Source organism: Solanum dulcamara, chromosome 6 (assembly GCF_947179165.1).
Source record: "Solanum dulcamara chromosome 6, daSolDulc1.2, whole genome shotgun sequence".
NCBI lineage: Eukaryota > Viridiplantae > Streptophyta > Magnoliopsida > Solanales > Solanaceae > Solanum > Solanum dulcamara.
This window is the reverse complement of record NC_077242.1, coordinates 17,074,974-17,147,062: the sequence shown is the minus strand read 5'-3', so window position 1 is coordinate 17,147,062 and position 72,089 is coordinate 17,074,974. Positions and strand designations below refer to the sequence as shown.

General features: G+C 36.1%; 3 protein-coding genes and 2 pseudogenes across 3 annotated transcripts; 4 read left to right on the top strand and 1 right to left on the bottom strand.

Annotated features, from left to right (window-relative positions):
• Window positions 1–631, bottom strand: part of LOC129892423 (uncharacterized) — an 8,944-nt pseudogene extending 8,313 nt beyond the window's left edge.
• A 15,246-nt stretch (window positions 632–15,877) lies between these two features.
• On the top strand, window positions 15,878–29,928 carry LOC129892743 (UDP-glycosyltransferase 71K1-like; annotated as a pseudogene).
• A 15,358-nt stretch (window positions 29,929–45,286) lies between these two features.
• Window positions 45,287–46,956, top strand: LOC129892463 (UDP-glycosyltransferase 71K3-like). The gene has a single exon (XM_055968034.1). It carries the CDS (start codon window positions 45,440–45,442, stop codon window positions 46,868–46,870), a length of 1,431 nt encoding a protein of 476 aa, XP_055824009.1. The 5' UTR covers window positions 45,287–45,439; the 3' UTR covers window positions 46,871–46,956.
• A 13,254-nt stretch (window positions 46,957–60,210) lies between these two features.
• On the top strand, window positions 60,211–60,816 carry LOC129892742 (uncharacterized). The gene is made up of 2 exons (XM_055968305.1): window positions 60,211–60,530; window positions 60,672–60,816. The coding sequence occupies exons 1-2, from the start codon at window positions 60,211–60,213 to the stop codon at window positions 60,814–60,816; spliced, it is 465 nt and encodes a 154-aa protein (XP_055824280.1).
• Window positions 60,817–63,535: 2,719 nt separating this feature from the next.
• Window positions 63,536–64,414, top strand: LOC129892741 (uncharacterized mitochondrial protein AtMg00810-like). Its single transcript, XM_055968304.1, has one exon. It carries the CDS (start codon window positions 63,536–63,538, stop codon window positions 64,412–64,414), a length of 879 nt encoding a protein of 292 aa, XP_055824279.1.
• The last annotated feature ends 7,675 nt before the right edge of the window (window positions 64,415–72,089 follow it).

The following is a 72,089-nucleotide window of genomic DNA, read 5'->3' as shown; positions in this document are numbered from 1 at the left end:
GATAGACATAACTAAGAACACAATCACCCTCTTCTAGTGTTAAGATTGAAGGCTTGCGATCACAAAACTCTTTTATGACAATTTTTGCAAGCTAAATTCCCTGAACTTATGAAATCATTCACTCGATTCCTACAACCACGTTTCTCTCAATGTGGTAGGAAAAAATTGTAGGAAAAGATTGTCTAGTATGACTTAGTCGTGGATTATTCTTCCTTTATGGAAAGAGGCGTTATCAGCTTCAGCGAGATACTCCAATGTCTTTCTTCCATCCTTTCTGTCTAGAGCCTATGCCAATTGATCTTGTCAGTTGAAAAAACTGCACCTACTTTACTATGAGCTAGATACAGTAGAAAGGAAGCTAGATTTGGCATGAGCAAGAACAAAATTACACAAATTATAACTATTTTCTTTCTTCTGCAAACCTAGTTCTTGTCTCAAAATCCATCAAAACATCAGCTCTTCTTGTTTTCTTTCTTGGGTGAACTCACTACTAAAAAAGGTTGAGCTTTAACGAGTGAGAAGACAACTATTGGGTTGAACTTGTTAGAACTGTATAAAGATTTAGTAGAGGTCAAGAATGTTGGCTTTTGAATATATGGAGAGAGAAACCAAAATTTGTAGGAAAAGTAGTGGCGACCATTTCATTATATGGTTGGTCCACCAACTGCATCTACTTTGTGATATTTATATGAAAATTTGATTTGAATTTATGACTTTTAGACGAATTACTACTTATAACTACTTATAACTCCGACATAATTTTTATTGGTAGGTTCAGCTGTTTTATGCATCATTTCCTTTCATGACTTAGTTCGTTTCAATTTTTATATTTACCAAATTAATTATATCAATTTTTAAATTTATAAATTAAATTAAATCAATATGATTTCGCTTTTGGTTTGATTAAATCAAATTAATTAATTAATTTCTTTAATATGATCAATTTATCTGAATAATTAAAGAATTCTATAAATGGAATCTTCTTCTTTTTTTCAGTCACCACTCAAGTTAGCGAATATTAGTAATCCAATTGGTTAATTAAACTTTTATTTGGTTGATGAGAACTGAATTCCTCATCTTATAATTTCCTTTTTATTTCTCCTTTTCTTCCCCAAAATTTTTAGAAAAAAGTTAATTGAAATCACCACCGCAAAAAAAGCAATAAAGTAAAAACTACTCCAACATACACACACACATATATAATTACTGTCTTTCTTTAATTTTTATTGTCATTTTAGCTTTTTTCACATTTATAAAAAGAAAGTTTATTAAATTATTTTTATTTAATAAGAATATATTGAATTTTTCCTCCTAAATACTATGCATTAAAAATAAAAAATGCCTTTAATATTAAAGATATAATTAGAAATAATTGGGGTGGAGATCATTTACACCCCCAAACTTTACTTTAAAAAATAAACATGCCATTTTAACTTGGCTTCAACTGTCATCTACATTCTCCAACTTTGAATGTGCACAAGTAGACACACACGTTTTTACATGACAATTCGCATGACACTAAAACTAATTAGTATTATACCATGTATGATATATATTATGTTATGTGTAGGACGGACGTGTCTATTTGTTTAACTTTATACAAGTTTAAATAGTAACACACCCCATTTTGAAAAATATAAATATCAATTAATGTCAAATTAAATAACACGTTAATGTAATAGGTTAAAGAGATAAGTGGAACTTAAATAAGTATTCACATAATACATTCATATATACTAGAGAGTGCTAAAATAAAAAGTAAAGGCAAATTAGAATTGTTATCTATGTATTTAAGCCCCCCCCCCCCCCCCCCCGCCCCCCCCCCCCCAAAAAAAAAAAAAAAAAAAAACAAAAAAAATGAAAAGACATAATCAGGCAATGGACGTGAAATTACTATAGCCTTATAATATGTAGGCATTAATTCATAATTTAGGAATTAATTTACTATATGATTACTCTATATGAGACGAGCTGATTTCGTTTTTAACGATGATTACACAAATATATTTTGGCTAATTTTATAAATATAATTAGTATTTATTTATAATCTCTAATTATTATGATATCAGGGTTCAAAAGTGGATTTGAAAACTACTTGTAAATGTTTTGACTCTCATATTTCAAAATACATTACTTCTTTTGGAATAATTGATAATGTGTGTCTACCAGAGGCAGAACTAGATAGGGTCGAGGAAATCATCTGAGCCTTCTTCAATAGAAAATTGTACTATTTATATATGATTAAAATTAATTTTTATGTATATAATAGATGTTAAATCTGATTTGACTTCTTTGCGCAATTTCTTTATATATATATATATATATATATATATATATATATATATATATATATATATATATATATATATATTTTGAACTCCTTTAATAGAAGTTTTGACTCCACCATGGGTGTCTGGCAGCTCTTGAATACCTCAAATTTAATTTTGATGTATGATCTGATCTAATCTGATTTTTCTATTGAAAAAGTTTTATCAACCAACCATTGGTAGTGTTTTAACACGACCATGTTCATCAGGGCAAATAAAGACACGATTGCAACATACATCCATAATGTGAATGCATCCTTTATCTAGTACAACGACAAAAACATTAGGATTTGTGTGTTCTATTATAGATTTGGCTGGCATGATCTCAACTCCGATTAATTCTGGCCACACATATTGATTTGGATCATCTGGCCCACCTTTGCATCTGTTATCGGTACTAGGACTGTACAAGACAAATCGATAAATCGCACCAAACCGATAAATCGAACCAAATCGAAAAAAAAATCCGACTAGTGGTTTGGTTTGACTTGGTTTGGTATTTGGAAAAAAAACCCAACCATTATAGGATTGGTTTGGTTTTAACTAAAAAAGTCAAATCGAACCCAAACCGACCCGATTATAGATATACACTTTTAAATTATGTTATACATAAAAATATTTATTAAAATATAATTTATAAATATTTTTAAATTTTTTTCATAATTTTTATTTTCTTTCTTACATTTAGATTTGGACTTGAGAAGTTCATCTAAATAATATACAAAAAAAACCCTTCTTATAAAATTATTTTATAAAGTTAAAACTTCAAACAGTGTTCTTCCTCCATCTTATATGTTGATATTTTGTACTAGAACTCTTTTTAAGAAGCAATGCTTTGTGCTTTTTATTAGATACTTTGAAAAATCCGAGAAACCTGAAAAAACCCCCAAAACTCGAAAAATCCGAGAAAAATTGATATCGAAAAACTCGACTTTTATTGGTTTGGTTTGGTTTATAGATTTAATAACCCGACACAAATGGTTTGGTTTGGTTTGTAAAAAATCCGAACCAACCCGGTCCATGTACACCCCTAACCAGTACAATAACAATGGACACAATGATGTCGGGTTTTGGATTGACTTATAACCAAATACTGAGAAATGAGTATTAGAAAACTTAGAAGAAAAAAGGTTTTTATTTCCTTCATGTTTATGTTATTGGTGAATGGTGATGTCACGCCCCGGGAGGGTACCCTAGACGTAACCGGCACCCGAAGGCCATTTCTGACCTTCGGGCGAACCACTTGGTACAGTCACTCATTCATTCGAGCACATTCTCTTAGCGGAAACTCAATTAAGGAAATACTTCTCATAACATAACGGCCGAAGGCCAAACATTTCAACCCAACAAGAGTAGTAAATTAAGACTCATCAAAATAACAGTTCAATCTCCCACACTCCAGTCTATGAAGCCTCTATTCAAGTCAAAAAGGTGTCAATGACAAGCCCATGGCTACCGACAATCTAAATAAAGAAAAGACAATCAAAAGCTGTACAAGAAGGCCCAATATCCTCCAGGAACTAGGAGGACTCACCGACTGGCTGGGAGTGTAGTGGATCTTCAACGGAGTGTCGGTTGATGATATCTTGTACCTGTCTCTGCATCATGAAATGATGCAGGCCAAATGGCGTCAGTACATGGAATGTACGAGTATGTAAAATGGCCGAATACAACGAACATCAAGAAAGAATCAATCAACTCGGGATCTCAACTCAAAAAGGATGACAACTCAATCAAATATCCTAAGTCTAAACACGGATATGATCTAGACGGGACCAATCATATACAAATCAACTCAATCCGACTCAGAGTACTATCAAGACCTATTTGGGAGTTTCTCTTAACCGACAACCCTCACTTATGAGCTAGTGAAAGTACAACAAACCGACGTTGTTGCCGCGTCCGCTCATACTTTGCCAGGGCATGAACGAGTCAACAAATCATGGATCCAATCCAACCAGGTCCTATAATATCAGGACAACTCTCTCAGGGAAGCATCCGACTTTAACGGTTCCATCCCCCTACGTTTGGCGACGCAGTTATTGGGTTTGAGTATGGACTATACTCTTGCCCAATTCGGTGCTCGATACTTCTCCCAAGACTCAATGCTCATAAAACTCCATCCAATCAATTCAATCAAATCACATCGACAAGTCTCATTACAACCTTGTCAACTCATCAACTCTATCACAATCAAGTCTCAATCTCAATCATATCTTCAAGGAAGTGTTAAAATGCATATATGTACATCATCTAGATATAAAATCAATCATTACCTTCATCCATTTGAGAAAAATCTTTATGACTCATCACATCTTCAAGACTTCAAATCGACATTCTTATAATAGGCAACATGTTTAAGAAGATAGTATACTTTATCAAATCTACATAATTAATAAGACCAACAAAACATATTTATCAACTCATTTCTTCATCATCTCATACTCATATAAGGGCTCATTTTAGGAACCTCTTAGCTCAACAACATTAACACATAAATGATTAAATAGGATGGGAACAATACTCATTCAAACATGTACCATACCAAGAAACTCCATTTTCATGGATATCTAACCTCAAAACAAGAATAGGGCACATGGGTGGACTCAACCCATGTTTTGGATAGCCTTACATACCTTAGTGAAGACTTGGAGAAAACCTTGAGGTTGGGTCTTCAATGGAGGACTCTAATCTTGAAGCTTCTTGGACTCCTTTTTGGTTAGAAGTGGAGAAGAAGAGTAGAGAGAGAAACTAGGGCTTTTAGAGAGAGGGAGGGCTGAAGAAAAATGATCCCAAAATACACAAGGATTGTGTATATATAAATTTGGGAAATTTCCCAAATTGCCCTTTCTCCAAATTCTGAAAATTAGGCAAAAACGCCCTTGGCGCGATAGTGGCGCATCGCGCCCTTACAGCGCCAAGGCCAATTACGCCTAAAACCTGCACAACTTTTAGTGGCGCATCGCGCCAGGGACCAAACTACTGAGGCATGTTTCTGGCGCGATAGTGGCGCGTCGCCCCCTTACAACGCTAAGCTTGTTGTCCTAAATTCTGGGAATTTGGCCTGAAAAACCCTGCACACTTTTAGTGGCGCGTCGCGCCAGGGACCAAACTACTGAGGCATATTTCTAGCGCGATAGTGGCGCGTCGCGCCCTTACAGCGCCAAGGCCATTTCCCCAGCAGTTGTAACCCAGGCCAAAAATGAAATTCCTGTCGTGCTAGTTCGTCTTTGGATCGTCATATCTTTTAACTCCGAACTCCAAAATTTACGTTCTTGGTGGCGTTGGAAAGAAGACTCGACGATCTTTAATTTGATAGGTCGTGAGCCACCCGGATTGACGTCTTTCGAAAGATAGGGTCGTTAAAAGTCGACCCTTACATGAACTCATCCTAAACTTAGCCACGACGGATATTTTGGACTTAGCTCGGTCCTAGAGGCCCTCAATGACCCCACATCACCTCCAATGCTCTTAAATTTACCAGGGACTCATCTCAACTCAAGCACATACTTCGAAATAAATACGATGGGCGCCCACACATATGCAAAGAAGGCCCGAATCTTAGGAAATTTTTTTGAGGGGTGTTACAGGTGATCAAGAGCTTTAGTTTATAGGCCATAAAACAATAATTAATGTGTTATAACCTTTTAATGGAGATATGATCCAATATAGTCTGGTCAAGTTTGAAGTAATAATGGTACATATAAGGATAATATTGGTGTAACAATATTATCTGTAACATTTATAATGTTTGACACTAATTTTGTCACTTCACAATTTAATTATTTTTTTAGCTTTTTCAATTTTAAATAATTATTTTGTAAGATTAAAAATATATTTTTAAAATTAACTTTAAGATAATTTTGTCATTTTTTCTATTAAAAAACATATCTTTATATAATTCTGATTTATATAAATTATAGGGCAACAATTCTTCCTTCGTGAGAGAGGTGATGTCAGCTTCATCGAAATATTTCTATTTCTTTTTTCCATCGTCTCTGTCTAGAGCCTGTGTCAATTAGGACTATTCAAAATTGAACCAAATTCGATAATTCAAATTAATTTTTTTATTAATTTATTAATAGAAGATTATTGATTTAACGATTTGATAATGACTTTGATTTTATTTATTTATTCAAAATATTGATTTAATAACGATTTAAATTTTTTTCTAAACAGGTTAATCGATAATCCCTAGGTCCATATGTTTTACAACTCATGTTGCACAAAATAATACCAAATCAGAGGGTTTCTTTTGTATCAAATATTATGCTTGTTATTTTCTACTTACAATTAGTTCCTAATAGTGTCCATTGTGTTATTAATACTTATTCTAAACAAGTACATCATATTAAATATAATTGTCACGTTCCAAAATAGGACAGGAATAGCACCCACACTTAATCTTCTGGGTGGGAGAACCAAAGATACAAACTCCAACTTATATTAGCCATTCAAATTATGAAATACGACAATAATACGGAAACTCAAAGCTTATTAACGTAAGAAATAACAAAAAACCGCTAAAGTCTATTACACAACATTCTTCAAAACCTGAAAGTCATCACATTAAGGACATCTAAGTCTAAATATTAAGTCTGAAAGTATCAAACACCAAAATAAATAAATAACATAGTTTGTGTCCGAAAATAAAGGACATTATGCCATGACCGAGAGAATCCAACACGAGCTGGAAAGAATAGCTCACCTAGAACCTGATGTGCTGGACACCGCTAGAGCTGAGGGCGAGTTGAAGTCGATGGTACACTCGCTTCACTCCACAAAATAAAATAAAGAAAAATACAAGTAGGGATTAGTATAGGACAACATGTACTGAGTAGGTATCATCGGCCGACTCGAAATATGAATCAATATGCATAAAGTAATAGCATGAAATCAACTATAGCCTTTAACATGTGGCAAACAACAAGATCAAGATCAAGATCAAGATCAAGTGACAACACAATAAAATAATTACGTAATCAGTCAACGATATCAAAAGTATACTTGAGGACTCAAGCCTCCACACCACGGTCTTTTGAGAAATAAGTTATTTGAGATTAGGTAGTATTAATTCATTTAATTTATTTTTCTTTAATATTACTATGCCGGAACGTGACACTCAATCTAATAATATCGTGTCGGCTCGTAACATCCAATTCAAATATATCATGCCGGCTCATGACACCCGATCCAAATATATCATGTCAGCTCGTGACACCCGATCCAATTATATCGTGCCGGCTCGTGACACCCGATCCTATAATATAATTAATTTATGACTTTTATTATCACATTCCACTTCATTAACAATATTTCATCAAACCTTTTTTATTCAAGGCATCGCTTTTGACAAGGTAAGTTCAAGATTATGGATTTCATGGTTTTGGAATTGCAGACCAATTACAACAACATATCAGTCATAGAAAACTTTACAACATTACTCAACGAGTATCAATTATTATTAAGAGTCTTTCTATGATATAGAATAAACCATAACCTACCTCAATCGAAGAACCGAAATCAAGCAAGCTAATTCACTGGTGATTTTTCTTTCTTCGATGCCTCAGAACGTTTCCAATCTAACTAGAATACAATATTCGTAAGTAAACGAGTTCATAGACACCCATACTATATATATATTTAACCTAGATCCAACAATTCACCTAATTTTATAATCAATTCCCTAAAACTCAAGCTTAGGGTTAAGTCTCAATTCCCCCAATAACATAAATCTAATGATATTCGTATAATATAATACCCTATTATTTAATTAAATACATTTATATATCAAAACTTGAATGATAAATATAATACTTATACGAAAAAATCTGTAAAAATATCAAAGATCACGAGAACACAATATGCAAAACTTTGTCTAATTATCTTTGATTTATCCTAGCTAATCTATCCTCCTCCAAATCATTACCTCGTTATTACTCATTATTCTCTCATGATTACTCCTCAATAGCTATCCTCATTACATTACTACTAACCATCCAAATGTATATGGCACCACTGTTCCACATTGTCAATTTACTAAAAACATGAAGCTCACATTTCATTTCGTGTCACCACCACAAATCGTTGTGCAAAACTAAAATTAAGAGAATTGAGTTTTACCTGAAAGTTTCCTTTCGTGTTGACGCCGCAAGTGAGTTATGTATTCTCCCTTCCTCTTTTCTTTTTATTTTATTTTCTCAATTAATCATCATGTACGAAAAGTGACACTAACTTATTTTAATAAAAATAGATCAAATGGTATAATATATTAATTAAATTATTACTTCAGCCCACCAATTAAATTAGTTATCTAAAGTTATTCTCAACTAAATAATCATAGTTATCGAGTAATTCAAAATATCCATTAAAATTTACGGCATGAATGTTTTATGAAATAAAAAACTCTAGTACTCAAAACAACCTAATGGGTCGTTACAATAATAAAACTTGATTTTTAGGCGCAAATTACTTAATAATTTTTGAAATGTCCTATTAGATTTCGCTTATCACATTGTCCGTAAGTGATATTCAATAAAGAAAATTTTTCATGCATAATCTTAATGGTTAATCCAAACTGAACTGATAACGGTGAATAATCGATTAGTAAATAACTAATTAACCAATAATTCAAAGATTTTTAACGGTTTAACATATTTACAAATTGATAACTAATAAGTCAAATTGATAATCTTAAACATCGAACCGAACCAATCTATTATAGGACCCCGAAAGTAGAAAAGTCGAAATAAAAGAAAAGTCCAAGAAAAGGGACTGTCCCAGAGTTTATGACTTTGACCTGGCTCATAGGAATAATATTGAAGTTGGAAAATCGACTAAGTTTGGAACTGAGTTTACGAGTCAAGTTGAAGACTCATAGAAATGGTGACAACTCGTAGAGTTGATCTCTAATTTTGTGAAATTGACAAGCCTCAGTACTTTTAAAATGACTCAATAAGACGAATCGTAGGATGAGTTATGAGTCGTAGAATGGACTCATAGAATCGGGTCCTGAGTTTTGACTTTTGACTAAGTGACAAGGGAAATTGACAAGTCGTTTGTATGACTCGTAGGAGAGTCAACGACTCGTAAGGATGAGTCATAGGGATCAAGTTTCATTACAATAGCCTATGATTTTGGAGCACAAGTTTGACAGCTTATATTGACGACCCGTAGACCAAATGATGAGCCATAGGAGCCATCCGTAGTGTCGTAAATAAGTGATTCTTTATTGTGCATAGATGTTAAGGTCAATTATTAAGCGTGTGAATAGATTTGGAGAGGTTTTAAGGTCACAAGAATCCTCTAGCACAAAATCGAGTTGAAAGCTTCCTTACCGATTGAGTTTTGGTGAAAGATTTTACTTGGGTCAATTTCAAACGATCATATCTCCTAGAATATAATGAATTAAATAGTTCATGACCTATCAAATTTAATATCTTTGAGTCCTATTTCCAATTCCATGAATTTTGTCTCATTTGAAGTTTGGAATAAAATGTTATGATCGTTTTACTAAAGACTGCCAAATCAAAAATATTACGACCTTGAGTTACGACCCGTGGAAATAAGTTACGAACCATAGAAATGTTTATGACCCATCAACTTAAGTCATAAACAAAGATCATAGACTCAGTTTTTCAGATTTTTCCAAAGTTTGACAGGACGAATTTGGTCTATGACCCATAAACACTTTGATGACCTGTAAAAAGTGATTCGTAGGGTCTTCCGATAAGATTTATATGAAGGGTTGTTTGGTATTTTCCCTATAAGTTCCTTAATGTATTTGAACATTTTTGGGACTAGGTTCTCAACTATTGACTACCCTAAGTATTCCCAAACTCTCATTCTCTTATTAACTCTCAAAAATCAGAAGTCTTCTCTCCCAAGGGCTCTTCTCAAAGGTCTTCTCCCACACTCGAGCTAGGGTCTCAAGATCAACAAGGTTTCTCTTAAATTTCTTAGTGTATTCAATCAAGGTATGTGTGGATTGATTCATGGGTTCCTTTCACCCATGAAGTCCTAAGATTTTCTCAAGATTTCTTTCAATTTCAATTGATTATGAACCCTAGTTTTGATGAATTGCATTGGGCTGATTTAATTCTATTTTTAGATGTTCTCAATGATCATTATATGCATATTTTCATATGAATTTCATGATTTTAAGTTGAATTATGAATGCCCATGCATGAAGCTATTTCCAAGTTAAGATTATGTAGTTAAAGTTGATTTTCATGAATAGATTATGAGTTCAATGATCTTCAAGTAAAGTTTTCATGATTTAAAGTTGAGATTATGATTTTTTTTATGAAAGTTATAATGATGATCAAAGTTAATATCAAAGAAGTTATTATGGTGTGATAAGTCCATCTATCATGTATGCATATTTTACCTTAAGTTACAAGTATAACTATGATCTTGAGTTCCAAGTTATATTCAACGAAAGCTTTATAAATGTTTGACAAGGTCTACAAATGAGTTTAAAGGTACTTTTTGCAAAGAAGTTTTATGAATGATGATTCTATAATTTTCAAGCAAGTTAATGATAGAGTGAGCTAAGACCCTAAATATGTTTTACGAATAAAGATATGTAATGATGAAAGGTCTACACTCACATTACATGAGATAAAGTTAAGGAGCTATTCTATGATTATGTTCTTATGAAGAGTGGATTGGTAGTAGATATGGATCCTCCCACATGTTGATTGAGTTTATGTTTTATAGTTTGTCTATTCCGTTGAGAGTTTACCTAACACCGAGTGGACCTTGGATTAGGCATTCTCTCCCATAGAAAAGGTAAGAGACGTGTAGAAAGATCCCATTATCCTATAATTATGTGCCATTGTAGGATAAAGGATGACCCGTATAAGAGGCTTGATTCCTTAGAGGATTACCTATAGAAGAGACTTGATTCCTTAGAGGATCACCTGTAGAAGAGTCTTGATTCCTATGAGGCTCATCAGTAGAAAAGGCTCGATCCTTCATGTAGCTTAGTGGATCCACATAGGCATATAAGAGTCTACCTTGGCAAGTAGTCTCCCCTTTTCCTAGGATGTATGGGTAAATATTGGGACTCTATGTTGTAGCTCATATGGTTTATGTCGGTTAATGGTCGCTCTCACAAAGGGTATAAGGTCCACCTTTCAAGGTTTAAGGTATTTCTTACTATGACTACTAATATCTTTCACATGTCCATGATCTCTCATAAGGTTAAAGGTCCGATCTCACAAGTTATATGACATGAAGTAAGTTTTACTATGATGTTTATGATGTTTTGACCACAAGTTTTAATATGATTTCAAATGATTTTCAAGACTTGTTCATGCTTTTCATTACATTGGTTATGCATTCTTTGTTCATATTGTTTATGTCTTATTTCATTGTTCACATACTTAGTACATTCAATGTACTAATACATACTTTTGTGCCTACATTATGTTATAATGTAGGGCTCGGTGATTACGCTACATACTCTTGTGGCTAGATAGGAGACGTGTTCACTTGATTTGGTAAGTCCTCATACTTCAGGGACTACCTATTGAGCTTATTTCTTTCCTTGCTAATTTTAGACTATGTTGCTATTTTGAGATGTTCTTTTCTCATTCGGGGAGCTAGTGACTTGTTTTATGCCTCCATATATGTTAGTATGATAGAGGCATGTTTAGACAGGGAGTTGATGTAGTCCATTGGATCATAATACTTGAGGTTATCTTCCGCTTTTCTTATTATGTTTATTTATCTTATGTATGTGATGTATGCTAAGATGGCTTGATTGGGGTCTCTCACATCCCGATTTTTGTGTTGCGGCTTAGACCTAGTTTGGGTCGTGACATATATACTACAACGAAATGTTCCTGTCATTATGGATAAACCAATGGGGGAAACATTTGAGCCACAAAACTTCTGAGTAGTGACTTAAAAATTTTGAGTATATGCCAGACTTAGACGAAATTTGAGTTAGGTGATGTATAAAATAATTTGGTAATGGATGAGGGATTTAATTTTGATTTTGATTATTTGAGTTGATATCGAAGATGATAAAGAGCTTATACGGCTTTAATAAATCGAATTCAGGCAAGTAAAACTCTCGTAATTGATTGTAACACCCCTTAAAAATTTTCCCTAAGATTCGGACCTTTCTTGTATTCGGGTAGGGTTGAACTCTATTATTGTAAAGTATATGCTTGAGTTAAGATGAGTCCCTTAGTAATTGAAGAGTGTTGGAGGTGATGTGGGGTCACAAAGGACCCCTAGGACCAAGCTAAGTCCAAAAGGTTCGTCGTGGTTAAGTTTTTAGATGAGTTCATTTAAGGGGTCGACTTCTAACGACCTTATCTTTTGAAAGACGACAATCTGGGTGGACCACAACCTATCAAATTAAAGGTCGTCGAGTCTTCATTACAACGCCACTAAGAATGTAATTTTTGGAGTTTGGAGTCAAAAGATATGATGATCCTAAGACGAACTAGCTCGACATGAATTTTAGGCCTGGGTTGCAACTGTTGGGAATCTGGGCTTGGTACCGCAGTGGCGCGATGCGCCACTATTGCGCCAGGAACATGCCTCAGTAGTTTGGTCCCTGCATGGTGCACCACTACGAGGTGTGCAGGGTTTTCAAGCCTATTTTCCAGAACCCAGAAAATATGGCCTTGGCGTTGTAAGGGCGCGACGCGCCACTATCGCGCCAGGAATATGCCTCAGTAGTTTAGTCCTTGGCGTGGCGCGCCACTAACAGATGTGCAGGTTTTAAGCCTAATCGACCTGGCGCTGCAATGGCTTGACGCGCCACTATCGCTCCAGGAGCGTTTTCAGCCTATTTTTCAGAATTTTGGAGAAAGGGCAATTTGGGAATTGTCCCAAATTATATATGTATCAGCCTTAGCACATTTTGGGACCATTTTCAATCCCTCACTCTCTCTCTAAAAGCCCTAGAAAATTTCCCTCTCCTTTCTTCTTCTCCAAATCCTTCCTCAACAAGATTTGCCTCCAAGAGCTTCAAGACTTCAAGTTGCCATTGAAGACCCAACAACAAGGTTTCTTCAAGAATCTATTCTAAGGTATGTAAGGCTACTCAAAGCATGTGTTGAGTCCACCCATGTGCCCTACTCTTCTTTGAGGTTAGATATCCATGAGAATGGAGTTTCTTGATATGGTTTGTGTTTGAATGAGTCTTGTCTCCTAGTAATTTGATTCTTATTGTGTTGATGTTGTTGAGCTAAGAATTTCTAAAACCTTTATGTTAGCATGAATTGATGGAGATGGTTTGTTAATATGCTTTGTTGATTTCCTTAACCATGTGATTATGTTGAATATGTCAATTTCCTTAAATGTGTTATTCCTCTTGAATTATTGGTTTAAAACCTTGGAGTTGTGATGAGTCCTAAGGATGCGATAAATGAAGAGAGGAATGGTTTGTTATGTTTGTGGGATGTTGTAAATGCATATCTAACTTAGACTTGAATGAGTTGATTTGAGGATAGAGTTGACGAGTTGGTAAGGTCTTGAACGAGACTTGCCATTATGAGTTGATTGAGTTGATTGAGTTGATTTGAGGATAGAGTTGATGAGTTGGCAAGGTCCTAAATGAAACTAGCCGTGAGGGCTTATTTGAGATGATTGGATGGAGTTTTATGAGCATAGAGTCATGGGAGGAGTATCGAGCACCGAAGCGGGTGAGAGTATAGTCCATACTTGAACCCCAAAAACTACGCCGCCAACGTAGGTTGGGATGGAACCGTTAAAGTCGGATGCTTCCCGTGGGATCGAACCGTTAAAGTCGGATGTTTTTTCTTTTATTGTCCTGAAATGATAGGACTTGACTAATCGATGGAATCCATGATTAGGGAGGCGTTCATGCCCTGGCAAGGTATGGACGGACGTGGCAACAACGTTGGATTGTTATACTATGACTGGCTCATAAGTGATGTTTGTCGGATAAGAGAAACTCCCATTTAGGTCTTGATAGTACTCCGAGTCAGTTGAGTTGAGTGGCATGTGATTTGGTCCCGTCTAAACCTTTTCTTGTTAGACTTAGGACACTTGAGTCAGTTGTTACTTATTTATGAGTTGAGATTTCCGAGTTTGTTGATCCTTTTCTGATGTTGTTTTATTCGGCCATTTTACATACTCGTACATTCCACGTACTGACGCCATTTGTCCTGCATCGTTTCATGATGCAGAGACAGGTACTAGAGATCATTAACCGGCGCACCGTTGAATATTTTCACACTTTTAGCTACTTGGTGAGTCCTCCTAGTTTCCGGAGGATGTTGAGCTTGCTGAATAGTTTTGTGTTGTTTCCTTTATTTTGATTATTGGTAGCCATGGGCTTGTCATTGGCACCTACTAGACTTTGATAGAGGCTTCATAGACTAGAGTGTTGGGAGGTTGGACTGTTACTTTGAGGAGTCTTATTATATTTGTTTTGTTTAGTTGATAGTGTTTGGCCTTCGCCCCCCATAGTGTGAATAGTGTGTTTATGATTGAGTTCCCCATTGAGTGAATGTGATTAAATGATAGTGTGACTGAATCAGGTGGTTCGCTTGAAGGCCAGAAATGGCTTTCGAGTGCCGGTCATGTCTAGGGTACCCTCTCGGGGTGTGACAAACATGATATCAGAGACCAGAGTTCAAGAGTCCTAGGAAGTCTATGAAGCCGTGTCTAGTAGAGTCTTGCTTATGGGTGTGTTGTGCACCACACTTATAATCAAAAGGCTATAAGACATTAGGAATTGTTTCACTTCTTTCATACTCTGAATTCGTGCGATAGAGTTAAACTCTATAAAACTCCTTTCTAATTCGTGAGTTTATATGTTACAGATAATGCCTCCAAAATGTACGACTAGCTAGAGAAATGTTGATAACACAAAGATGCCCCAGTCAGAGATACACCCATCGAGGGTTAGAGGCCGACCCGCAAGATATGCGGAGGCACCCGAAGTACCTGCTACTCCACATGCACCCACTTTAGAGACAGAATTTCGAGGGGCAATTGCTATGCTCACTCAATTAGTGGCTGCCCGGAACGGTAACCAGAGTTCACCGACTCTTAGCTCTAGTTCCCAAGAGCCGTCTGCTGCCACTAGAATTAGAGACTTTCTGAGAATGAATCCACCGGCATTCACGGCTTCTAAGGTTGATGAAGATCCCCAAAATTTTATTGATGAGATGTAGAAAATTCTGAAAGCTATGCATGCTACAAAAATTGAGGAGGTTGAGGTTGTGTCTTATCAACTCAAGGATATGGCAAATATTTGGTATAACCAATAGGAACAAAGTAAAGGTGAGGATGCTGAACCTGCTATGTGGGATGAATTTGAAGGAGCCTTTCTTGACCACTTCTTTCCCCGAGAATTGAGGGAAGTGAAAGTAGAGGAGTTTGTGACTCTGAAACAAGAAGGCATGACTGTTAAGGAGTACGACCTGAAGTTCATCCAGCTGTCCAGGTATGCTCCAGAGATGATCCCAGATACGAGGTCGAAAATGAGAAAGTTCATCTCCGGATTAAGGAGACATGTGAAGAGAGAGTGCAAAGCAGCATTGTTAATCTCCGACATGGATACTTTAAGATTGATGGTGTATGCTCAGCAGGTGGAGGATGAAAAGAGGAAAGACAAAGAGGAGCATATGAGCAAGAAGGCAAGGTCAGCTGGGCATGAGAATGAACATAAGCAGAACAAGGGCAATAGGTCCTTCTTCCAGAAGAGGCCTTTCAACTATGCCTCGTCCACATCAAGTGCACCTATGCCACAGAATAGGTATGATCGGCAAGGACAGAGTCGTCAGAGTTTTAGACCCTAGGGTTCTTAATCCCAGACTAGTGTGAGTCAAGGTTCGAGAGGGAAGCCACCATGCGGCAAGTGCGGTAGGCTCTACTTGGGGGAGTGTAGAGCGGGAAGGGTTGGTTGTTCTAAATGCGGCCAAATGGATCATTTTCAAAGGGAGTGTCCAACAGGGGGAAACAGAGCCCAATATTCTACCACCACACCACCGGCCAGGGGTGATCAGAGGGGCACTACTTCAGGCACGAGGGGAGGTACAAACCATTTATATGCAATGGGTAGTCGCCAAGATCAAGAGAACTTTCCAAACGTCGTGACGGGTATGATTCGAGTCTCTTCTCTTGACTACTTTGTTTTGATGGATCCGGGTTCCACCCTATCTTTTGTGACCCCTTACGTGGCTAGTAAATTCAATAAAATTCTTGAACGTCTTCTTGAGCCTTTCAGTGTAGCTACTCCTGTCGGTGATTCTGTCTTAGTTGAGAGAGTCTATAGAGATTGCACTGTGTCAATTCATCACAGGGATACCTTGGCTAACTTGGTTGAGTTGGACATGGTTGATTTCAATGTGATCCTTGGCATGGACTGACTTTATGTCTGTTATGCCTCTATTGATTATAGGACTCGGATTGTTAAGTTCAAATTCCCGAACGAGGCTATCATAGAGTGGAAGGGGAGTCCTGTTGTGCCTAAGGGTAAGTTTATTTCCTACCTTAGGGCTAGGAAGCTAATCTCAAAAGGATGTATCTATCACATTGTCCGAGTGAAAGATGACAATGTTGAGTCCCCATCCCTCAAGTCGGTCCCTATTGTTAATGAGTTTTCTGACGTCTTTCCTGAAGATCTGCCTGGAGTCCCTCCTAATAGGGAGATCGACTTTGGGATTGATTTCCTTTTTGATACCCGGCCTATCTCAATCCCTCTATATAGAATGGCTCCGACCGAGTTGAAAGAGTTGAAAGAACAGTTGAAAGACTTGTTAGATAAGGGATTCATTAGGCCGAGTGTCTCACTATGAGGTGCTCTGGTCCTATTTGTGCGAAAGAAAGATGGGTCCCTTAGAATGTGTATTGACTACATACAGCTGAACAATGTCACCATAAAGAACAAATACCCTTTCCCCAGAATAGATGACTTATTTGATCAACTTTAGGGTGTCATTTGTTTCTCAAAGATAGACCTAAGATCGGGCTACCATAAGTTGAAGGTGAGGGAGTGTGATATCCCAAAGACAGCTTTTCGGACCCGCTATGACCACTTTGAGTTCTTGGTGATGTCCTTCGGGTTGACTAATGCCCCCGCAGCTTTTATGGATCTCATGAACCGAGTATTTAAACCATATCTTAATATGTTTGTGATTGTATTCATAGATGATATCTTGGTCTACTTCCAGAATGAGGAGGAGCACGCCCATCATCTTAGAGTCGTCTTGCAAACTCTGAAGGACCAGGTATTGTATGCAAAGTTCTCCAAATGTGAATTTTGGCTTGCATCAGTGGCCTTCTTAGGCCACATTGTATCTGGAGATGGTATTCAGGTCGATGCCCAAAAGATTGAAGCAATGAAAAATTGGCCCAGACCCACATCCCCGATAGAGATAAGGAGCTTCTTGGGTTTGGATGACTATTATCGAAGGTTTGTAGAAGGATTCTCATCCATATCATCATCATTGACCAAGCTGACCCAAAAGAAGGCTAAGTTCCAATGATCCGATACTTGTGAGGAGAGTTTCCAGAAATTAAAGGCCAAGCTAACCACTGCCTTTGTTCTAACTTTGCCCGATGGAACAGAGGGCTTTGTGATCTATTGTGATGCATCTAGAGTTAGTTTGGGCTGTGTGCTGATGTAGAAGGGAAAGGTGATAGCCTATGCTTCAAGACAGCTTAAGGTTCACGAGAGAAATTACCCAACTCATGACCTCGAACTAGCAGCTGTGGTATTTACGCTTAAAATTTGGCGCCACTACTTGTATGTAGTGCATGTTGATATGTTCACCGATCACAAGAGCTTACAATACGTCTTCAGCCAGAAGGAACTCAACCTGAGGCAAATGAGGTGGCTCGAACTACTCAAAGACTATGATATGAGCATCCTCTACCACCTAGGTAAAGATAATGTTGTTGCTGATGCTCTTAGCAGGTTATCTATGGGTAGCACTGCCCATATGGAGGAGGAAAGGAAAGAATTGGCTAGAGAGGTGTATAGATTAGCCCGGTTGGGAGTTCGTCTGGGAGAGAACAATGAAGGCGGAGTTACTGTTCAGGATGGGTCTACATCCTCACTTGTGGCAGAGGTAAAGGAGAAACAAGATCAGGATCCCATCCTTCTCCAATTGAGGAAAGTTGTTCATAAACAAGAGGTGATGGTTTTTACCAAAGGGGGAGATGGTGTGTTAAGGTACCAAAATAGGTTGTGTGTACTTGATATCGATGATATTCGAGAAAGGATTATAGCCAAAGCGCACAGTTCCAGATACTCTATTCATCCTGGCTCTACAAAAATATATCATGACTTGAGGGAAATCTATTGGTGGAGTGGGATAAAGAGAGACATTGCAGAATTCGTTTCCAAGTGCCCGAATTGTCAACGGATGAAGGTTGAGCATCAAAGGCCATGTGATTTAGCTCAAAATATAGAAATCCCAGAATGGAAGTGGGAGATGATCAACATGGACTTTATTACAGGTTTGCCGAGGTCCCAAAAACAACATGATTCGATATGGGTGATTGTGGATAGAATGACGAAATCAGTTTACTTTTTTTCCAGTTAAGACTACTGACACCGCAGAAGATTATGCAAAGTTATACATTCAGGAGATAGTCAGATTGCATGGAGTTCCCTTGTCTATTATCTCAGATAGAGGAGCTCAATTCACTTCCCAATTTTGGAAATTCTTTCAGAAGGGACTGGGTTCGAAGGTGAACTTGAGTACGGCCTTTCATCCCCAGACAGACAGCCAAGCAGAGCGCACCATCCAGACATTAGAAGATATGTTGAGGGCATGTTTGCTTGACTTCAAAGGAAATTGGGATGATCACTTACCTCTCATAGAGTTTGTATATAATAATAGCTATCATGCAACCATTCGAATGGCTCCTTATGAAGCTTTGTATGGGAGGAGGTGTAGATCGCCAATTGGATTGTTTCAAGTTGGTGAAGTTGAGTTGATTGGTCTTGATTTTGTTCACCAAGACATGGAGAATGTGAGAGTTATTCAAGACTGGATAAAGACAGCCCAAAGCCGCCAAAAATCTTACACCGATGTGAGGAGGAGAGACTTAGAGTTTGAGGTGGATGATTGGGTGTATTTGAAAGTGTCACCCATGAAGGGTGTCATGAGATTTGGAAGGAAGGGGAAGCTTAGTCCTCGATATATTGATCCTTACCAGATTTCGAGGCGGATTGAGAGTGTCGTCTATGAGTTGGAGTTACTCTCGGAGCTAGCCTCTATTCACCCGGTATTTCACGTTTTGATGTTGAAGAAGTGCTTAGGCGATCCCTCATTGGTAGTCCCCATTGATAGTATTGGAGTTAAGGATAGCTTATCCTATGAAGAGGTTCCGGTCCAAATTCTTGATCGCCAAATTCAAAAATTGAGGAACAAAGAGATCACCTCAGTTAAAGTCCTGTGGAGAAATCAATTGTTGAGGAAGCCACATGGGAAGCGGAGAAAGATATAAAATCTAAATATCCACATCTATTCGTGCCTACCGACAAGAATGTTGAAGGTAATGTCCATTTTCTTGACTTGGATTTGTTTGCACATTATGAGTTTGATTGGTAATTTGTTTGAGAATTTGATTGGTTGAATGACTGAATTCTGATTGTGATTTGTACCCCGAGTCCATTCTTGGTTACTCGTCATTCGAGGATGAATGATCCCAAAGGGGAGATAATATAATACCCCTCAAAATTTTTCCCTAAGATTCGGACCTTTCTTATATTCGGGTAGGGTCGAACTCTATTATTGTGAAGTATATGCTTGAGTTAAGATGAGTCCCTGAGTAATTGAAGAGTGTTGGGGGTGATGTGGGGTCACAAAGGACCCTTAGGACCAAGCTAAGTCCAAAAGGTTCGTCGTGGTTAAGTTTTTGGATGAGTTCGTTTAAGGGGTCGACTTCTAATGACCCTATCTTTTGAAAGATGAAAATCTGGGTGGCCCATGACCTATTAAATTAAAGGTCGTCGAGTCTTCTTTACAACGCTACTAAGAATGTAATTTTTGGAGTTCGGAGTCAAAAGATATGACGATCCTAAGACGAACTAGCTCGACATGAAATTTTAGGCCTGGGTTCAACTGCTGGGAATCTGGGCTTGGCGCCGCAGTAGCGCGACGCACCACTGTCGCGTCAGGAACATGCCTCAGTAGTTTGGTCCCAGCCCTGGTGTGCCACTACGAGGTGTGCAGGGTTTTCAAGCCTATTTTCCAGAACCCAGAAAATATGGCCTTGGCGCTGTAAGGGCACGATGCGCCACTATCGCGCAAGGAACATGCCTCAGTAGTTTGGTCCTTGGCGTGGCGCGCCACTAACAGATGTGCAGGTTTTAGGCCTAATCAACCTGGCGCTGCAATGGTGCGATGCACTACTATTACGCTAGGAGAGTTTTCAGCCTATTTTTTAGAATTTTGGAGAAAGGGCAATTTGGAAATTGTCCCAAATTATATATATATCAGCCTTAGCACGTTTTGGGACCATTTTCAATCCCTCACTCTCTCTCTAAAAGCCCTAAAAAATTTCCCTCTCCTCTTTTCTTCTCCAAATCCTTCCTCAACAAGATTTGCCTCCAAGAGCTTCAAGACTTCAAGTTGCCATTGAAGACCCAACAATAAGGTTTCTTCAAGAATCTATTCTAAGGTATGTAAGGCTACTCAAAGCATGTGTTGAGTCCACCCATGTGCCCTACTCTTCTTTGAGGTTAGATATCCATGAGAATGGAGTTTTTTGATATAGTTTGTGTTTGAATAAGTCTTATCTCCTAGTAATTTGATTCTTATTGTGTTGATGTTGTTGAGCTAAGAATTTCTAAAACCTTTATGTTAGCATGAATTGATGGAGATGGTTTGTTAATATGCTTTATTGATTTCCTTAACCATGTGATTATGTTGAATATGTCAATTTCCTTAAATGTGTTATTCCTCTTGAATTATTGGTTTAAAACCTTGGAGTTGTGATGAGTCCTAAGGATGCGATAAATGAAGAGAGGAATGGTTTGTTATGTTTGTGGGATGTTGTAAATACATATCTAACTTAGACTTGAATGAGTTGATTTGAGGATAGAGTTGACGAGTTGGTAAGGTCTTGAACGAGACTTGCCATTATGAGTTGATTGAGTTGATTTGAGGATAGAGTTAATGAGTTGGCAAGGTCCTAAATGAAACTAGCCGTGAGGGCTTATTTGAGATGATTGGATGGAGTTTTATGAGCATAGAGTCATGGGAGGAGTATCGAGCACCGAAGCGGGTGAGAGTATAGTCCATACTTGAACCCCAAAAACTACGCCGCCAACGTAGGTTGGGATGGAACCGTTAAAGTCGGATGCTTCCCGTGGGATCGAACTGTTAAAGTCGGATGTTTTTTCTTTTATTGTCCTGAAATAATAGGACTTGACTAATCGATGGAATCCATGATTAGGGAGGCGTTCATGCCCTGGCAAGGTATGGACGGACGTGGCAACAACGTTGGATTGTTATACTATCACTGGCTCATAAGTGATGTTTGTCGGATAAGAGAAACTCCTATTTAGGTCTTGATAGTACTCCGAGTCAGTTGAGTTGAGTGGCATGTGATTTGGTCCCGTCTAAACCTTTTCTTGTTAGACTTAGGACACTTGAGTCAGTTGTTACTTATTTATGAGTTGAGATTTCCGAGTTTGTTGATCCTTTTCTGATGTTGTTTTATTCGGCCATTTTACATACTCGTACATTCCACGTACTGACGCCATTTGGCCTGCATCGTTTCATGATGCAGAGACAAGTACTAGAGATCATCAACCGGTGCACCGTTGAAGATCTTCACACTTCCAGCTACTTGGTGAGTCCTCTTAGTTTCCAGAGGATGTTGAGCTCCCTGAATAGTTTTGTGTTGTTTCCTTTATTTTTATTGGTGGTAGCCATGAGCTTATCATTGGCACCTCCTAGATTTTGATAGAGGCTTCATAGACTAGAGTGTGGGGAGGTTGGACTGTTAGTTTGAGGAGTCTTATTATATTTGTTTTGTTTTGTTGATAGTGTTTGGCCTTCAGAGCCCATAGTGTGAATAGCGTATTTATGATTGAGTTCCCCATTGAGTGAATGCGATTGAATGATAGTGTGACTGAATCAGGTGGTTCACTTGAAGGCCAGAAATGGCTTTCGAGTGCCGATCATGTCTAGGGTACTCTCCCTGGGCGTGACATTGATCTTGGTGTGAAGGGTTGGTTTTAGAACGTCATGAGTTGGTGGTGTGTTGCAAAATAGGAGCTTGAAACTCAAATTTTGACTTTCTATCTCTGTGCAACCCTCCAGTTTGGGATTAGACACACCAGGGCCGGGCCGCTGTGGCGGGATGGGGCCCGCCGGTCATGGACAAAAATAAAAAAAGCTCTAAAAATATTATTTTCTGCAAAACTTTATTCTTGAGAGGTAAGGGGCGATCTAGAGCTGTTTGTTATCATTTTTTCATGAATTCTCGTGCCAAGGTAAGTTAATTACTCTTCTAATCTATATTTTGATTCTTCAAACCTAGAATTATGGTTAATTATTCTTGGGGGAGGATTTTGACTTGAAATTAATGGTGGAAAAAGCCTTAACTGAGCATTAAGATCATGAACTTGGCTAAGGGTTAATATTATGATATAATTCGGTAAATTCAATCATTTTATTAATCATTTGCATATGTGTAGTTGTTTTAGACTAAGAACAAGCTGAAAGACTCTGGAAGGAGAAGTCTCAAGTCTTGTAAGAACATTCAGGCTTGGTTTCGAGGTAGGTGAAGATTTATTTTTCCGTATGTGTTATATATGCCTAGTAATTGCTCCATTGTATGCATGTATGTATGTGAATTGGAAAAAATGAAATTAGCCAAATGAATGATTGTTTTATTATCAATTGCAATGAACCTTCCTTGATGGTTGTAAGTGTGAAACTATTCATTGTGTTTTTTATTGTGATTGTGGTTGATTGAATCGGGTGTCACTTCTGACACATAATTGGATTAGCTGTCATGTTCTGACACACAATTGGATGGGTGTCATGTTCTGACACAATATTAATTCGGATGTCACATTCTGACACATTATTGGATCGGGTGTTATATTCCAACAAACTAACAGTTTGAGTGTGGGTTCCATGAGAGAACCATTCTTTGATTGTGGCATTGACATTGAGATTGTTAATATGTGTATATGTATATGTACTATTTATGAGATGGTAAGTGTAAAGTCTTCAATATATGTGTGCTTATTGTGTTGTGGTTACTTGCTTATATTTCAGTTACTGGAATAATCACGTGATCCTATCAGTACACCATTGTTTGGTGTACTGATACTGCACTTGCTTTTTCTTTGTTTAATATAGTGCATCTTCAGGCGGCTGTTGAGGACCTCAACTAGGAGATCGCTGATTTCAGAGTTCAAAGGTGAGTCAGTTCTTTCAGGCTTCCGTGAATTCTTCTCAGTCTTGGTCCTTCCTTTCAAAACTTAGACTTCTCAGACTCTTATTTTATTTTATAGTTTTTTTGGATTGCACCCCCTTTCTTTAGACTTTATGGTTAGTAGAGTTTTGGTACAATAACTTTCACATTCTAGGATATTGTATTTCCGCATTGTTTATGTTTGGTATGTTACATTACTGAATTATATGGGAACTCAATTTTTAAAAATATTATTTAAACCTGCTTCTGTATTTTTAAATGTTTTTGTCTCTTTAGGGCTGTTAAGTTTTGGGTGTTGTATCGATTCTTCCATCGGAGGATTAATGTGAGTGGCAATCACAGTAGGTCAGGATCGTGACATATACACAACCCTTGTGCCAATTGGTCTTGACAATTAAGAAAAAATTATACCTACTTCACTATGAGCTAAATACAGTAGAAATGAAGCAAGATTTGGCATGGACAAGAACAAAATCACACAAATTATAATCCTTTCTTCTGTATATCTAGTTCTTGTCTCAAAATTCATCAAAACATCAACTCTTCTTGTTTTATTTCTTGGGTGAACTCACTACTCTTCTTTCCTGGCTTGTTAATTTTTCTCTCAATTTTCCTCTTTATTCCTTTTTTCTGAATTTTCTTTTGGCTAAGAGTCCGGGCGCTCATCTCAATTAATTTTATGAGATACTTATCATCTATGGAATACCTATGACCTTCCTATCTGCAACAAGTACTAGATAACTTCACCAAAGCTAAGACAAATGAAAAAGTCCCATATTGAGGGTTTTTGGTCCACCAGATGTGGAAGTTCCATATTGGGTCCGACTAAAACAAGGTTCGCGCCAAAAAATTTACATTGAGAGAAAATACTATGTAACAAAGGAGATTACATATTCAAGAAGATTCAAACTCCAGACCTCTAATTAAGGATGAATGACTATTTACCACTCCATCGAACCTTTATTGGTAGGTTGGGCTGCTCTACACACAATTTACCTTCCTCACTCAGTTTGATTCAATTTTTTTATTAATCAAATTTATTATATTCATTCTTAAATTTGTAAATTAAATTAGATCAATAAAAGTCAGTTGTATCAATTTCATTTTTGGTTTGGTTAGGATAATTAGAGAATTAGATGGACAAAATTTTCGATTTGATATGATAATTTTAGAGAATTAGATGGACAATTTTTTTTATTCTTTGTTTTAATCACCATGCTAAAAAGATCACAACCCTAAGTTAACAAATATTAGTAGTTTATGTAGTTAACTAACTAAATTTTTATCTTATTGGTGAGGACTCTATTCTTCATCTCGTGATCCCCTCACCTATTTCCTCCACCCTATTCCTAATTTTCATTTAAAATAAAAAATTACAACTTCAAGCTTAGGACCCTCAAAGATCAATAAAGTAAAAGTATTTTATTTTAATTGTCATTTTAACTCTTTTTACATTCATTAAAAAAATTATTAAGTTATTTTTATTTAATAGCAATAGATATAGTAAAAATAATTGCAACTTTAGTATTAAAGAAATGAAGATGGCAGCAATTCAAAACAACATAAAAAATCCCCTTTCAGAAAAAATTACATTATTTATATATAATTAAAATTAATTTTCATGTATATATAATAGATGTAAAATTCGATTCAACTTCTTTGAGTGATTATTTTATTATATTTTAAATGTCCTTGTAAAATTTTTTGCTCCGCCACTGATGTCTCTTGAATACTAAAAATTTATTTCTCAATAATCCTGTTAGATTTCTTTCTCTTAGTTTCTCTCAAAAAAAATTTAAAACAAATTGAATCTACATAACACATATAAATAAACAAACATAAACATAAAAATAGAAAAATACTTTTTTATTATATATTATAAAAGTTGAGAATGATAATTTTGATCTATAATATGATTTGATTTTTCTAGCGATAAAGTTTTATCAATCAATCACTGATAGAGTTGCAACATGACCATGTTTAAGTTATTGGTGAATGGTGATCTACAGATCTAATTTATAGTACCATAAAACAATAATTAATGTACCATAACCTTTTCTTTTTATAGAGATATGATCCAATATAGTGTGGTCAAGATTGAAGTAACAATGGTACATATATGGACAACATTGGTGTAACAATAATTAATGTACTACTCCCTTCGTTTCATTTTAGTAGTCATGATAATGTTTTAGACAATTTTTAAGAAAATATTAATTAGGAGCATTATTCGACTAATATATCGCTTATCAATTCTTTAATCTTTATCTATTTATGTACCTTTTAATTCTAGATAATTAATGCTAAGGGTAAATTATATACTTATGATATCTCTATATACTTATGATATATAGATTTATATAGTTCTCACTTCAAATAATATTGGAGACTTTACTCTAAAATAGTGTTCAAATTCTATATGCATTCTATTTTCTTAAAAATCGATTAAATCGTATATTAGTCACCATAATTAGTCTTTATTTTAAAATAACTAGTATATGTCAAAATAATTATTTTATTTTGTCAATTTCCAGTTGTGACGGGGTTGCATCAAGGATCAACTCTTAATCCGTTTTTATTTGCCTTGGTGATGAATGGATTGACGCGACAAATTCAAGGTGAGGTGCCATTGTATATATTTTTCGCGGACGACATAATCTTGATTGATGAGACTCGTAGCGGAGTTGACGCTAAGTTGGAGGATTGGAGACGTACCTTGGAGTCTAAAGGGTTTAAGTTGAGTAGGACCAATATAGAGTACTTAAGTTCAGTGACACACCGCAGGAGGTTGGCACAGAAGTTAGGCTTGATGCCCAGGCCATCCAAAAAAAAGTAGTTTTAAGTACCTTGGGTCTATCATGCAAGGCAGCAGGGAGATTGACGATGATGTCACACATCGTATAGGAGCAGGATGGATGAAATGGAGGCTCGCTTCTGGAGTGCTATGTGACAAGTGCCACCAAAACTTAAGGGCAAGTTCTACAAAGTGGATCGGCTATGTTATATGGGGCGGAGTGTTGGCCAGTTAAGATCTCTCACGTTCAAAGGATGAAAGTGGCCGAGATGAGAATGTTGAGATGGATGTGTGGACATATAAGGAGCGACAAGATTAGAAATGAGGCTATTCGGGATAAGGTAGGAGTGGCCTTGGTGGAAGACAAGATGCGGGAAGTGCGACTAAGATGGTTTGGGCATGTGAAGAGGAGAGACACAGATGCCCCAGTGCGGAGGTGTGAGAGGTTGGCTATGGATGATTTCAGAAAAGGTAGGGGTAGGCCAAAGAAATATTGGAGAGAGGTGATTAGACAGGATATGACGCAGTTAAAGCTTACCGAGGACATGACCTTAGATAGGAGGGTGTGGAGGACCTACATTAGGGTAGAAGGCTAGTACATCGTCCCGTTATTCTTTCGTATTAGTAGGCGCATTAGCTCACTATAATTTCTTCTGCTCGAATTTCTGTTATTATTTATTACTTTCTGTACTTTATTTACTCTATTTTATCTGTGACGCTTTCGTTAATTGCTTCTTATATCGTTTTGAACTTCTTAACCTTATCTGACCGTTTTTTATGCTTTTATTGAGTCGAGGGTCTTTCGAAAACAGCCGTCCTACCTTGGTAGGAGTAAGATCTGCGTACACTTTACCTTTCCAGACCCCACTTTATGGAATTTCACTGGATTGTTGTTGTTGAATTTGACGAAAACATGAAAAAATCAGGTCCATTTACCCTCTTTTAATTCCAAAATTGGACCTTAATATTCAGCCAAACAATAGGCTTTCGAGCCCAACATCTTGAGACCATACACATGCTCGACCCAGCTTAATTTTTCATTATCAAAAATCAAAAAATAACCTTCAATCTCTTTTGCATTCTCTTAATTATTTTACCAATTTTATATTTTTTATATTAAAAAGCTAAAATAATTAATTGAATATATAAATGGTCTGATTTTTGTTTTATCAAATATCCATACTCAGCATCGTTGTTTCGAAGGCCAAAAAGGTAAGCGTTCAGTGTAATTTTGCTTCACCATTTGAGTTCTTCGGAGTTTTATAATTTAAATTATTGTTATTACATAAAAAAAATTCCCAATTTATTGACAACAATGAAAAGGTTATAATTTCTTATGGACACAAATAATTTGTGGGCTCAGAATATTTTCTGCTCCTCCACTTCAAAATCTATTTAGTTCATTGATTATAAAACAAAAACTTATTTATTAAAGAACTATTCGAAACACATGCAATAACAAAGCTTCCGCCCGCTATACGCAGAATTTGGAGAAGACCGACCACAGCGATAAAGAAAACTCAATTTCCTTGCATCTGATATTCTGTAACGGCTACTTTCTGTCATTGAACATTCCCAGTGCTCCTTGTTCAATGATTTGCTCTGTAAAGTTCATAGATAATTCAGCATTGGATTTCGACTATATCTAGAATTCAATTCGGTCTCCTCTAGTACCTCGATGGTTGTCTCACAACTGGCCCAACTCAGATCTCTACTGTGGTGTCAGTTAAAATAAAACTAGACAAACAAATTAAAATAGAGGGGAGTAATATCTTATAACATGGGTCCGACTTTTCGATGTGTACTCCAATTAACATTACTCAAAGAAAAAGGCAGAACCATCGCTACAAAAATATCACACATCCATTCTTATAGCATCAAACATTTTATTCTTCTGATAAATTAGGTAGTTTGAAAGATCAGCAAATTAGAGCTAGTATTTGTGCCTGCCCCATCCATCAGTCACCTTGTTTCGATATGCAAGTTTGCAGAGAAGTTGGTTAGTAGAGATGAAAGGCTATGTGTAACAATTCTATTAGAAGACCACCCCCACCATGGGATTCCAGCATAGATGCCTACATCAAGTGAAGTTCTGCGTCTACGTCTGGTGGAACTTCACTTGATGTATGGGGCAGTCGAATTAGATATATCACACTTGCTCAAATCGAACCACCATCTTCAGACGAACTAGCCAAGTCTATTTTGAACTACATCGCTCTTTTGATAGCAAATTATCGACCCCTTGTTAAAGATGCAATTATCAGCAACAAGTCATGGCCTGATACTGATTCGAACCCGAAAATTATTGGATTAGTCTTTGACATGTTTTGCAGTTCCATGATTGATGTAGCAAATGAACTTGACATTCCTTCCTATCTTTTCTTCACTTCTGGTGCTGGTTTTCTTGGTTTCCTGTTTTACCTTTCCGTTTGGCATGACCAATTTGGGAGAGAATTTAATGATCTGATGGCGATTTTAATATAGCAGCCTATGCTCATCCGGTACCCTCAAAAGTCTTGCCTACGTTTGCATTTGTCAAGGAAGGTTATGACTCATTCCGCAACCATGGTGTCAGGTTCAAAGAAACCAAAGGAATTCTCATCAACACAGTTGCAGAATTTGGAAGTCACGCTGTCGATAGCTTAGCATCTGATCCTGAATTACCTCCAGTTTACACAGTAGGATTTCTTCTTGACCTTGAGGCACAAAATGGTAAAGGGAAATTCCAAATCTGAACATAAAGAAATCATGAAATGGCTAGACTAGCAGCCACTTTCCTCTTTTCTTTTTTTGTGCTTTGGAAGCGCAGGTAATTTTGAGCTATCACAGCTTATCGAGATGGCAATTGGACTTCAACAAAGTGGGGTTAGGTTCTTGTGGTCAATACGTCCTCCTGTGGACGCTGAAACTACAAAATTAGAAGAGATATTGCCGGAAGGATTCTTGGAGAGGACAAAAAACATAATGCCGGAAGAATTCTTGGAGAGGACAGAAAACAGAGGAATAATATGTGGATGGGCACCTCAAGTTGATATCTTGGCTCACAAAGCTACTGGAGCATTCGTGTCTCATTGTGGATGGAATTCGCCTGTGTGGCATGGAGTTCCAATTGTGACATGGCCCCTTTATGCAGAACAATACATTAATGCGTTTCAATTGGTGAGAGATCTTGAGATGGTAGTGGAATTGACATTGGATTACAGGATGCACGACAGTGATCATCGCGAAATTGTGAAGGTAGAGGAGATTGAGAAAGCTATAAGATGCATAATGGACAGTGAAAATCCCCTGAGGAAGAGTGTCAAGGACACGGGAGAGATTTGCAGGAAGGCATTGATGGAGGGTGGATCTTCTTTCATTTCTCTAGGACGATTCGTCGAAACTATTCTTGATTCCTAGAATTTTCACTCTCTGTACTCTTTATGTTAACAGAGTCTTGTTTCATATCAGTATGTAGGGGTGCTTATCGGGTGGATTTGACGGATTATTATGCTTAACGGTTTAACTTAACGGTTATCGGCTTTTAAAAGTACTAATCCGCTAGCCAACCTATAAGATATCGGTTGGATTGGTATCAGATTAGCAATTATCGGACGGTTATTGGGCGATATGATAGCATGTAAAATTTCTGCCACTTACTTCAATTCCCCTTCACAACAGGCATGCACAATGTAATTTAGGTAAACAGATAATCAATGTCATATGTGAAGTTGTGAACAGATTAACAACAATATATAGGCCTACAGGCTACAGCCACTTGAACTTCACACTTTCACAATATATTCACAATATACAGGCCTACAGATCAGCCACCAGTCCATGTCAGTCAAGATTAAAGAAGAGTTCACAGTTGACACTACACAACTTGACAGTCTCTTGCTCCTGAAGTGGTGCAAAAGATCATTATCTATTGGAAATTTTCATCAGAAATGCATTGAAGACAACCTAAGTCATAAAACCACTAACATATAAAAGCAACTGCAACTCCATTACTGATCAAAATTAACTCAAACAACTTTCTTCTCGTCTTTCTTTTCTTATGGAAGCACATTCTTCTTTAGTTCTCCTGCATTCAACAAATGAATACAAATCATATTAAAGAGACAAGCATGTATGCGCACACACAGGGAGTGAGAGAGAGATAGAGAAACTGGGTATTTAAATCTACTGTACTATATATTTATTCCTGCTTGCATCATACCTTCAGGCTTTAGCTCCTGTAACTCATTCAACTGCAACCAAATATGGAGGAAAGGAACCAATAATTATGTGATATATCAGCTAAACGAAAACATCTTTGAAGCAGTTTAAATCTGGACAATAATCTTTGAAGTAGTTTAAATAGAAACCAAATGATCGACAATAATCTGGACATTTATACCAAATGATTTAGAGTTTAAATCTGGATCAAATGGAATTTAAGAGAAAGATACATTGAAAATAAACTAATCTAAATTACCATGATCATTCAAACAAATAATTGCAGCATGCTCGAAATGATAAGCCCAGAAATGCAATAAACATCAGACTCAAATACAGTAAATTTTGGCGAAAATGTAACATGTAAGCTGCCTAACATATCTAACTGCATGTCTAACACGTTCTATAGACAAAGAGCAATCTTTTAAACCATCCTGAACAACAAGATTCATGATATGATCCATACACCTCACGTGAAGGTGATTACCGTTCATCAAATTAGTTCCCATTTTTGTTAATTGCTTAGACATTTCTTTCACTGTCACATCATTTGAACTTGCATTATCAACTGTGACAGTAAAGATCTTATTTATCCCCCTCTCACGTAAGCACCTACTAATACCATTTGCCATATCTTCACCTTTATGGCTAATAATAGGACAAAAATTAAGTATTTTCTTGCGTATGTTCCAATCACTATCAATCCAATGGGCAGTGATACACATGTAATTGATCCTTTGTATAGAAGTCCATGTGTCAGTGGTAATACAAATTCTCTGTTTTGTTTCTATAAAATACCTCCTCAACTTTTGTTTTTCTTCATTAAACAGATTAAAACAGTCCCTAGTTACAGTACTACGGGAAGGGATCCAAAAATGAGGTTGAGCCATTTTCATAAATTCTTTAAAACCTTATTTTTTGAAAAAGCTAAAAGGAAGTTCATCAACTATTACCATACGACATAATGCCTTCCTACACTCTTCTTGGTCAAATTTCCAAGAGACAACAACTACATCACTTTGACTACCCCCAGAATAGATTTAAAGCCTATGGTTTATTGTTTTTTATCAACAAGAGGAGTAGGAAGTTTAGGACATGTCAACAAATGACCAAGAAGAGTCGACGTACCATCTCTTGACCTAAAATAGTACAACTTATAGCAATGACTACATTTTGCCTTCGTACCTTCGGAAGTTTCAACTTCTGTAAAATGATCCCAAGCAGCAGACCTTTTTCTCCTTCTTTTAGCACTAGTTGACAGAGTTATCTCAGCATGACTTGCTGCATTTGAAGCCTCACTTTCACCTATCACCTTATCACTTTGTTCAGCCATGCTAGAAAATTAAGAGTTTAAGACTTTGCGTCCCTGTATTCATAGATAGTCGAGGGCTCAAGATATTAAAGCACAACAGAAAAATGTTTTTCCAAAACGAATTGAAGAGAAAGATGAAGCTTTAACAAACACAAAATATGTAACATCAATCTTTTTACTGCGAGAAAAATAAAATTATTTACTTACTTAATGTGATCTCCATAGTTTTTGGTTTCAAAATTATACAATAATGTTTGAAGGTCATTTCAGATAAATAATAGTTTTAGTAGTTTTCACTAACAAAGCTTCAAATGTACTATTTTCATGTTCAAACACAACTTTAACTTGTAGACGTTTTTTCAACTTAACTTCAAATACCATATTTTTTTCAAATATAAACCATTCATGTCCAAACGCCTACAAACCATGATGAGAAAGTTCATATTTTTGATGAGTAAAATCATCCCACATCATGGAGAAACAGGGGAAAATTAAACAATCTTTACAACTACATAAAGATATCATCAACTCCATCAGCTCCAACCTCAATGGTAGCTCTACCCTTTGACTTCATTTTGCTATCAACAAATGAGAGTTTTAAGAGTGCTTTGAGAAAAAGTTGCTTATTTCATACATTATAAGTAGTCGAGAGTACACAAAGAACAAGAAAAAAGCACTACAGTTTCAAAAGCAGCCTTACAGTTACAGATGTATAAGAGTTGAAGAAGCCTTACTGTAAATTTGGCGGCCTAAAGCTCTGTAGAAGAGTTGAAGAAGAGTTGAAGACAAGTAGCTAAACCTAAACTAAAGAGGCGGAAGATGGAAGTAGACAAGTTTGTAGAACTCTGTAGAAGAGTTAGGGGCTTAGGGCTTCTAGTTTCCACTTTAAAAGTATAAATGGACCTGCCTATTTAATTAAATTGGATAGGCCTGTTTAGTTAAATGGGCTTGACCCTTATTTTAGGTTTACAAATAAAAATTATCAATATTATATATATTTTATATGTTTAGGAATAAAATATATTAAAATATAATAAATTCTTAACGGATTAACGATTTATCCAATAACAAAATTGAGTAATCTGTCCCCCACACCGACAAGCCATTAATTATAAAATTTAAATCCATTTCTCACCCGCTAATCCGATAACCCAATACCAATAAGGCAATAAGCCAATTTTGCGGTTGGGTTATCGGTAGCGGATGGTTTTGAACAACCCTATTAGTATGATACTGTATGTATCAAATAAGAGGTATTATTAAGATGTGGGCAGGGGCGGATTTACGTAGCCCGGAGGGGTGCCACGCCACCCCTGGTCTCGATTAAAAATTTGTATATATATATATATATATATATATTTATTTATAAAGAAAGTATAAATATTAAACGTGATGCAAACTTTTTTTATCATGCTAGACATTGGTAGCAAATTTATTGTAAAAATAATTATGATTAAAGAGATTATAATCCTAGATGTTTTGTAAGTAAAATCTTAATTAAACCAACATAACAAATCTAAATTTTGTATGCAAATTTGCTAATAAATATTAAGTATTATCTTGCTCTACACTAAAGTTTTTGCCATAGATTATAATTCAAAGCAGCATGGCACCCAAAGATTTAAAATTCTGAATCCGCCTCTGGGTGTGGGTATATTTATCCATTCCTAAGAATTTAGGCCTCATAAGATCATTGGTAGAGTTTATAAGAATAGTTCTGAGTAGGGTGTATTAGCTTTTTTTTGTTACAACAAAAGTTCATGGCAATATATATGTTGATAACCAGAGCTTGATAAAAAGAATGGTCAAATAAAACAGCTATTCATGAAAATTAAAAAGACCTCGCGCGGTTGTCAAATGATATCTCCCTTGTTCTTTAGTAAGTGTTGCGATCTTGTTGGAGAACAAAGATCTCGAGCTCACTCAAGAACAAAATATTGAAAAGGAAAGAAGTAACTACCATGCAAGTTGAATAGCAAATATAATGCAGAAAATATTTTTCTGAGATTGTAGGCTTCTATTTCTAATAGCACCATCACCAATGATGCCTTTTAAATAGCCTTACAACTCAACTAAAATGCAGAATTAAAAGGGCACTAACTCAGTAGTGATTTCAACTAAAATAAGAAACTTAAGGACCAAATAATAACTATCCTAGACTAAGTCAAAGTGCAGTAAAATAATAAAAGAAAGTTGTAGTAATTCTTCTTCTTTTTTTGAATCATTTATTCAACATTCTCCTTTGATTCAAAATCACAACACCAAGCAATGATCTAAAGTAGACATGCTTTTGATATGGCAGTGCCTTTGTGAATATATTTTCTACTTGCACTACTAAAAAATGCGAAAAAATGACTTTGGTCAAATTCGACGGAAAAGCGATGCAATTACTTCCGTCGCTTTTTGGCTCGACGCTTTTAAAAAAGCAATGAACAGGGTCATAAAAAGAGACGGACTGCATCGCCCCTATTTTGTTTTTTTTTTAAATATATATATAAAAAATGACGGACTCCGTCTTTTTATTTTTTTAAAAGTAATTATTTAATATAAAGCGATGGATTATTGGTCTCTGTCCATCGCTTTTTGATATTGGTGTTCTTAAAAATTTTCAAAAAGTGACGGACTTAGAGTCTCCGTCCATCGCTTTTCTAGAAAAAATTTTAAAAAAATTCCAAAAAAGCGATGGACTAAAAGACCATGTCCGTCGCTTTTTCTGCAATATTTTTGACAGTAAAAATCTGCAGTTTCTGCTGTCCACCTACAACAGATTTCAATTCACTTTCTAGCAATTCAACCCATTCAAACACAAATAACAATAAATAAAATACGCAAAATACATAATAACAAACATAATTAAACACTTAAAACGAATAAAGTCATAATTTAGAATGATTTGCTATGGTAGCCTAAAAGCAAGTCAAAACTACGAGAAGGGCGTGAGTAAGAAAATGCCTCTCTAAGAGAAAAACTTTTTCTTGTCGACGTGTTATTCCGTGAAATAACTCGAATTTCAAATCATTCAATTGCTTTTGACAAGTCTCGCAGCTACTAAGCTTTCAGCAGCCCGCTAGGGCGACCTCCTTATGCATGGACAATCGGCCCCCTTTTTTTTTTCTTTGAAAAAGCAATAAGAAGTAAGGAGATTAAACTCTCGGATGAGACTGTAACAACTATATTTCAATTTATCCTCTTTCTAGTTTTCTCGAAGCTTCTTGTTTATATCTCTCATCAAAAGGTGCTATTCGATAATGTCTGTCTGCAAAAAATATAAAAATCAAACCAAATCAAATATAATTAATTTATTTACTTGATTTAATTTAATTTTTTGTTTTGAATTGATTTTTTCGACCACCCATGAATGGAACCCCTACCCATAGAGGAACAATCAAGTAAAAGATGAACGTCCCTTTCCTTTTAGTTTCCACTATATATCATTGTGCAATAGGAACATGTTCATTTTTCTGTCGCATATTTTATTCCATCGAGAAAATGTCACAACCCTGACCCCCTGTGATTGACACCCACACTAACCTTCTAATGGGAGAACCACTATTACAACCCAAACTAACAATAATCACAAGAGAATAAGCAATTTAAGGTACTAAATAGATTAAATATAAGACAAAGGGTCCTGAGTGCCCATAAACTCAGTCAGTTCAGCTAAACATGCGGAAATACCCCTAGAATCTGAAAGTCGAAGTACCAAAACTCTAAGGAAAAATAAGTCTAAAAGAAGGGGATGCAACCCGAAGAGTCATAAATTAAACCAATGTTTGAAAGTTTATGTCTGAATGATGGACCAAGATATAGAAGAGCTCATGGTACCTTCAAGAACTGGCTCACCCTTTAAACTCTTATAGATCAACAATCTTCTAAGCGAGGTGTCTAAATAGCCACCGAAAGATGCCTTGTACCCAACAAGACAGTGTAAATGCAGTATCAGAACACAAGGACATCAATGTACTAGTAGAATCACGTGGCTAGCCAGTATGTGAGAGATGAGCAAGTAATTACAACACAATAAACATACATATATAGAGCAGACTTATCACTTATCACCTCATATCTAGTACTTCAGCATAATCGCTAATTAACAATCTTAGTTATCATACATATTCAAGAAGGGGTCCACTCATGGGACCTACAAATACCTAGTAGTGTGTCGAAATGTGACAACTGGTCCAAGATTGTGCCGAAATGTGACACCCGATCCATTCTTACACATCAACCACAAATATAGTGAATAGTTCAACAGTTATATATACTAAAGACAGGTTCATCATAAGCCATAGACAATAATTAGTCATTTCACATGGTTTATTTTATCTTTTCCTATTCACATACACACATGCATACAGTGGAGCAATTAGCAAGCACATATAACATAAACGGGAAGACAAAGCATCACTTACCTCGAAATCAAGCTTTGACAACGCTAAAGTGCAGGAGCTTTTCCTTTCTAGGTTTGTTCAGCTTGTTTGTGGTCTAAAAACAGTAACACACATAGAAAGGATCAATACAATGACCTATTTCATATAAATTATAACATAATTCTCCTCTTAGGCGAAATCAATGATCCTAACCCCATCTAGGGCTATTTTCCACCATTAATTTTAGGCCAAAACCCTCCCTCTAATGATCACCAATTATAATTTCTAGGTTCTAGGAATCGAAATATGAATTAAGGGGGTGATTTAGTTACCTTTAGCACAAAATATGGTGGAAATCTACAAGAATTCTCCTTTCTTCAGGTCTTTTAAGAAGAAAGTGGGATAACTAAAAAACATTTTGGGATTTTCCTCACTTTTTTATTTGCGACTGTTCCCCCACAGCGGGACCATCTCACTTTGGCAGGATTATGCCCACTTTGGTGAGATATGCAGAGACAGACAACTCATAAAAAGTCTCCAATTCTCCCACATCACAACATACCCTCATCCCATGATTCCTTAACATATACCCTTCACGCCAAGTTCAACTCAGGAAGTTTACTCACCCGAATGTGATTCCATAAAGCCGTACAGGCTCCGTATTGTCTTGCCTATCAACTAACTCAAACAAGTTATAGGTTCAATTCTTATCCATTTTTGGATCACCCTAGACATCACCTGACTCAAATTTCGTCCAAGTCTGGCCTAGGCTCAAAATTTTCAAGTCACTACCTGAAGTTCTCTGGCCTGGATTCCTTCCCCATTGGCTTATCTATAACGACAGGGACATATCATTACAATATATACTAATTTACCCATCACTCTTCCCCAAGTGATCAACTAGTAAAGTGGGGCTAAGATATGGATAAAGTAGTACCTAATTTGACGAAGCTGGGGATACTTATCTTGCATGTGCTTCTCAGTTTCCTAAGTAGCTTTCTCTACTAGATGATACTTCTGTTGGACCTGGAAAGATTTAATCTCCTTGGTCCTCAACTTTCGGATATCACGATCTAGGATTGCCACTAGCTCTTCCTCGTATTGAAGATCCTTGTCTAACAAGACTAAGTCCCATTTAATGATGAAATCTCTATCCCCATGATACTTCTTCAGTATGGACATATGAAATACTGGATGTACCCCATACAAACTACGTGGTAAGGCCTACCTATAAGCCACTAGCCCCACATGGTCAAAAATCTCAAAGGGGACAATATAGCGAGGACTAAGCTTGCCATTCTTACCAAATATCATTTCCCCTTAATGAGTTACACCTTTAGAAGAACTTGCTTATCATCCTAGAATGTCATGTCCCTTGCCTTACGGTCAACATACTCTTTATCATGACTCTAAGGTTCTACAAGCCTAGCTTGGATGCTCCGTACCTTATCTTGAGCATCTCTTACCAAGTCAACCCATAAGGGCTCCATCTCTGCAGCCTTAAACCACCCTATGAAAGAACTATATGCCCTCCCAAAAAGGTTTTGAATAATGCCATTTTAATAATGGAATGGTAGGTATTGTTGTAGAAGAACTCATACAAGGTCAAGAACTTATCCCAATGTCCCCAAAGTCAATCACGCAAGCCCTCAATATATCTTCCTGCGCCTGAAAGATATCCATTAGTATGTGAATGAAAGGTTGTGCTGAAAGTGAGTTGAGTGCCCAACTCCTCATGCAAATTTCCCCAAAACTTAAAGGTGAACTATGTACCACGGTCTGAGATAATAAAAAGAGGCACCCCATGTAGCCATACTAATTGGGGCCATACTATCTCATTCACATAAATCTTAGCCAATTATTGTGCATTATAGTCCACCCTAACTAGAATGAAGTGGGCTAACTTCATCAATCTGTCCACCACCACCCAAATGGAATCATACTTCCCTAATGTCTTGGGAAGACATGCCACAAAGTCCATGGCTATCCTTTCCCACTTTCATTCAGGAATAGGCATCCTTTGAAGCAAACCTGCAGATCTTTAGTGCTCATATTTTACCTGCTGACAATTCTGGCACTTAGCCACATTCTCAACAATGTCGTTCTTCATGCCCAACCACCAATATAAATATTTTAAGTCTTGATAAATCTTGGTCACTCTTAGATGAATAAAGTATCGTGAACTATGCGATTCGGACAACACTTTTTAAATTATACCATCTACCCGAAGAACACAAATCATTCCTCTAAAGTTGCGCACCCCACCTGCATCAAGTACTGCATCTTAGGCCTCGCCTTTCAAAACCTTTTCTGTGATCTCATTCAAGTTCACATGCTCAAACTGTTTGTCTTTAATCTCTTCAATAAAAGTGGGCCTTAGATTAACACTGGCCATCACCCCACCCTTTTCTGAGATGCCTAGCCTCATAAATTTAACCTCCAAGGCCTGAATATCTCTAGCCAGGGGCTGCTTACAGGCTCCTAAACAAGCTCGACTGCCAATGCTAACCGATTTTTGGCTTAAGGTGTCTACCACCATATTATTCTTATCTGGATAATACTGGATGGTGACATCCTAATCCTTGAGTAACTCCATCCATCTTTACTTCCGCAGGTTCAAATCTTTTTGGGTGAACAAGTGTTGCAAATTACAGTGGTTAGTAAACACCTCGTACTTTACACAATAGAGATAATCCCTCCAGATTTTTAGATCAAACACTACCGCTGCCAACTCCAAGTCATGAGTCAGATAGTTTCTCATATGAACCTTCAACTGCCATGAGACATACGCTATAAGATTCTTATCATGCATCAACAAAGCACCCAAACCTGAATGTAAAGTATCACAATAAATAATAAAATCTTTACCTTCAACTGATAGGGTTAAGATAGGTGTCGTAGTTAGAAGATTATTGAGCTTTTGAAAGCTCTCTTCATATTTTTCGGTCCAATCAAATGGTACCTCTTTCTGAGTCAGCTTTTTTAAATGGGTAGCGATAAAAGCAAAGGTCCTCATGCACCAGCAATAATAACTAGCAATTCCCACAAAACTCCTAACATAAGTCATAGAGCTAGGATGACCCCAGTTCTTAACCGCTTTGATATTCTGTGGATCTACCATTACCCATTCTTTTAAAACAACACGCCTCAAGAAGTAAACTAAAGACAACCAGAATTCACACTTAGAGAATTTTGCATACACATTATGTTTCCCCAGGACACCCAGAACAATGCGAAGATGGTCTGCATGTTCTTCCTTACTCTTTGAATATACCAGAATGTCATCTATAAACACGATCATGAATAAACCTAGAAATAGCTTGAATTTCCCATTCATTAAACTCGTAAATGTTGCAGGTGCATTGGTTAACTCAAATGACATCACCAAAAATTCAAAAATGCCTATATCTGGTTTTAAAAGTTATCTTAGCCACATCCTCAGGTCTAATATTCAGCTAATGGTACCCAGACCTGAAATCAATTTTTGAAAAGACTGATTCACCTTCCAACTGATCAAAAAGGTCATCTATACTAGGAAACGAATACTTATTTCGAATGTTGACCCTATTTAGTTGTTGATAATCTATGGACATTCTCATGCTACTATTTTTTTCTTAACAAAAAAGATCGGAGCACCCCACGGAGAAGCACTAGGACAAATAAATCCTTTATTAAGAAGTTCTTGGATTTGACTTGGATTTGAGCCTTAAGCTCAGATATTGGGAGAATATCCGGCTCAGGTCAATACAGAAATCTATGTCTTTATCAGGAGGCATACCAAACAAGTCTATAGGAAACACTTATAAAAATTTATACACTACCAGAATAGACTCAATGGAGGGAGACTCCACATCAATATTTTGAATATGAAAAAAATAATCTAAACAACCCTACTCCATAATTTTTCTAGCCTGGAGAAAGGATATAGCCTTAGCTGACTTAAGCTTATACACCCATTTCCACTCTAACCTTTCCCTCCTCGGGATCTCTAGAGTCTCAGTCTTACTATTACAATTAAACACATCATAATAAGGGGACAACCAAGTCATGTCTAAGATCATATCAAAATCAGTCATGTCTAGAATCACTAATTCAGCCTAAGTCTGGAACCCCATAAATATAACAAGACAAGCACAATAAACATGGGTGACAATGACAGACTCTCCAATAGGCGTAGAAACATGGATAGGGGCATCAAGTACATCACACATCGCATCAAAACCCAAGGCATACTTCACTAAAACATATGAATAAGTAGAATCTGGATCAAATAAAAGAGTAGCCATCCAGTCACAGACAAAAATAGTACATGTAATTACAGTATCAGATGCCACAACCTTTGTATTGCCTGGAAAGGCATATAACTGAGCCTTGTCAAGATACAGGCAACCTCCCTGCCTGGCTGCACCACTCCTCGACCTGTACTACTATTACCTCGGCCTACACGACCTTTCGAATTTCCTCTCCGCTTAATTTGTGAACGTCCTCTACCATTTCCACCTCCGCCTGTGGGTACCACTGCCCTGGCTTACTATAATTTTCTATCCCGCGAGGGTGGGGACACTCTCTCCCTAACTGCCCCGGCTCTCCACAGTTGTAACAGACGCGCTCAAGAGATAGCCTATTACTTGGCACAAAAGAAGATCATTGGCCTTCCTAGGTAGGATACTGTTGTGGAGTACCTAAAACACCACCCGTAGAAGCGGGCATTGTTGACTATATTGGCTGAGATACAATCATCGCCCTTCTTGACCCTCTAGAATAGGATTTTTGGAAGTTACCTGTGTTTTTGGTCTTCTTAGCATACCTTTAGCCTGCCCATCCCGTCGCACACCCTCTACTTTTTTCACAAAGTCTGCAACCTCATTGAAACTCTTTCCTGATGAAGTCATATGAACAAAAGAAATCTACAACTCGAGGTTCAACCCCTTTAATAATAATTGGATTCTCTCCTCTGTGGTTACCAGTTGAGTAGTATACATGGACAATGAATGAAATTTGACCTCATAGGAAACCACTGTCATATTACTCTGATCAAATGCCATGAACTCATCCTTCTTACGATCTCTCAAGCTACATGGCACATATTTTTTCAGAAATAAGGCATGTAACTGGACTAGGTAAGTGGGGAAAATACTGGCAAGCGACACTCCACATATGCCCTCCACTTCTGTTTGGCCTTACCCTATAGCTAAAAAGTCACAAACTCTATCCCGTGCTGGTGAACTATCTCCAATTTTTGCAACCTGTCAAAACAATCAAGGATGAACTTATAGTCATCCTCACTCTCCGAACCATGCAAAACTAGAGGCTTTTAGAAAGTTGGTGAGCATGTCATGCTCAGTACCGGTCATCGGTGAGCCCATAAGTAGTCTAAAGAAGGCATCAACGCCTACCACCTTATCCACACGAGAGTTGCACAACAAATGAGCAAGTAATTAGAGTTCCGAGCATGGTGGGAATAGCTTCATTACCAGCCAACCTACTCAAGAAGGCCATAATCTGCTACACTAATATTGGGTCTATTAGGGAAAGACCGGCAGCCCCAGCTTAGGTGTCCTCTACCTATTCAGCTGTCTCATCTTCCTCAACCTCTGTGTTCTTCTCTGGATCATCCTGGGTGTGGAAAGAACCTCCTCTCTTGGTATTTCCTCAATCGGAGCCTTACCCTTGGCAGGAGCTACTATTTCCAGACCTCTGCCGCATCTTCTTCTTCTGCCCCTTCCTCGGTCGAGTCCTCTCGCAAATGGCTCTTCCTCTGGTTTAGTAGGAGCTATGGGCCATACATTATAGCCTGTGTTCACCATCTACGTACAAGAGAGTGAAAGATGTTAGATACCAATTTGGATCACCAGATACCAATCAAAATCAAGTTATAGCACGAGGGGAAAGAAGATAAAGAAACTTTTCATAAAGTCATGTAGCCTCTCGAAGAAAAGTACAAACGTCTTTTTACTATTTTTCAAGACTCTAGTAGACTTATTTTTGTACAATGAGATCAACAAATCTAAGGCTCTAATACCAATTTTGCCATAACCCTAACCCCTCCGTGATTATCACCACACTAACCCTCTGGTGGGAGAACCATTATTGCAGCTCAATTTAAGGTACTAAACACATTAAATATAAGATAATAGGTGCTGAGTCTCCATAAACTCAGTCAGTTCAGCAAAACATGTGGAAATACCCCTAGAATCTAAAAGTTAAAATACCAAAAATCTAAGAAACAACAAGTCTAAAAGACGGGGATGCAACCCCAAGAGTCATAAATTAAACCAATGTCTAAAATTTTGGGTCCTGACTGAAGGACCAAGATATAGAAGAGCTCATGGTAGCCTGAAAGAACTGGCTCACTCTTTGAACTCTAATAGATCAACAATCTTCTAAGCGAGGTCTCTCAAAAGCCGCCAGAAGATGCCTCTACTTAACAAGACAGAGCAAGTACAGCATCAACACACAACGACAATAATGTTTTAATAGAATCGAGCGGCTAGCCAGTAAGTAAGACATGAGCAAGTAATTACAACACAGTAAACACACATATACAAAGTAGACTTATCACTTATCACCTTATATCCAATACTTAAGCATACTTACATATTAATAATCCTAGTTATCATGCATATTCAAGAAGGGGTCCTCTCATGGGACCTACAAATACCTATTAGTGTATCGGAACGTGACACTAGGTCTAATATTATATCGGAATGTGACACCCGATCCAAATAAGTATCAAAACATGACACCCAATCTAGTTATATTTCGGAATATGACATTCGATCCATTCATACATAATCAACCACAAATATAGTGAATAGTTCAACGGTTATATATACTAAGGATAGGTTCATCACAAGCCATACATAATAAGCAGTCATTTCACTTGGTTCATTTTATATTTCCCTATTCACATACACATATGCATACAGTGGAGCAATTAGCAAGCATATATAATATATACGGAAAGATAAACCATCATCTACCTCAAAACCAAGTTTTAACAACTCTAAAGTGCTGGAGCTTTCCCTTTTTGAGATCATTCAGCTTGTTCTTGGTCTAAAATCAGTAACACACATACAAAGGATCAATACAATAACCTAATTCACATGAATTATAATATAATTCTCCTCTTAGGCAAAACCCATGATCCAAACCCCCATCTAAGGCTATTTCCCACCATTAGTTTCAGGCCAAAATCCTCCCCTAATGATCACCAACCATAATTTCTAGGTTCTAGGAATCAACATACAAATTAAGGGAGTGATTTACTTACCTTTAGCATAAAATATGATGGATATATGCAAGAATTTTCCATAGGTCGCTTCTGGTCTTTTAAGAATGAAGTGGGATGACTAAAAATAATTTTGGGAACTCCTCCCATCTTTATTCGCGACTATCCCCCCACAGCAGGACTATCCTGCTCTGGCAGGATTATTCTTTCTTTGTCGAGATGTACGGAGACAAAGAACTCATAAAGAGTCTCCAAGTCTCCCATATCACAACATACCCTCACCCCATGATGCCTTAACCTATACCCTTTACGCCAAGTTCAATTTTGAGAGTTTTACTCGTCCGAATGCAATTCTGTGAAGTCGTACAAGCTCTGTATCGTATTGTCTATCAACTAACTCAAATAAGCTATAGGTTCAATTCCCATCCATTTTCAGATCACCATAGACTTCACCTGGCTTAGATTTTGTCCAAGTCTAACCTAGACTCAAAATTTCTCAAGCTACTGCTCGAAATTTTCTGGCCCGAATTCCTTCCCTGTCGGCTTAACAGTAACGATGGCGACAAGTCATTACAGAAAAAAACTATGATAATCCTTTCTTTCATTCTTACTTGTCATTTTTTCTCTTCTCGAGGTCAAATCACATGAACCTTGATCAATATTTTAAGATGTATTTTTTTCATCATATTAATATGAGAAGGATTACAACTTATAAAAAATAAAAAATCTACAAAGTTGGAATGTCAAAGTCATTTATATAATTTTTTATTGCACATAATTTTTTATTCTACACATAAATAATCAACGGAGACAAAGTTTAACAACAACAAGAAGAAGTCACAACAAACCCAGTATAATCCCACCAAGTGGGATCTGAGGAGGGTAGAGTGTACGCAGACGTAATCCCCACCTTGAAAGGTAGAACGGTTATTTTTGAAATACCCTCGACTTAAGAGAGAAGAACAAGAGAGGAAAAACAAAAAAAAAAAATAGATCAATACATGTGTTTCACAAATGCGTTATGATTTCGCAAGCTACCTAATTAAATTATGTGTCCAACACCTGTCCAGTCACCAACCACTCTTTGCTTAAAATAATCTATTAATAATTTTCATTATTTGAAAAATCAAAGTATCACATATTAACATTTTTTATCATGAAAATAACTCCGTGCTAGAAAAGTGGGTGGAGAAAGAAAGAGACTAGTGATTTTTTTTTAACCTTCACATCAACAATCTAATATTTGTAATCACCTCGAGTAAATCGAAGACAAAAAGCAAAGGACAAATTGCATTGCCTAGCTTATACAGGCACCCATACCCATACGAAACAATCAAATAAAAAATGAAACGTCCCTTTCCTTTCCACTCTTTTCTATAACATATCTATTCCCTCGTTATCTGTGGAAATAACTTTTTTATCATAATAAAATTACGATAAGATCTATGTATATTTTATTTTTTTAAAATTTTATTTGTGATATTTTTATGAGTATATTCTTATTTTTTTTTTTAATTCCCTCGAGATTTTTTTTTTGAGATATCCAACATAGTATCTTTCGTTTACATTATCGTCTTAGTATCCAATAACATTTAAGTCAAAATCAAATAAATAAATTAACATAAAATAAAATAAGTAATATCTTATAACGTGGGCCTGAGTATTATCCTTTTTGAGCTGTACCCCAATTAACATCACTCAAAGAAGAGAGGCAGAAGCACCACTACAAAATTATCACACATCCATTCTTATAGCATCAAAGATTTTCATCTTCTGATTAATTAGGTAGTTTGAAAGATGAGGAAATTAGAGCTGGTATTTGTGCCTGCCCCATCCATCGGTCACCTTGTTTCGATATGCAAGTTTGCAGAGAAGTTGGTTAATAGAGATGAAAGGCTATGTGTAACAATTCTTATTATAAGGCCACCCCCACCATGGGATTCCAGCATAGATGCCTACATCAAGCGAAGTTCCTCTGCTCCTGAGGGAAGTCGAATTAGATACATCACACTTGCTCAAATCGAACCGCCATCTTCAGAAGAACTAGCCAAGTCTATTGAGAAGTACATCTCTCTTTTGATAGCAAATTATCGACCCCTTGTTAAAGATGCAATTATCAGCAACAAGTCATGGCCTGATACTGATTCGAACCCGAAAATTATTGGATTAGTCTTTGACATGTTTTGCAGTTCCATGATTGATGTAGCAAATGAACTTGACATTCCTTCCTATCTTTTCTTCACTTCTGGTGCTGGTTTTCTTGGTTTCCTGTTTTACCTTTCCGTTTGGCATGACCAATTTGGGAGAGAATTTAATCGATCTGATGGCGATTTTAATATAGCAGCCTATGCTCATCCGGTACCCTCAAAAGTCTTGCCTACGTTTGCATTTGTCAAGGAAGGTTATGACTCATTCCGCAACCATGGTGTCAGGTTCAAAGAAACCAAAGGAATTCTCATCAACACGGTTGCGGAATTCGAAAGTCACGCTGTCAATAGCTTAGCATCTGATCCTGAATTACCTCCAGTTTACACAGTAGGATTTCTTCTTGACCTTGAAGCACAAAAAGGTAAGGGAAATTCCAAATCTGAACATAAAGAAATCATGAAATGGCTAGACCAGCAGCCACCTTCATCTGTTCTTTTTCTTTGCTTTGGAAGCGAGGGTGTTTTTGAGCCATCACAGCTTATCGAGATGGCAATTGGACTTGAACGAAGTGAGGTTAGATTCTTGTGGTCAATACGCCCGCCTGTGAACGCTGAAACTACAAATCTAGAGGAGATATTGCCAGAAGGATTCTTGGAGAGGACAAAAAACAAAGGAATAATATGTGGATGGGCACCTCAAGTCGATATCTTGGCTCACAAGGCCACTGGAGCATTCATATCTCATTGTGGATGGAATTCGACTATAGAGAGTCTATGGCATGGAGTACCAATTGTGACATGGCCCCTTTATGCAGAACAACACATTAACGCGTTTCAATTGGTGAAAGATCTTGAGATGGCAGTGGAGCTGACACTGGATTACAGGATGCACAATACTGATCATTGTGAAATTGTGAAGGCAGAGGAGATGGAGAAAGCTATAAGATGCACAATGGACACTGAAAATCCCCTGAGGAAGAGAGTCAAGGACACGGGAGAAATTTGCAGGAAGGCGTTGATGGAGGGTGGATCCTCTTTCATTTCTCTAGGACGATTCATTGAAACTATTCTTGATTCCTAGAATTTTTACTCTCTACTCCTTATGTTAACAGAGTCTTGTTTCATATCAGTATATATCAAATAAAAGGTATTATTAAGGTATGGGTATATTTATCCATTCCTATGGTAGAGTGGATTAAAATTATATTGAATAGGGTGTATTAGTACTATTGGGATTAGTAATTTTAAGATTAGCAGTGTTGAAATTAGTAATAGTGAGATTAGTAGCGCTAAGCTTATTTCTTATCTATTATTTGGTTTGATGTATTAAAAATAATCTGTATTACTATATTTCGTTAAAAATATTATTTGTTTGCAAAAAATCCTCCACTTTCTATACATTTGTGTATTTTCTTTGCAACGCTTTTTATTCATTTTGATATTCTACTTGAATTATTTGAGGGTAAGTAATTGTCGTCTTAATAAATTGTGATCACTCACAAAACGTCAATTATTAATTTAAAAATGACAAATCATCTATTTTTAAAATCGAAAAGATGATAAATAATAGTAAAAATCGAATAAGTCATCTACCTTCACACATAAAAGTTGCAAGTAGTAGTTTTAATATGTATGCAATTTTATAAATTGTTCAAAATACAAATAATTAGAAAACCACATATATTTGCTTTTGAATTAGTAAATATTAAACAACTCACATTTCAAATATCGTATTGATTTGTATTGGATATTATTTAGCAGCAAACAACTCTCTCTAAGTAATAAAACTTGTAAGCTAATTTATTTGAATAAATTTACTAATACAAATATAAACATAAAACGAAGAAAATAAACAAAATGTTTGAGAGAAATATCTTGCATAATCACAACCGAATGGTAGTCGTTACCTTTATACTGATATGATAGCTCACTAAGCTGTAACTAACTAACTCACTACTCAACTGATTAACTACACTAGCAACTAATCACAATTGCTGACATAATTAGTCTAATAACTAACTAATAGAAATAACAGAATCAGTTTCAAGGCACATCAATGCATCTTCCAAGCTCCTTTACATAAGTTGATCCGGGTCTGTATCAATCCATCATAGCGAAAATATTTCCGCCACAGTGGGACTGCCACAGTCAGATGGGAGCTGCCATGACGAGATAATCGGGGACAGAATTAAAAGACACGAATGCTTATTTTCACCTTGTTCCCTTAAGTGTGAAAATAGACAAGGGTTACCCTAGAAATCCTAAAAAATCCACTCTAGGATTGGAGAGAAGGGAGGAAGGAAATTCTAGCGCAAGGAAGGCTACAATCCGCAGATTTCTGGCCTTTCTCCATTGTTTCTCCTTCTAGAAGTTGGGGATCGTGCTACAATCCTTCTACAGCTGCTTGGCGCCTAGATAGGCTAGATTTTCTTAATTTAGTAGTTATAAAACTCTTTCCCATCACTTAATTTAATGTAAATTGAGGGGAGATTTAATATTTAGGCCTGTGGGCATGGAATCTAGATGGTTAAATAGTTTTTATTGTTGCTTAGAGTATGAATATATGATGTGGTGTCAGGATTATTCTGTGACTAGTGGTAGTGGTCCTTTTGTGAATGTAAACCTTGATGAAAACTGTCGAAAAGGCTAATGATTTTCGTATGAGGATTTCGTATAGGGGGTCGTTGGTTATAATGGGATCGTGAGACTTGTGATATAAAAAAGGGGTACAGTATTGGCTATTGATGTATATAGAGGGTTATGCATGTATGTCTAATTGTGCATGTTCATGCTGATTATTTCCTATAAAGTAATTGAGTAATGCGTGTTTATAAAATAGAAGGAACGAACATAAAGGACTCATGTGATAATCACATATCATAAACCTGAACGATTACATGTAATGAAACTGATATTTTATTTTGTAAGTGTGCTAACCATGCATTGTAATTGCAATTATGATTGTGATTATGATATTGGATCGAGTACCACGCTGATACCTATTGAATTATGTACCACTCTAGTACATATTGAATCGAGTGTCACGCCGATACATACTAAATATTGAATCGAGTATCACGCTGATACATACTAACTATTGGATCAAGTGTCATGCTGACACATACTAATAGTTTGGGTGTGTGTTCCATGAGAGAACCATTGTTGACTGATTTCTTGTGAGTGAATACAATTCTATGTGCGATTACTATTGTAATTGCAATTGACACAACTGTGACTGACCATGCCCATTATGTGAAATAACTGATGTGAAAAGACCGGAAGTTTGAATGTCATCTGTGTTACTATAATATGGTGGTATTATCTGTGTTACTATATTGTGGTGGTGTTATTGGTGTTGCCATATTGTGGAGGTTAGATGTGCTCAGTATCCTAGGTATGGGAAGGTGTACAAGTAAGAAGTAGAGTGATTGATATGAGGATGAAGTGACTAGGTTATGTCTTGTGAAGAATGTTTAGTTAAGTTCAGTTTGCGATGGTTAGTGAAGCTTTTTTATAGTATATTACGTGGTCCAGAGCCAGATTTTGGCAAGAGTAACATGTATGAGTGTAATGAGTGAGTTAGACGGATTTGGGGTGATGTGTAGTCGGAAACTCATCTATGGTGATAGATGGGATAGGCCTTAATCTTTATTATAGGTGGCAGCGGACCACGTAGAAGGTGATATCATGATTCATATTATTTGTGATCCGGACAAGTAGGGTGGTTGGAGTGTGTGCATACAGGTTGGCTCAGGGTATTTGTTTTAGCATGTCCTTCTTCTGGTTGACTTCTTTATATTATTCGGTGGGTATCGGGTTGACCAATGATGCTTAAGAGTACATGTTGTTTGTACTTATACTACTCTTGTTATGCCACTTGGCATAGTCGGATTACAGGGTCAGTGATGCTCCATAGGTGCAGACGAAGATGATTCTCCAATGGCTTCTACTATTCATTCTTATTGATGGAAGTTGTGTCATTATTTTATTTATGTACTGTATTCTTAAAAGCTTTGTACCTATTTAGACTAGTATCCTTGAGGGTGTAAGAATGATTTGTGTAATTAACCTTAGAGTTTTAAGCTAATATATAGCAACTTCATAACTCTGTTAGATTGTTATTTTGTTTCTCGTTAAAACGTCTGCATGCTATAACCATTTGGAAATTAAGGATTTTCTTACTTAGGTGTTAGAGTGAGTGTCCGCATAACCCGATGGGTTGGATCGTGACACATTAGCCTTGCAACATCTTTCGAGATGACCAACTCTTGAGACTAATATCTCCACAACACACAAGTCTTGCTTTCGCTGGGAAATTTCATCAAACACGTTGATCACATCAATTATCTGTAAAAACTCATCACATTAGCAAGAAAATGAATTTTAGTATTTATAATTCATTAACTATGTGGCCGAATGAAAAATCAGGTGGCTCAACAACACCCAGTCTTCAACTGGGTTGGTGCCAGGTTGTAAAAAATGACTTGAAAGATGTTAAGGAGGTATTTAAACTTTCATGTAGTTAAAGTGTTAAAGTAAATTTTGTTGTCAAGTTCAGAGGGTTTTAATGTATTTACTCTTAAAAAAAATGATAATATGATTAATTTTTCCTTTTTCATCACATTAATCTATTCTCAATTAATAATAAAATATTTTTACGTGCCTTTTAGTTGTATGATAACTTATTAGATGGATAATGTCCCAAAAATAATTTATTTTTTCTTGACTTCAAAAACATGACAATTAAATAAAAAAAAAACAATTACATATATATCTAGCTAGCGCTTGATCATAGATTTTAATTCAGATTTTGAAAATTTGACTTCAAATATTGTCATAAATTTTGATTAAATTTTGAAAATTTGATTTTCAAATATTTTAAAATTCCCACAAACGAGCTCAAACTAGTTTTTAAAATTTCCATTCAAAAAACTTTAGTCATTATCAAGTAAAATATATATATATATATATATATACAATTTTAAAAATTCAAAATTTTAAGTTACAAACTTCAAAATTTATGATTAAAGGAAAGTCAGTATCGTTTGAGATTTTAATGAGGAGACAAGGATTGGAAGTGGCAGCGAAATCCTTGTCCAATGTTTGATTTTGGACATGTATTACACTATTACTATGAGCAGTTTGGAGATTGATTTGAAGTTCTTGTCTAAATGTTTGAAATTCAGACTTACATGTCAGATAATTTGTCATTATTTTAGTCCTAATCAAGTGCAGTATTGTTATCGATATTTTTAGTGGCAAAATAGTTAACCCACTTACTTTAATTGTTATTTAAGTGCATTTTGAAGTTAATAAATTAGAACACAAGTTCCATGTTTTGATTTGTTTATTATTGTCCATTAAAGGACTAACATGAGTAACACCATTAGACAAGTTGACTGACGTGTGTTGGCCTTTTTGCATTTGGTTAAAGAACTTCACATCCAAACTAATTATAGTTATGATATTATTTAATAATAATATAAAAATAAAATATTAATTAAATTTGATTTAGTGAAAATGTCATGATCAATTCAATGGACCGTGCGGGCACCTACTCTAACACCAGATAGGAGAACCCTTACAGAAATAACATGCAGAAGTTTAACAATTGTCGAATACCAACCTAAAAAGTTAGGAATACACTATAATTGAAAACTTTAAAACTCTAATTTTTATTACTAGAAACATACTAACACCCCCAAGGATACTAGTCTAATTAGATACAAGAGCTTCTAAAGATACAAAATATAAATAAAGTAATGACACAACTCCCATCATAAGGAAGGAAGAGTAGAAGCTAGGGCTGTACAGGGCAAACCGATAAACCGCACCAAACCGACAAATCGAACCAAACCGGAAAAAAAAATGACTAGTGGTTTGGTTTGATTTGGTTTGGTGTTTGGAAAAAAAAATCCGACCATTATAGGGTTGGTTTGGTTTTAACTAAAAAAAGTCAAACCGAACCCAAATCGACCCGATTATAGATATACTACTTTTAAATTATGTTATACATAAAAATATTTATTAAAATATAATTTATAAATATTTTTTTAAAATTTTTCATAATTTTTGTTTTCTTTCTTACATTTAGATTTGGACTTGAGAAGCTCATCTAAATAATATACAAAAAAAGCTCATCTTATAAAGTTAAAACTTCAAACAGTGTTCTGCCTCCATCTTATATGTTGATATTTGGTACTAGAACTCTTTTTAAGAAGCACTACTCTGTTCTTTTTATTAGATACTATGAAAAATCTGAGAAACCCAAAAAAACTCAAAACCCCTCAAAAAATCTGAAAAACTCAAGAAAAATTAATATCGAAAAACCCGACATTTATTGGTTTGATTTGGTTTATAAATTTAATAACCCGACACAAATGGTTTGATTTGGTTTGTAAAAAATCCAAATCAACCCGGTCCATGTACACCCCTAGTAGAAGCTATTGGAGAATCATCTTTATGTTCACCTAAGAAACATCACTCACTCTGAAATCAAACTATGTCAAGTGGCATAACAATAGTAGAATCAGTACAAACAACAAGTACTGGTAGGCATCATCGGTCAACCCAATACCCACCGCATAATATAAAGAAATTGACAAGAAAAAAACATGCTCTTGAAGAAATACACCGCCAAACATTTGTGCACAAACTCTTATCATTCTCATTAACCTCATTAAAGTCGTTCAAGCCTAACTCTCATCCCTTTTAGTTGGTCTTTTGCCAACTCTAATCCAGATCAAGGCCTAGCCATTTAACACATAGATGAGTTTCTGAACTACACGGTTCATTAATTTTGTCTAACTAGCGTACTACCTTTAGCTTTCACACCAACATCTGGCTAGCCCTAGAATAATTAACATCTCACTCGAAAGAGGGAAATATTTATGTGGGCTAAGGCTCATACTCTAACCACACTGGCCCACTGTGGCGGGACCTATCCCGCTCTGGCAGCCTCGCCACAGCGGGATTCCTCCCACCAGAGTGGCCTATCCGAAGACAGAAGCTTCGAATTCTCTTCAAATCCCCCATTTAACACATATGTCCACAGGACCTCAGCAATATCTGACTTAGAGTCACTAATTTCACTTAACAATGCATCGATTACTCCACTTATTTACCCACAATTTCACGCCTACGATGCAGATAAATCTAGCAACCATAACATAATTCGAACGGGCATATACATAAACACGTTATCAATTTACTATTTTAGAGCTATATACAGTTTAACATTGTAAATCTCAGATATAAAAGTCAACATGTTAACGCTTGGACCTTTGGTCCTTTCATATCAATTATTACACAAGATGGGCATACTCAAGTATAACTGAGTCGGTTTTTCTATCATCACACATATAGTCAAGATAAATTCACAGATGATAGCCACACAATGATTCTCTCATGGAACCCATATCCAAACTATAAATGTATCAAAACGTCACATCCGATCCAATATATGTATCAAAATATGACACTCGATCTTATTTATGTGTCAAAATATGACACCCGATCCAATATATGTGTCAGAATGTGACACCCGATCCAATATCACAATCACACCCCACATTAAGTAGTTCACATACTTCCACAATCAAGTAATGGGTTCATTGAATGCAATTGTTCACAAGTGGTCATTTTATTGGTTTTATTCAATCTTTCCCTTCATTAACAATATTTTATCAAAGCTTCTCTATTCAAGGCATCACTTTTATTAGAGCAAGTTTAAGATTATAGATTTCACAGTTTTGAAATTGTAAATGATTCACAACATATCAATCACTCAACCATAATAATTAAATGTATGGTAGATATCATAACATTACTTGAATACTATTAAGAGAATCTCTATGATATGGACTAAACCATAACCTATAACCACAAGTAATCAAATAGGTTCATGGCAAGAGATTGTCAACACTAAGTCATTCATATTAATCCTTTATTTCATGATTCGCACCAGTCAAGTAATTCACAGGGAATAATCAGCATGAACACATATAGCTATTGTATAAACACATCTCTCTCTATATATCAATAGCCTATTATCCCCAAGTCTCAAGTTTCCGTTATAACCCATCTATTGTGTACACTTAATCTCACAAGAATCATTGGACTTCTAAACAATTTTACTAAGATTAACATTCAAATATTGGACCTTTATCACTTATCACATAATAAGCATGACCCACAACATATATTCCTACTCTAAAAAATAATTGACAATTATTTAATCAATTAGACTCCGTGTCCGAAGGCCTAGAAGTGAAATCTCCCATCAATCTACATTATATTAAGCAATGAGAACAAATTTATAAATACTCAATTGAGAAACCCATCCTACGTGGGTTCCAAGCAGTTGTAGAAGGATTATAGCATGATCCTTGACTTCTAGAAAGAGGAACTATGGAGATGGGCCTGAAATCCATAGGTTATAGCCCTCGCGTTAGAATTCCCTTTGTCCTTTCTCTCCAAGTCTAGAGCATCCTTTTGGGGGTTTCTAGGATAACCCTCATCTATTTTGGCACTTAAGCAAAGAAGGAGATAATAAAAATACACCACTTTTAAGTTCTGGCCCATCGAATCTCACCACAGCGGCCTCAATCCCGCTTTAGCGGCCTAGTCTGGACAGTATCCAGTAAAATGGACATATTGTTTTACTCCGAACTCCGAGTGACGTAAACTTAATAATGTTGGAAACAAGACTCATAGACCTTTAAATATATAGGCTACCTTATTCATTATAGGCTGAGAGATATGGTCATTTGAAGTTAACCCTAGTTTGAATTCAAGTCCAAAACTAAATTGGAAAGACACTTTCAACTCAACTTTGAGATAGAAGCATAGTACGACCTTAATTCAATAATAATGTACTCACATATCAAGAAATTGATCCTAGTCTTTTGATGAAAGAGATTCGTATACCTTTACCGTAGATATTTTTAATAATAATGGCTAGATCGTTACAATACATATCAATTTACCACTCATTCGTCCCCAAATGCCAAGACATAAGAGAGGGCATGAGCTGATCTAAGAGTCCTATGAAACCAATGGTGAGACACCACTACGACTTAAGGAAAGAATCACATCCCAGACTAACCCTTTCACGTCAAACATTACACCCAAAGTTTTACCAATTCAAAATCCATTCCAAAGGTTTCTATGGGATACTACGTCCCTCGTATATCATGATACCACCTTAAATATTTCTCAAATACTACACCTCAAGACTGTCAAATATCTCTAAACCACCCAATTCATAAGGTTCATTGGATTCTATGATCACTGAAACCTTATCAACTCTCATAATAGGAAAATTTTTATCCGGGTACTTATACCCTAACCAATGCTATAAGTTGCATATCATCCCCACTCAAAGAGCGGTAACCACAAGGTATCTCATAAATCAAACAAAAAAATTAATAGATCATGATTAAGTTTATAAGGATGATCATTCATAATCAATAATCGAGCATCAATCACATTCACCGGCAATGATCTAGGCATCACACTTTCCATCCCATTCCATGATCTAAGAACAAATGCAATTCAACATATTTACGCATTAATAAAGAACCAACAAGTTCAAGCAATTCCCTATCACAATAGGACTATTAAAGTGTAGTATAAGATTCACATCCTTGCCAATATCAGGCGTTTTTAATAAAGAGTCCTCATATGAGACCTACAAACACCTATTTATGTCAAAACATGACACTCGATTTAAGGTTTGTGTCTAAACATGATACTCGATACAATTTATGTATCGGAATATGACACTCGATCCCAACAGCCATAATTACATTCGGTATTCAACATTATATTACCAAGAATAGGATTATCATAAAACAGGTCAGGAAGTGATCATTTCATATGTATTCTAGCATGATTCCCTATTCATATACATATATACATATCATGAAGTAATTTAACAAGTACATAAAATACGTACAAGAAAAAGGCCATCACTAACGTTGCCAACTCCTAAGGTTTATCACCAATATCCATATATTTTATATCTCCGTACATGCTACTGTGTCCATTAAAACTTCATCCATATATATGCAATAATATCACAATCAATGTCTCCCTAATCATTACACCACCCTCAAATTCAACAACTAAAACAACTAAATTGTTGCCCGTGACTCGTGACCTATAGCTTAGTTGCATGATTTCTCATTAAATTCTCTTCAATAGTACACAATGTGTATAGATTTAACCACTCAAATAAGAGAATTAACTATTACTCATTCCATAGTAGAAGGGTGGGACAAGGCAAAACAGAGGAGACAGTGCTGAGATTCTATCTTGCCCTATCTCGCTCTAGCGGGCCAGTTCCCGCTCTGGCAAGCCCTCTCTATCAGCGATTACAAGGACAGATTCTCAAGAAGATTTTCATTGGAAGTGTTCCTTGTCCTAAATCCCTTTATTGTCTGTCATACTTATGGCTTAGTCCAACTTGACTCTTTTAGCGGAATTTTGGCGGGATCTATCCCAAAGTTGAACCTAGCATTACACATTTGAAAAGCTTTCCCCTATCATCTTGGAGAAATAACTTGCACACCACATGGATTTTTTCATCACCCATATTAACCCACTCCCATATCTTAAGAAATCAAGACAATTAGAAACACAATTTACCAACACTAAATTCTCGAGTCCCCATAAACTCAATTCAATAGCTAAAATAATCATGATCACAAATATGACATAACCTGAACTTCCTCAATCAAGTCTTGACCTTAGTAAACACATGAAATCGTATTAAGGCCTCTAATCATAATTCCAAGATCAACTCAAGCAATGCATAGACCAAAATTCAGCATCATATTATTTAAAACCAGTTATGAAATATGTTGAGGAGATCTTTCGTAACAACAAATTTTGTTATTATGCAATAATAACCCTTTTCTCACTTAGTTTTCAACCAATCCTGACTGTCCTAAAATAAGAGTTTCTCTACATTCATAAATTATTTTTTCCCTTACCATCTTTATCAATGGTAAGTCCATGCATAATTCAAAATTATATTTCCTCACATAAGTATATCATTTAGCACGTCAGCAACTTGTTCATCAATTACGTTACAGTTTATCACTAGACCATTGCTCATAACCAAGTTAACAAAAACCTAAGCAATCAGGTCTCACATAATTTTAGCCATTCAAGTAAGTATACTTCACACCTTGGCAGTTATTCAGGCAACATTTTGAACATATTCACAATTCAAGGCTACATCACACAAATACGTCAACTTATTTAATTAGTTTGCTTCATGTATGACATTTAACTGATCATCCATGCACTTACACAGCCTGTAAGGCCAGATACCAATTGAAACCTTCTCGGTCCCTTTAGCCGCGACAATAGCATCAAGTTTACTTCATTAAGATACCACTCGCAATTCAGATATTACCAACTAGATTCAGCCCATATCAAAAACAACAAACCACAAGAAAGAAAAAAATAAATGAAACTACTTCCTAAAATGCATCATAACTTTTCGAAGATTAGATATGGACGTCAACACACCAATCCGTAGGAGTCTATTCTACACTTGCTCTTGTACTGAGAGACTGTTAACTTGGGCTTTAATACCAACTTGTCACAACCCAACACACCGGATCATTCGGGGCACTTACTCTAACATCAAGATAGGAGAACCCTTATAGACATAACATGCAGAAGTGTAACAATTGGCAAATACCAACCTAAAAAGTCAGGAATACTATCATTGAAAACTTTAAAACTCTATTTTTTATTACTTGAAATGTACTAACACCCTCAAGGATATTAGTCTAATGAGGTATAAGATCTTCTAAAGATACAGAGTATAAATAAAGTAATGACACTACTCCCACCATAAGAAAGAAAAAGTTGAAGCTATTAGAGAATCATCTTCATCTCCACCTAAGAAACATTACTGACCCTGCAACTAAACTATACCAAGTAGCATAGCAAAAGTAGAATCAGTACAGACAACACGTACTGGTAGGCATAATCGGTAAACCTGATATCCACCGCATAATATAAACAAATCAATAAGAAGAAAACATGATCTTGAGGAAATACACTGCCAAACCTTTATGCACAAATTCTTATTAACCTCATTAAAGTCTTTCAAGCCTAACTCTCATCCCTTCTAGTTGGTCAGCTGCCAACTCTAATCCAGATCAATCCCTAGCTATCTACCACATAAATAAATTTCTAAACTGCATGGCTTATTAACTTTGTCTAACTAATCTACTAAATTTAGCTTTCACACCAACATCTGGCCCTAGAATAATTAACATCTCACTCGAAAGAGGGAAACATTTATGTGGGCTAAGGCTCATACTCTAACCACACTAGCCCACTATGGCGGGACCTATCCCACTCTGGTATCTTTGCCACATTGGGATTCCTCCCGCTAGAGTGGCCTATCCAGAGGCAGAAGCTCTGAATTCTCTTTAAATCCCCATTTAACATATATGTCCATAGGACCTCAACAATATCTGACTTAGAGTCACTAATTTCACTTAAAAATTCATCGATTACTCTCTATTTAAATATCTATGACCTCACACCTATGATGCAGACAAGTCTAGCAATCATAACATAATCCAAATAGGCATATACATGAACATGTTATCAATTTATCTTGTTTGAGCAATATACAGTTTCACATTGTAAATATCAGATATAATAGTCAACATGTTAACACTTGGACCTTTGGTCCTTTCATATCAATTATTATATAAGATGGGTATTCTCAATTATAATCGAGTGGATTTCTCTATCATCACACATATAGTCAAGATCAATTCAGAGATGATAGCCACATAATGGTTCTCTAATAGAACCCATATGTAAACTATATATGTGTTAGAACATGACATCCGATCTAATATATATGTCAAAATGTGACACCCGATCCAATATATGTGTCAAAACATTATACTCGATCCTATATATATCAGAATGTAACACCCAATCAAATATATATATATCAGAACATCACACTTGATTCAATATATTTGTCGAAATGTGACACCCGATCCAAAATCACAATCATAGCCTACAATGAAGTTCACATACTTGCACAATCAAGTAATAGGTTCATTGCATGCAATTGTTCACAAATAATTATTTCATTGGTTTTATTCAATCTTTCCCTTCATTAACAATATTTATCAAAGCTTCTCTATTCAAGGCATCACTTTTATTAGAGCAAGTTCAAGATTATAGATTTCACAGTTTTGAAATTGTAAATGATTCACAACATATCAATCACTCAACTATACTAATTAAATATACGATAGATATCACAACATTACTTGAATACTATTAAGAGAATCTCTATGATATGGACTAAACCATAACCTATAGCCACAAGTAATCAAATAGGTTCATGGCAAGAGACTATCAACACTAAGTCATTCACATTAATCCTTTATTTCATGATTCGCATCAGTCAAGTAATTCACAGGGAATAATCAGCATAAACACACATAGCTATTGTATAAACACATCTCTTTATATACATCAATAGCCCATAATCCCTAAGTCCCAGGATTCCGTTATTACTCAGCTATTGTCTACACTTAATCTCACAAAAATCATTGGCCTTCTAAACATTGTTACCAAGATTATCATTCAAATATTGGACCTTTATCACTAGTCACATAATAATCATAACCCACAACATATATTCCAACTCTAAACAACAATTAACCATCATTTAATCATCCAGACTCCATTTTCCTAAAGGCCTAGACGTAAAATTTCCTGTCAATCTACATCATATTAAGCAATGAGAATGAATTTATAACTACTCAATTGAGAAACCTAGCTTACCTGGGCGGCAAGCGGTTGTAGAAGTATTATAGAATGATCCTTGACTTCCAAAAGGAAAAACTATGGAGATGGGCCTAAAATCAATGGGTTATAGCCTTCCTCACATTAGAATTCCCTTTCTCCTTTCTCTCCAATCTTAGAGCATCCTTTTAGGGGTTTATAGGGTAACCCCATCCGATCCCGCTACAGCGGCCTCAATCCTGCTCTGGCAGCCTAGTATAGACAATATCCAATAAAATGGGCATAACTTTTTACTCCTAACTCTGAATGACGTAAAATTGGTGGCGTTTTAAAAATGTTAGAATATGTTAAAATATTTTATGTCTTTAATAATATATTTTGAATATATTCTAATTAATATTATACTTTTGTATTTATAGCAAGCATATATTTAGGTTCCTTAGGTTTAACTATTAGTATCAATCTTTGTATTTAGCATATCTTGTAATTTGTATATATTGACCAAGTTCAACGAAATTAAGCAAGAAATTCACTTCTTTTGATGGTATCAGACTAGTACGATCTCCTAATCCCAGCCTCATCTCTTCTTTTTTCTATCTTCTTTCATCTCTTCTCATGGCAGATTTGCCCAAATTTCATCTCGCTCTCACCGTCACTAATATCAAGTCTCTCGTACCCGTAATATTAGACAATGAGCAAGGCTTATATCATTCTTGGGCTACTCTGTTCATTAATCTTGCCAGGGTTTATGATCTTTACGATCATTTGGTTCCACCCATGGAAGCGTCGGCTCTAGCTGCCTACACTATGACCAAGTTGGCTGATCTGGCTCTTTGGAAGCATCTAGACGTTGTTATATTGCAATGGATTTACACTACCATTGTTCCTGATCTTCTTCTAGCTATCCTCAAATGCAATGATATGACAGAGGGCGCGTGGAACTGTCTTGAATCTCTTTTTCAAGACAACAAAGCCTCCTGAGCCACCCATCTCGAGGAGGACTTTACGAATGCTGTTTTCAAAGGTTTCACCTTAATTGACAGTTATTGTAATTATTTATAATCTCTGACGGACAGGTTGGCTGATGTTGATACTCCGGTGACTAATAGTCGCCTGGTTTTACGTCTTACCAGCTCTTCACCAGAGGCGTATAGTGGTACGGTGGATTTTATACAAAATCAAGAGCCATTTCCCCCTTTAAAAGTTATCGTTCCAGGTTGAAAATGGCTGAGTGTACCATAAAGGCTCGCCAAGCTCATGAAAATGGTGTATCCAAAAGTCGGGCCGATAGCGCTGCCATGGTTGCCGCACCTTCTTCCTCTTCGAATGACTCCTCTGCTAGCAATAAAAAAACAACAATAATAAAAACAGGAAGAATTCAAAATCAAATGACAAGAAAAAGGCAGCTCAACAAAGCCCAAGTGGACCCAGTCTAAGTCGGCCGCCACATCAGCAGCACCAGTGGCAGCCACATCATCAAGGCCCACCACCATAGTGGCAGCCGAGGTGGCAGCCTAGTTGGGGAGGTTGGACAGTGCCTCCTTGCTCATTTTCTGCATTTTAGTGGCAGCCAAGGCCCAATCTAGGGGCCCAACACCTTCAACCTCTAGGCCAGACATACTTGGGCCCAGACCTCAATCGTTTAATGCGTTTGCACCTACTGCTCCTAGATAACACCCACCAATATTGAGGCTGCTATGCATGCTCTTTCCTTTTCTCAACCTGATGGGAACTACTACATAGATACCGGTGCTACATCTCACATGACGGTGGATGCAGGTATTCTCTCTTCTTATTTTAATTCAAGCAATAAGCATCATAATATTATTATCGATAGTGGTCATTTAATTTTAATTATTGGTCACGGTCGCACTATTTCTCTCCCACCCTATCCACTATTTACCTTAAATAATGTGTTACATATTCCAAAACTCATCAAAAATCTAGTCTCAATTAGTAAGTTTATCACAAATAATATGGTTTCTATATCATTTGACCCTTTTGGTTTCTCTGTTAATGACTTACAGATGGAGAACAAACTAATGAGATGTGATAGCACTAGAGAGTTATATCCACTTTTCTTCAACTCTCAAGCTATTTCTTCCACTAATTAATCTACTTTTACTGCTTTGCCTTCGAATATTTGGCACAATCATCTAGGTCACCCTGGAGATAATATACTTAAGTCTTTTTATAGTAAAATTTTTATTGATTGTAATAAGGCTTGTAAAACATTTTGTTCTTCTTGTCCTCTTGGGAAACATTCTAAGCTACCTTTTTATGATTCGGTTTCATATACTTTTCTTCAGTTCGATATTATTCATAGTGATCTTTGGAATTCTCCCATTGTTAGTACTTGCGGCCATTGTTATTATTTTCTTTTTCTTGATGACTATAGTAAGTTTCTGTGGACATTTCCTATTGCCAAGAAATCTCAAGTCAAACACCTTTTCTTAATTTTTCATGCTTTAGTCAAAACTCAATTTAAACGTAATATTAAGATGTTTTAGTGTGACAATGGTACGGAATACATCAATGAAACTTTTATGGAATTTTTTGAGAAACATGGCATGCTTTTCCATCTTTCATGCCCTCATACATCTCCTCAAAATGACAAGGCCGAAAGACACATAAAATCTATCAATAATATCATACGAACTCTTCTTGCCCATGCATCTATGCCACTATCCTTTTGGCATCATGCACTCTCCATGGCCACATATCTTCTCAACATCCTTCCTTCCAAGGTATTGAATAACCAATCACCCGCTCAAATCTTATATCAAAGTGATCCGGATTATTCGGGTTTGCATGTTTTTGGTTCCTTATGTTTCCCATTATTCTCCTCATCTACTATTCATAAATTATAAAAAAAGGTTCACTCTTTGTGCTTATTTAGGTCCGGCTCTTAATCATCGTGGTTCAAAATGCTATGACATGTTGAGTGGTAAAATCATAATCTGTCGTCAAGTTCGTTTTGTTGAAACTAAATTTCCATTCTCCAAGTTTCACAAAATAAAACATTCAGATTATGATATTTTTAGTAACACTATTAATTCTCATTTAATATATCATTTGTCACAAAATTTCACTCAACCTACATTGCAAATAAACCCACCTAATCAACCGAACCAACCTGTACATCCCAAAACAAATTCAGCCTCTCTTCCTCAATCTGGGTCGCAGTCTCACACGGGCCCAGATCATACCTCACCTCATGCTGCTTCTCCTACACCCAACCCAACTATCTTGGCCCCTCCTCACACTACTTGTAGTCCTACTAACCCCATTTCACACCGCATGACCACTCGTGCATCTAACAACATTTTTAAATCCAACACCAAATACTCTTCCAACTACCACAGTACGATCACTACTGATACTTTTCCTATCCCAAAAAATTCTGTTCGTGCGCTTCATGATCATAATTGGAAAAGTACAATGTTAGATGAGTTTAATACTTTAATTAAAAATAAGACTTGGGAATTAGTGCCTAGGCCACCTAATGTGAATGCTATTCGGTCTATGTGGATTTTTCATCATAAACATAATTTTGACGGTTCTTTTAAGTGTTACAAAGCTCGTCTTATTGGTAACAGAAATACACAACAGTAGGGCATTGATTGTGATGAAACATTTAGCTCTGTGGTTAAATTGACTACCATTAGAGCAGTTCTCAGCATTGCTCTCTCTAAATCTTGGCCCATTCATCAAATGGATGTCAAAAATGCTTTCTTACATGGTCTCGGTGATACAATTTATATGCATCAACCCATAGGTTTCCGTAGCAAACAATTTCCATACTATGTTTGCCTTCTAAAAAAGTCTTTGTACGGGTTAAAACAAGCTCATCGGGCTTAGTACTAAAGATTTGCTGATTTTGTGGCTATCATTGGGTTCTCTCATAGTAAGTCAAATCACTCTTTATTCATTTACAAAAATGGTTCTGCTGAGTTTCTTCTTGGGTATTGCCGTCACCCGTAACACCCACGGTGTCTTCTTATCTCAGACACAATATGCTACAAAAATTATTGAACATGTCGGAATGTCTAACTGTATTCCCTGTCCTACTTCTGTTGACACTAAGTCCAAACTTAGTGCAACCGCAGATACTTCGTATGATGATCCGACTAAGTATCGTAGTCTTGCAGGTGCTCTTCAGTATCTCACATTCACTCGGCCAGACATTTCATATGCCATGCAGCAGGTGTGTCTTCATATGCACGCTCCGACTAATGAGCACATGCGTGACCTCAAGCGTATTATACGCTATCTTCAGGGTACTTTAACCCACAGTTTGCATTTGTACAAATACTCAGTTAATCGACTTATCTCTTATACAAATGCTGATTGGGGTGGGTGTCCTAACACCCATTATTTCACTTCTGGGTATTGTATTTTTCTTGGGGATAATTTGGTCTCTTGGTCTTCCAAACGGCAACCTACTCTCTCCCGTAGTAGTGTAGAGGCGGAGTACAGGGGTGTTGCTAATGTTGTTTCTAATTCATGCTGGATACGAAACCTACTACTAGAGTTGCATTGTCCCATTCAAAAGACTACCCTAGTTTATTGTGACAATGTGAGTGCGATATACTTATCCGGCAACCCAGTTCAACATCAATGCACTAAACACATTGAGATGGATATTCACCTCATTCGTGAGAAAGTGGCTCGTGGCGAAGTACGTGTGCTACATGTGCCATCCCGTTATCAAATTGCTGATGTTTTCATAAAAGGGCTTCCGTGTATTTTATTTAATGATTTTCGGTACAGTCTAAGCATACGAGAACCTCTCACTTCGACTGAGGGGGTGTGCTAGAATATGTTAAAATATATTATGCCTTTAATAATATATTTTGAATATATTCTAATTAATATTGTACTTTTGTATTTATAGCAAGCATATGTTAGAATATGTTAAAATATATTATGCCTTTAATAATATATTTTGAATATATTCTAATTAATATTGTACTTTTGTATTTATGGCAAGCATATATTTAGGTTGCTTAGTTTTAACTATTAGTATCAATCTTTGTATTTAGCATATCTTGTAATTTGTATATATTGACCAAGTTCAATAAAATTAAGGAAGCAATTCACTTCTTTCAAAAAATGACTCATAGACATTTAATTTGATAGGTGATGGACCACCTAATTTATTATTGACTGAGAGATACGATTATTTGAAGTTGATCCTAGTTTGAACTCAAGTTCAAAACTAAATCGAAAAAACACTTTCAACTCAACTTTGAGATAGAAGCATAGTACGATATTAATTCAACACTAATACACTTGTATATCAAGGAATTGATCCTAGTCTTATGACGAAAGGGATTCGTATACCTTTACTTGTAGATATTTTTAGTAACGACGGCTAGATTGTTAAAAAAAAAAAATGAATATATAAAATACATGATATGTATATATCAATTTATGTAAAAATATTGGACATTTTATCCTTTTCTGAAAGTCTTATTCTGATTAAATTTTGAGATTAAATTTTGAAAAAATTTTAAAAAGTAATTTTTAATTTCTTATGATTGTTGAGGATTATTTGTCCTCTAATTATCTGTAGTATTTTGCCATTACCATCTTCATTATATTTAATTTTTCTCTTCGACTTTGTTGGTGGTTGATAAAATTAATTATTGGATTTAAAAAATATAATATAGATAAATTTATTGGTGATAGTTAACCTTGGTGGGTGACAAAGAAGAGAAAATTGAAGGTAGTGAAAAAAGAAGAACTCGTATTAATAATGGTGGTGGTTATATTTTGGTTGTGGGTTTGTACCTTTTGATTGTAATGTTGTGATTTTGGTAATGAGTTTGATTATGGGTGTTGAATTGTGTGGTGGTTCTTTACATTTTTGTGGGGGACGACGGTAATGGTGTAATTCCGATGGTGGGTTTGTTCGTAGGTGATCAAATTTGAGGTGACTATTTTAATTTTTGATGATGAAATATATGAATTTGGTATTGATATGGTGGCAATGGTAGTGATTTCATGGCAATGTTCATTGAAGAAGAAGCAATTGAATGGCATGGAGAATTATTTTTTGAAATCTGACAAAGCATATCATGTGGTAGTGAGATGGCATCAATGTGGCACGAATGTAATACACCTTCTATTGTGAGAGTGATGTTATACATTTCAGAGGATAAATAAATTCACTTTTGAATAGTAAATGTGTTAATAAGTTGTCATGATAGTTTAAGCGCGTAACTGACTTTCAGGATAATTTCAAGGGTAAATTTATGTCTTTTCGCCGTTAATGAAATTAGGATTTGCTCTTGGTGGTAGGAAGACCTAATATGTTTTAAAAATGATTATATTTGGAAACATTTACTTTTTCAAAACGGTTGCGGTTGAAAAACCGTTATGATTGGGAAATGAATCATATGTCTACCTATATAAAGGTCTCCATTTCATTCAAAAGACAAATAATTGTTAGTAAAAAAAGTATTTGCTTACACAAGTATTATGCAAGTACGAGACCAATTTATTTTTAAACTTGTATTTATTGAGCATAAATAAAAATTGACAATATAACTCATGTATATGAAAATTAAATATTTCTTTTTTTGGTAAGTAAATTTCTATTTACCAAAGTGAACATTACTAGTATCAAAACTCCAGCAGTCTTGGACAAGAAAGCTCCAAGATATGCCAAACATAAAATCACTCTATCACTATTCATCTAGTGCAATAATTCTAAGGATAAACATTTAGCTCTCGAAACCAACTGTCTAAACTGCTTTGGAGAGATGCTCTACCATGTACTACTGTTATAATTTGTCAAATTAATGTCTTCTTCATCCTCTGATTATTTTAAAATATTCTTGAGTTATGCTCCATCCATAGGTGATAGATAGTACCAGCCATAGTCATCCTATATACTTGTGTTGTATTATTCCTAACTTTCATGTGTGTGATTGTCGATTGTATTTCATCTAACCATTTGATCACTGCTCTTTATACTCCTTGCCAAGTAAGCAGTTTATTCCATACTCCTGCAGTAAATAAGCATTCAAAGAAAAGGTGCTTTATGTCCTCATCCTTCATATGACATAAGGGGCATGTCACTGTATCTATTGACCCCCATTTTGCCAATCAATCCTTTGTTGAGAGCCTCTTGTTCAATGCAATATAAAATATGAATGACTATTTAGGAGCTCCGTAGCTTCCTCCATTCCACTTTCCCCATATCACATCTCATCTTTCCATAGACATTTTTAATGGGGTACGGTTCCATTTGCATCAAACTCTGTTCACTGTATCTAGCAGCTTGAAGGCGTCCATAATAGCTACGTATCCATTCTACCCACAGCCTGTCCTCCTTTTTGCACAAATTTCATAGGGGTTTCTCTATTGCAGCATTATTACATGAAAAGAAAATTTAGCCCCCCACTAGCCTTGGGCCAACATAGTTTTTTCATGAAATGAGTGCTTTCTTAAATGCCTCTACACTTTCTGTCCATATAAATCTTCTTCAAATACTTTCAACAGCCTGAATGATCTTCTTAGGCAAGGCAAAGATTTTTTTTCCAAAAAGTTTTGCATAGAAAACAAGACATGCTTAACTAATTGAGCTTTACCAGCATAAGATAAGAACTTTGTAGTTCAAATTAGTAATCCTGTTTATCATCTTATCAATAAGAGGCATACATTATACAATAAACATTCTTTTAGTACTCAAGAGGACGCTAGGTATCAAAAAGGTTGCTCTCTCTTCCCAAATTGTAACTCCTGCAGAATTTGTTTTTGGATAGGCATTTTTACCCCTCCAAAATATACATTGCTTTTATCCACATTTTTTGTCAGTCCTAAAATATTAGAGAACAACAGAAAAATATTTATATAAGCTCTTCATTGACTTTATATCACCTCTGCAAAACAATAACGAATCATCAGCAAAACTTAATTGGATAATGTTTTATCTCTTGCATCTGAGATGATAATGGAACTCATGGTTTGTGTGTAGACTCCATAGCCATAGACTCCTTAATATCCTTGTGAGATATGTTGTAGCCAACACAAAGAGAAAAGGTGATAAGGGGTCCCCTTGTCTAACTCCTCTTTGATCTTAAAAAGGCTTTGTATTTTTTCTATTGATCAGGAATGAATAGCTTACAGAGGTGACACACTGTAGTATCCATTTGATCAGTACTACAGAAAATTTTATTTCAAATAAGATTTGTTTCAAAAATCTTCATTCAAGTGAGTCATTAGCTTTTTTCATGTCCATCTTTATCATACAATTAGTAGACATACCCTTCCTGTCGTAACCTTCCACTAGTTCATGGCTTAAGAATGGTTATCATTAATTTCTCTCCTTGGCACAAAAGGCTGATTGGCTAGGATCACTTAGGGAACTTATCACCTTTTGCAATCTAGTTGTGATCACTTTCGAGATAATCTTACAAATTAGTGTGCATCAAGAAATAGGTTTGTACTCCCCAATCTTTATAAGACTAGCAATTTTAGGACTAAGAGTCATTGTTGTACAATTTATGTGTGGGTACATATGCCCTGTGTCAAAAAAACTTACTACTGCTCCAATGACATCTTCTCCTACTATAGGCCATGCCTTCTTAAAAAATGGGCATTGAAACCATCCAGTCCAGGTGCCTATAGATCACTTATATCTTTAAAATTATTTCCACCTACTTCCTTGTCATCTTTGCTGTCAGCATGAGTTGTTGTTATCCATTCAGAGTACTACCAGCTCTCATAATAATAGTATTAACACTAGGTAGATTTTGAGTAGTCTTGCCAAGTAGATTTTGATAGAATGTCTTCACTTCCTTCTTTATTTCTTTCTGCTTGCGAATTTTAATACCATCTAATGTCATGAGACTAGTAATTGTATTTTGAGCTACCCTATTCTTCATGTTTGCAAATAAGTATGTAGTATTTTCATCCCCTAGCTTCAACCATTGTACTCTGGACTTCTATTGCAAACACTCTCTTCAACCATACTCCATTTTTCTAGCTGGATTTGCAATTCCTTTTCTTGTTGTCTATTCAAGCCTACTGCTAATGGATCCCTCATGCTCTCCTCGATATGTTATAGTTGTTCTCTAAGATCTGCCATTTTAATTCTCACCCCTTTAAACTCACTATTGTTGAGCTGTTTGAGGCTTATTTTCACCTTCTTGGGCTTTTGCCATTTGTTTGTAAATCTTTTTTATTTTCACCGGTCCATGTTTCCCTCACTCTTTGCAAGAACTATGGATGCTCAGCAATACAATTAAAAAATCTAAAGATCACGTGCTTACTTCCTATATTCCTGTACAGTTCCAAGCCCAATAGAGAGCAATCAGATAAATATAGTTGCATAATAGTGATCTCAAGCTTCTCCATATTCAACATCCATTCAGCATTCACAACAACTTTATCTATCTTACTACAAGTGCGCCAATTAGACCAAGTATCAGCTCTACCTATTGATTTTAATTCTGTTATATCAGCATCAATCATAAATTAATTAAAGTCTTTTTATTTCTTCCACTTGAACTGGATTACCTTGAAATCTATCATCACCTGATAAAACAACATTGAAATACCCCATACATATCATATGCTACTTGTACCTGACATCAAGCACTTCAAATCCTCCCATAGCTTTAGTTTTGTATGAACAGTATGTAGACTATAGACTGCCACCAAGCAAATTGTCACATTACTCTTCTTCACTGTCACTCTTCCTTAGATATATTGCTCAGATTTGTTTAAGATCAAATAATCAATTATTTGAGGATCTCACATTATCCAGATTCTTCCCCTATCTGTGTATTCAGAATTTGCTCATATATTAATTTGGGCTCGATATCAATTCAAATTTTGATGAGCTGAAATGAGTTGGATTGAAATAGCCGCATTAATAATCAAGCTAAAATTAAGTGGATTATGATTTGATGAGCTTATTTTTGTTATGATAGAAGGACGCAAACTCAAAAACAGAGAAAATAAATAACACCAAATTTAACGTGGAAAAACCCTTTAAATTGAAGTTAACAACCACGAGATCTTTGAAATTCGAATTGCTCCACTATAACAATAAGAGGGTTACAAATATTCTTCTAAAAGGCTACACAACAATTTCCAAGCAAGGAGAAACAATATCTACACCAACAAAAGTAATAGGAAGAAAATTACCCAAAATAGAGCTATTGTCCGGGACCTAAAATGGGATGTTGCCGACCTCTAAATATGATCTCCACCACTCAAATAAAACATTACGATGTTAGGAGCACTAAATAAATATTTTAGTCCAATCCAATGGTTAATGAATCGGCAAACACAATCTGACGGTTTCCGGTCGGAGAAGCAAAATTGCTGCAGAAAATACCATTTTCTTCTCTCTTCTCTCTTGTTGAAAGATCTCTCAAAAAATCTCTCTTATGTGACTAATCTCTCTCAAAGACACTACCAATGAGCAATTGCATAATTCTTTCAAATCATCCTATTTATAGAGTGATACTTTTTCCTAAAGCCAAAGTCAAAACCAACTCCAAATAGGATTATAATTCCAATCCTTTTCCAAATAGAATTAGAAACCAAATTAGGAGAATTATTCAAATCCTTTTACAAATAGGATTAGGCCATGGGCCTTTGGCTGGAACATGGGCCATATCCCAACAAACTCCCCCTCTAGCCAAGGGGTCAAATGAACTTCAAGTGGAGGAACTCTTGACAAGCTTCATGTCTGCCGTTGTTCTACAAAACTCCTGGTTTTCTACGATCACCACTTTAATAAGCATATCTGAAGGATTTTCATGAGTGTGCATCCTCTCAACCTCAAATAATTTCTCTTCCATGGCCATTTTAATCTAATGATACTTTCTACTAATATGCTTGGACTTAGAATAAAAGGTGGAGTGCTTGGTAAGATAAATAGCACTCTGATTATCACAGAATAAGACGAATCTTAACTGCTCAAAGTCAAGATCTTTCATAAATTCCTTCATCCAAAGTAATTCTTTGGCACCTTCAGTGATAGAAATATAATCGGCTTCTGTGGTGGATAGAGCTATGCACTTCTGTAGTCTAGATTGATAGGAAATAGCTCCCTCTGCAAAAGTGATCAAATAACCAGAAGTGGATTTTGAATTGTCACGATTGGCTCCCAAATTAGATTTTGTGTAGCATAAAGTTCAGTCTTGCCACTACCAAAGCAAAACTCCATATTTGAAGTGCCGTTCAAACATCTTAGTATCCATTTCACTGTATTCTAGTGTTCTTTTCTAGGATTAGAAAGAAATCTGTTAACAGTACCAATAACATGTGCAATATCTGGTCTAGTACAAACCATAGAATACATCAAACTACCAACTGCAGAAGAGTATGTAATACTTGACATGTCCTTCTTCTCTTCATTAGTAGATGGACTCTGGATCGTACTTAACTTAAAGTGTTTAGCAAGAGGAGTACTAACCACTTTTGCTTATGTCATATTGAATCTCTTGAATAACTTCTCAATGTACTGCTTTTGGGATAATGATAACTCCTTCTTCTTTCTGTCTCGATGAATTTATATGCCTAAAATTTTCTTTGCTGGCCCCATGTCCTTCATTGCAAATGATTGGCTCAACTCCTTCTTAAGGTATACAATTCTAGATTTATTTCTGTCAACAATCAGCATATCATCCACATAAAGTAGTAAGATAATAAAATCATCATCAGAGAAGTTCTAAAAGAATACACAATGATCTAAACAAAGTTTCTTGTATTCTTGATTTTCGATAACAGATTCAAACTTTAAGTACCACTGCCTTAGAGTTTGTTTCAAGCCGTACAAGCTCTTTCTCAATTTGCAGACATAGTTTTTTTTTTTTTTTAACCACGAAACCTTCAGGCTGCTCCATGTAAATTTCTTCTTCTAAATCACCATGAAGAAAAGTAGTCTTGACATCCATCTGCTCAACCTCTAAATCTAGACTTGCAGCTAATCCTAGAACTATGCAAATAGAAGATATTTTTACAATAGGAAAGAAAAGAGAAAATTTCATCAAAGTCAACTCCCTTTCTCTGGCCAAAACCTTTGACAACTAACCTCTCTTTATATCTAGGTGCATATGTATGTTGCTCTTGCTTTACTCTGAAGATCCATTTATTTGTTAAAGCTTTCTTATCTTTCAGTAACTCCACTAACTCATATGTATCATTCTCATGAAGTGACTTCATCTCATATTCCATGGCTTCTATCCACTTATCTCTATGAGTATCTAGCATGAATTTATCATAATCTTTAGGTTCTCCCATGTCAGTCAAAATTATATACTCATTAGGAGAATAACGTGTTGACTTTAGCTTCTCCCTAGTAGATTTTCTACAAGAGTTTTTTGAAGAATCTGGAGTAGTCATTTGAATATGAGTTAGTGGATGATCAACCATAAAATCATTACTAGGAGCATCTTCAAGTTCTACGCTCTGATGATCATTCTGATCTTGATCCCCATCGATATTTGTATCTTGAATTCCTTTAT

Excerpts from the sequence above, each read along its gene's own strand:
- LOC129892463 (XM_055968034.1), top strand. The coding sequence starts at position 45,440 with ATGAGGAAATTAGAGCTGGTATTTGTGCCTGCCCCATCCATCGGTCAC.
- LOC129892742 (XM_055968305.1), top strand. The coding sequence starts at position 60,211 with ATGGCAGATTTGCCCAAATTTCATCTCGCTCTCACCGTCACTAATATC. Across the intron at positions 60,531-60,671 it reads AATGATATGACAGAGGGCGC|GTTGGCTGATGTTGATACTC; the intron begins GTGGAACTGTCT and ends TCTGACGGACAG.
- LOC129892741 (XM_055968304.1), top strand. The coding sequence starts at position 63,536 with ATGGTTCTGCTGAGTTTCTTCTTGGGTATTGCCGTCACCCGTAACACC.